The sequence below is a fragment of the Callospermophilus lateralis genome, chromosome 15, assembly GCF_048772815.1.
Source record: "Callospermophilus lateralis isolate mCalLat2 chromosome 15, mCalLat2.hap1, whole genome shotgun sequence".
Taxonomy (NCBI): domain Eukaryota; kingdom Metazoa; phylum Chordata; class Mammalia; order Rodentia; family Sciuridae; genus Callospermophilus; species Callospermophilus lateralis.
The window spans coordinates 76,722,514-76,794,602 of NC_135319.1; positions in this window are offsets into that span (position 1 = coordinate 76,722,514).

The following is a 72,089-nucleotide window of genomic DNA, read 5'->3' on the forward strand; positions in this document are numbered from 1 at the left end:
GGCAAGAAATCTTCACTGTGACATAATGATTCTAGTTAACTGGCATGTGCTACATGGCAGGGATCCCAGTTACATCTTTCCAAAAGCCCTATGAATTAGGCATTTTGCTATCTCAACTTTATCAACAAAAGAGAGGCCTGGATTTTCAAAGATGGTAGTGGGGCTCTGATTCAAACTTCAGTCAGCTGATTCCTCCTCAGTGGAACTCAGTATCATGGAAGTGTGCCACCTACCAGTGTGTGGGTTAGTCACTGGAAGGTCCCTGTGTAAAAAAATATTGTGCCAGAGATATTGCTGTGGGTTTGCAAAACCCATTTTGTTTCTTTCCTGATTATATAGCTTAACTTTATTTTTTAGTCTTCTTGGCATAGGTTGGCATCATAGAACTGAGAGTAGGTGGATGAAATGAAGTCAGAAATAATGTGAGCCACCTCCATGCTTGGCCCATGAAAACCTCCCTGGCTGATTCCTCATTCCTTTTACTCTTCCCATGGTGACCTTGGAAAACACATTTTTAATAAGAAAGTAATAGAAAATAAAAAAAAAATTGTGTTAACACAGTGGAATGACTGTGTTTCCAGTCACAGAGACATGGGTTTGCTTGTTACAGCAGCGTGACAGAATCCACCCTAACTTGCTGACCTACTCCACTGAAACTTCTTGGCTAAAGGGAGACAATGTGGCTAGAATCTTATTCCACTTAGATTTCTTTGTCAGCATAGTTCTCCAGACTTCCATAGTAAAATCCACATGATTCTAAGCCTCACAGCACTCACTGCCATTTGTCTTTCTGTATGCTACTTACCGGCAGAGCTGGCCTCTGGAGCTAGTTCAGGCTGAACCTTGGTTGCCATGTTGACTGCATCTCACACATTAACCTGCAAGTGAACTCAGAGACCGTCAAGAACCATGACATCAGTTTGATATTGATGCAGTGTTTTTTTGCAATGAAATTATTTTCTCATTCTTTTCTCCAACACCCCAACTCAAGTGGTCCCTTTGTCACTGGTCCCAGAAAGGATTCTTAGAGTTGAGAGAGTGTATTTCTATGATTGTGTGACATCTATTTATCTCAACATACTGAACACTCCCTAAGAAGCAGGACTGTACATCTTGCTCTCACAATACGCCCAGTGTCTGGCACAGGCCTACAGTTACATTGTGGTTGCTATCTGTGTAACTTACCCTGGCACTAAGACTCCAGGCTTCAGGCTCAGAAGTGAGCAACTTGGAGAATGAAGAGGACTAATACAGTTTAGCCCCATGATAGACACTTCAAGGTTTCTTCATGTAGAATTCATAGCCTTCCTGTCCCCTGACATGGTGTCACCCTATCTTTACAGGTCAGAAAACAGCTCACGGACTGCTTCTAAAGAATGAAGCTGGGATTTGGCCAGCATCAGACCGATACCAGGGCTTCTGCTCTTTCCATTGAAACCTTCTCCTTTCTTTACACAGTTGTCCCTCTGGACCCTCCTTCTGCAGTTGGGGTCAGGATAGACCAGAGGCCAGTAGATCAGAATGCAGCTCCATTTGAGATGCTGGACCACGATCAACGGGGCCCCCTATCCTCACCTGAGATCCCCATATGGCTTTTGATTCAGGGCTGGAAATATTTCTACATTCTCACCAGCACCTTTTCCATTCTGGTAGCTAAAAGCAGACGGTGGGGAGTGAAAAAGCAAGGCAAAATCACAAAAATTCTTTTGAGTCTGTCAAAAAATGGAACACTCTGAGACTGTTGAGAAATCAAAAATACCTTAAAGTTTTTTGAAGAAAGAATCATACCACTTTTATCTACCAATACACCCTTTAAAAGAAACCCTCCCTCCAATTTGCTCTCACAACTTATTTCTTTCCTATATGACTGGTCTTCTGTCATGTGTGCTGTGAGACATTTGCCCCAGTCATCTGACCCCAGTGACTGGACTGAGATTTTTGTACAGTTGTTACTTTTGGGGACCACTGAGTCAGATTAGGAAAATGGAGGCTGGCAGGCCACCGTCACATGACTTCCCCTTCCCCTGCAGCTAGTTGACCTCAAGTCCCTTTGAGTACATGGAAAATCAGCATTAGGTTGATCCACTATTTGTATCTGAGCCTGGCTATCAGAATATGGAGTGATCAGTATCTGGTCTATATTCAAAACCTGTATCTTGTAAGAGAATTTATAATATAGTCAAACAATAATCCTGAAATTGCATAAATCAAGACTTATCTCTTTGTTACTCCTGTTCTCAAATTATGCCTAGAAATGAGGGACTAACTCCCACTTTTACGGCAAATGTTCTCCTTGAGAATGCTTAATGCCACCACCCTTACGAATGTTTCCAGGGAACACTGGAAGGGAGGCAGCTCATCTTCTGTCCTCCTCTTGCTCTGATACTTTTTCTTTTGGTTTTAAGAGTTCTTAAGCTTCTCTAGTAAAAGAAATAATTGGTGTATGAAGAAGGAACTGCCAACAATCCTGAGCCTTAACTTAAAACAAGATAGAAACTGACTTCCTCCTGTGTCATCCAGCAGAAACAAAAGGGAAACTCTCGGAGTTAATAAAATACAAATTCCACAGACTCACTCACATTCTCTCAGGGGAATCTGAAAAACAACCTTGGCCCTTTTCCCAGCTCATTTTAAAAGTGAGAAGTCAATGGAATGATGCTGTTTGTGCCGGAGCCATCATAGTGATAAATAATGCATGACCATTTATTATTTCCACACTCCTTCCCCTCCCACTTGATCAAGGCCCTGAGCAAACCTTCTCCTCCTTGTGTTCATTCTCTGCCAGCTGAAGGGTCCAGTAAGAAATGACTGCTGTGCATGTTCAGGCTCATTTGGAACAGAATCTGAGAGCCACGTGTGCTCCACAAGGCCACATAGGATGGCGCACCCTGCTAGGATCTGCCCCAAATCTCCATTTGGCCAAGGAAGCTCTTCTTAATAAAGCATCTTACAGCAGCCCATGTTTCTTGGATTCAGCCAAATAAGAGGATGGACTGAATTTTCTCAAAATGGCTTGATGTATGATGTATCAGGAAGAAGGGGGAAGGTAATACATTGTGCTTATTCAAAGAAAAGGACAGCCTGACTAAATTGTCACTGGGTTTCCTGTCCATGGTCCTACTGTAGTTGAGTCTTTTGGAAGTGAGGCTCCAGGTTAATTCCATGAACACTGGATGACTGGTTGGCTTGGATAATCTGGTCCAGGGTTTCCCAGTTTGAGTTCAAAGAAATAGTACCTCCAGATGCCAAAGGGCAGGACACAGTGGTCTATGGACACATATGTTCAAGAAGCAACTAGTTTTCAGTAGTACAGAAATTCTCAGGGCCAAAAATATTCAATGACAAATGGTGAATCTCCATCATGGTGGGGGTGCACAAACGATGATTCTCAAACGTAATTGACCAAGAATTTCTTTTCTGCACAACTCCTAGGAATGGCTCCTAGAATTTATATTCCATAGAGTATACTTCAACAACTGTTTAAGACAAAAGAATCCACTTAACTTAAAAATATCATTCAGGTCAGGGGTTTGGATTATTTCTCTAATTTCTTCGTTAGAAACATTTACTAGCTGTGAGATGTTAGGCAAGTTACTTAACTATATTCTTTATTTTCAAAATGGAGAAATTAAAGTGATTAGATGAAGCAATACATATAAATGGCAAAGGATAATGCCTGACTCATAGTCAGCACTATATGAGATACTATTACTATTCTTTTGGTGGTTGTTGCAGAATCCAAGATTGCCATGAATTAGCATCCCCATAGCTTATGACACATTTATCTCGAGAAAATATTTTAAGTAGAGTGGAAAGGACATGAACTTGGAGGTAGATGTTATGATTTTAAATACTGTCAGTTTTTAGATGAGGGATATTGAACATGTTACTTCACTTTTATGCCTTAGTTTCTCCTCTGTAAGACAGGACTGTTTTAGTATATCATAGGAATATTTTAAGAATTAAATGAGATGAGTTATGTATGTAAAGGTTTTAATACTCTGTCTGCTGCACTCTCAAACATTACCTGCCATCATCATCCTTATCACCTCAGCCATCGCCTCAATTAAAATGCACAACATCCGTGCAGTTTGAGAATTATTATGGATGGAAAATTAAGGCTCAGAGGGGCTAAATAGTTTATTGAATTCCACAAATTAGTAAGGAAAGGAATGTAAACTTGAACCCAATTCTGTCTGGCTTAAAAATCATGAGGACTTTTGGTACCACAAAAAAAAAAATTGTTGTGTGTTCTTAAATTTTCCATTGTACTGGGCCCAAATGAATGACAAGTAGAAATGTGAAAATCATGAGTCATTTTTGAATAAGGACCCATATGCTTTGTTAGACCTCTTTCACCCCTCTATTTCCGGGTCATGTCATGTTTAGAAGACCTTTATAGATATGGTGTGCCACAAGAAACAAAGGCTAGATTCCTGAGTCACCAAGTAGAAGAAAACCTGAAACAGACTGGATTGTGTTAACCCACTAAAATTTTGTTGTTACTGTGGGGTTAATCAATGTTTATTGCGAGACCATATTCCTCCAATTCTACTTAATATATTACTCCCATTCTCAAAGAACTAATTTAACTAGTGTGGGATATAAGATATGCACAAATGAAAGTACATCTTTAATAACCACAGATTTGTCAGGAACTGTATCATTCAGGATCAAATCAGGAAAAAAAAACATTCTAGGTACATTAAACAGAAGCTATTTAATGCAGGAATTGATTACAACAGTATTTCAAGAGCTGAAGGATTAAAAGAAGAGTAAATAAAAATATTAACAACATATACTGGAAACTAGTACTGATTCTAGGTCCTCAAAACTAAAATCTAACTAGAGGCTAGTGTGCTGTGCGGCTGAAGCTCCTGCTATTACAGCACAGTGTTATGAGACAGAATCCTGTACACCAGCCCACTGCTGCTTCTTTGATAGCTGTTAGTCTGAAACCTATTGCTGCCATTGTCACTGCCACCAACATAGTTTCTGCAAGCAAGGTTTTCCCTGATTCTGCTGCCACAATGCTACTTGTGCTGCCATTGGCAGAATATAAGTAAGGAAGTCAGGGATACCTTATTTACTATTCATAAAAGAACAGATAATTGGCATGGATTCAGTTGGGTACAGTGTATATAAGAGCAAAACAGTGAAAACAAGCCACTTCTTTTCTTCCTTTCTTTCTTTTTCTTTTTTCTGTGTGTGTGTGTGTGTGTGTGTGTGTGTGTGGTGCTGAGGCTTAAACTCAGGGCCTTGTTCATGTGAGCCAAACACTCTACCAAGTGAGCTATATGCCTATATCCCCAGCCCCTCTTTCCTTCCAGGGGCACTTAACCACTGAGTCACATACCCAGCCCTTTCATTTTCATTTTAAGCCAGAGTCTTGCCAAGGTGCTTAGGGCCTTGTTAAGTTGCTGAGACTGGCCTTGAACTCATGATCCTACTGCCTCATCCTCCCAAGTCCGTGGGATCATAAGCATGTGCTACGTACCCTGCCTCAGTGATTTATTCTAACATTAGAATAGCATGCATCTGTTACAATGAATAAGCTTGAGAGCACATCTATCAACATGGATAAATCTCTAAAACATAATATTAAAAGAAAAATGCGAAATAAGGCATAAAATATTGATTAAACTATGTACAAATTTTAAAAACATAAACATTCAGTATCTATTTTTATGGCTACACACACATGAAGTACAATCACAAAACCATTCATTAGAGGGATATGCATGAAGTGCAGGGTCACGAAGAGTATGGGGAGAGTTGAAGGTAGTGCTTTAACTATACCCAAATATTTCATTTCTGGAGGAAAATAAAATAGACATTTGAAGAGTATTTTTAAAATGTTAATCTTTGCAAATCTGGGTGGGCAAGATGCTTATGTTGTATTATTTTATGAACATGTATGTTTTTGTGCTATAAAATATTCAAAGTATTCTGTAACTTAAAAAATTGGGAAAGAAATTACAGGGAACTTTATAACATTCAGTTCCCTGAGTTAAACTGAAAGTTAAGTTTAGTCAGAGCCCAGTACAGTAAGATGCATTTTTGCTGAACCTCAAAGAGCAATTGCTGTCCCATCTGGGAGAGCTGGGAAAATCCAAGAACAGGGTATCGAGCAGGGTATCAGTCTGGCTTGAACCATCCACATTCATTTCTTGAACCCATTGTGTCTTAAAATGGGAATTAGAATATCTCCTGCATTCACTGAATTGTTTAGATGATAAAGTGAAATAAGGCAATCCAAAAGAGAGAAAGCATAAATGTAAAGAATGGGGTTCCCCAGCAGTTCTTTCTCTGGAGGTTAGGGAATCCCCTAAGCTGTCAGCCTGAATGCTCATGTTCATAAAATGCTCATAAAATACCAGATTATTCTGGTCCCATAGCATCGTTCCTTGTAAATGTGTTTGAAATCTATTTGGATCAAATGAATCACACGTTTAGTTATCTTTTGGCAATAATGATGCTGCAATACTATAAAATGCTACAATGTAAAATACTACTGTTATTATATAGATAGGCTGTTAGACTGAATACTTTGATATTTCAGCATCTCTCTAAAGTTTATATCCTCCCTAAAGTTCTAAGAAATAGAAAAGAAAGAGGGAAACCCTAGTTCTTTTAGAGAACAATATGAGGAAAAGCCCAAGTGAGAATTTCTAATTGCAAAGAACCAGTTCAACTGAACCCAGAAATCCCAGATCTATGTTCAAGCAAAGTGACATGTGGGTACCACAATGTCTTTTTCAATAAGCAGCTTCAGTTTATTCACATTGGTTTCTGTGCTGTAGAAGTAATTTCTAATCTACAGTATCTGATATGATTCATTAATCTAGAAAATTAGATTTCTGGGGGAACATGGTATGTGTTTTCAAAAATTAAAATCCAACTTACTATTCACTTTTGTTCACCTTCAAAGAAATTCTTAGGTTTGAAAATGAAGAACAAATTAATTTTGTGAAATAATTGTTTTCATATTTATAAAATAGCATGTCTGACTTAGTTGTGCAGGACAGGAAAACAAGAGCAGGAGAGTGGGTGTAAATGCCAGAGAGTGTTAATTCACAGTGGGAGCAGGCAGAGCCCCTCCGCCTTGGAGGAGACTCTAGACACAAGGTAACCTCTCTGTCCAGGGACTTGAGAACTGACATTTGGGATAGGTGCTTTTATCAGCACTGTAGAGCTTGTCACTAAGCTTTTGAAAGCAATGCTCCAGTGGACAATCAAAGTGATCTAGGATGGAGATTTTCAGCCATGTAGTTGGCTGAGGCAGTTGACAATATTTGAAACCGTGAACACCTGGGGTCAAAAGTTTTGGTGTGGGCCAATGTGTCTAAATTTTCTCATTTGTACACAAAGAATAATATTAATCCTCCGAGGATAGTAATGAAGTTTCAGTAGAAGTGCTTTGAAATGCCTGATGTGCTGTAAATGTACAGTGATATTTTCCCTGAGAAATCTGGGGACAGAAATAAACTGACATCCATACCTGCCATAGTTAGACACCACTCTTTCAACTCAAGTTCTTCTTTTCTGAGTCTACCCAAAGTACTTACTAAGTGATCATTTAGGAACATACAAGGGTTTGGCCAGAGGAGTCAATTATTTCTCATCCATAACATTTACGGAAAATAAAGCTCAGAAGATGTTCAGTATAGTATCTGTTTTACTGGTCAACATATTTCATTTGGATTAATCTACATTAACCATAATTCTCTAGCTCCTCACTGCTTGTCTCATATCCAAAACATCCTTCCTAAGCTACACATCATAAGCACTAGTTTAAACTAATTGGGTGTTGCTTGGATGTTTTACAAAAAATGATTCAGTTCTCTGAGTATCCTAGTTTTATATCTTGCATACCATATTGCTTTACAACTACTTTAACCTAATATTAGAGAAATGAGATATGCTTATAATCAAACTCCATTATTTATACAATCTAAGCACACTTTTTAACGCTTTTATTTTATACTTGTTTGTTTTCTTTCAAGGGTTGAATCAACTTGATTAGGTATTCTTATTGTTCAGTGTAAGCCTTTGCCTTTCTTTTCAATTTCCTTTCTGGTTACCATACCTCCATTCCTACTCATTTCTATTCATTTGTGTTTGATTCTATTTCATATGAGTATCCCACTTTGAAGCACTGATGCTCAAGGGATTTTCAACATTTTATGAAATTTTTGTCCCCTGGCCCTTTAGCAGCATGGCAGCTGTAGCCATGTAACAAATCCTTCTGTAAGTCAAATGGCCATTTAGCAGCTCAGTTTTTAGGGGATGACAATTTGGGCTGGGCCCATCTGGAAAGTTCTTCTGATCTCATCAACTAGTGGCCCATAGCTTCATTTGTGTGTTTGCTAGTTAATTGGGTGGCTGTTAGAATAAATGGGACAAATGAGCTTGTCATTCAGTATGCTAAATCAACCTGGTCCACATTGTGATGGTCCCAGGACCCCAAGGTCATAAAGAAAAAGCAAGCTCAAATATATGAGCACTTTGAAAGCCTCTCCTTGCTTGACTCCAGCAAGCCACATGACTAAGCCCAGACCCAGTGTGGGAGGGGCCTGCTAAGGAAGAATGGATGAATCCCTTTCCTGCATCTTCCATTCCTAGGGAGATTTCAGAGGAAGACCTTTTACACACCCTTCTATTCTGCCCTAGATCCAATTTTTTTTTCTTATCATCTTAGCTTGATTCCAGGTATTGGGAGGTCTAGACACCGTGAAATTGGACCAAATTTGAGAAGTCTCCCTAAATGAGACTTAACTAGTCAATAATCTCTGACTCACAGAGACGTGTGAGATGTGACATTTCAAACTCAAACCAGGAATTGAGATCATTTCTATTATTCAAAAATATTATAAGTCACAAGATGACTATGCTTTCCTGATGGGTTGGACTGCTTATACCTCAAGACATGATTTGTTTATTTCTATGGAAATGCTGGGTCAAATGGTATGTGTATTTTGAAGCAGTTATTGCCAGATTGCTTTCCCTAAAGACATAGCAATTCACATTTCTAACAGCAATCTGTAAATGTACACTTAAATTTTCCATCAGGAAGGGGTTACAGAGGATTTTACAATTTTTGTCAGTTTGATAGTTATATGATATTTCATTGTTACTTCAATTTGTATTTCCCTGACTACTAGTAAGATTGAGAAGTTTTAAATATGTATGTTGGCCATTTGAAATTCTTTTACTTTGAATTGCTTATTCATATATTTGGCTCACTTTTCAGTTCAGTGGTTTCTTTTTTCTGGTCCATTTGCAAGAACTTTTTATATATAATTAAAGTTGTTAATTTTTTTGTTGACTGCACTGCAATTTCTTCCAAATACATAGTTTTTGTTTATTGATCTATTTTTTGCTATGCAGAAGGATTTAAAAATTATTTCTACATAGGCAAGTATGTTTATTTGTTTTTAAATGGTTTCTGGTCTCCTTATCTGGGTAACAAAGTTTTTTCTTGGTTTTTGATTACATATATATGCAATCTCCTTTTTTATCAAGAATTTTACATTTTTATTATTTATATTTAAGTCTTTCATTCATCTGGAATTTATTTGTATAGGTTATTTAATATATAAGACCAAAGTTATTTTCTTAATAATGAATAACCATTCATACTTTCACCACTTAATTCACCCTTTCTCCACTAAATCAAAATGGTATCTATAACATTGATTAACTTTTAATATATGCTCTAATTTTTTTTTCTGAATTTTTTTGTCTTATCTGTTAGTCTGACATTTCCATTTTTTATTTGATTATAGTATTTTCTAGTATCTGGTAGGATAATGTCCCCAGTGCTGTGTTTTTACAGACTAATATTGAGCAATTTTTTATTCAATACAAACATCTAATTTAAAAAAACATTTTTCATGTTACAATTTTGGGAAAATTGGCATTTTTATGCATTGTCATATCTGAGAATATATAATACTTTTTATTTGTTCATATTTTTAAAGGGTCTTCAATGGAATTTTATATTTTACTTCCTGCAGGTCTTTCTTGTTAATATGTGCCTAGTAACTTAATAGTTTCCTCTAATAGTGCAGGTAATTTTGTTTTCTATCTGTATTTCTTGGTCCTCAATTCTAGAATAAAGGAAAGCTGTAAAGGTAATATAGGATAATTATTAGGACCTCAGAGGTAGTATAGAAGACCATGGATTCCAGAATAAGATGGTTTAGGTTGAAATCCTGACTCTACTACTGACACCTGTGTGGTCTTGGGCACAAAGGCTATTTAGCCTTTCTGTGCCTTGTTTTTCTAACCTACGAAGTGGGAAATAATGACGCTCACTTGTAGATGGCCAGCCACACAGCTGAGGGTCACTCTCCCTCTCCATAACTGAAGAGTTTTTCCTGGGAAGTGGCTGTCCAGTACCCATAAAGACTATATTCCCCAGATTCCGTGTATCTTCATGGTTCCAGGAGATTGAGTTAAAGACTCACAGAATGTAGCCAAAGTATTGTTTATCAGGTTTAGGCCTGAGTCAAGAATATCCAAGGTATTTTTCTGTATTCATAAGTTGCATATTAATCTCTAGGGAATGGAAGTCTTGAAGAAAATGTGGTTGAACTATCAGCCCAAGTTTCTTGAATGATTCCAAGGAAAAATTGCTTCCACCCCACCTCACCTATTAAATTTTTCATGAGGGAAACATAAACTTCCACTATGATATGTCACTGGGTTTCCAAGGTTTATCTGCTATATCAATTAGTGTAGCTCTATGTAATATTTCATGGGCCTTAAGATGATATATGTGTACGCATGTGTATGCAGTAATAGAAGCTATTGGGAGTTATTAGAATTATCTTGTATCCAAGCACCTAGTTGTGTGTGTGTGTGTGTGTGTGTGTGTGTGTGTGTGTGTGTTAGGTACTGGGGATTGAACTCAAGGGCACTCAAATACTGAGCCCCATCCCCAGCCCTATTTTTTATTTTATTTTATTTAGAGACAGGGTCTCACTTAGTTACTTAGAGCCTCACTGTTACTGAGGCTGACTTTGAACTCAAAATCCTCCTGCCTCAGCTTCCCAAGGTCCTGGGATTACAGGCATTCGTCACCAATCCCGGCTTTAACATTAGTGTTGCTGTTATTCTTTCTAGAGCCTCTGGGCTTTTCTGGGTATACCATCACACTATCAGTCAAAAAAAAAAAAAAAAAAAAAGAAAGAATGAAAGATAGCTGTATTTCTTTCAGTGTTTATGTCTATTCTCTTATTTTCTTATCATATTTTATAAGACAATGTTGATTAAAAGTCTTGATAGCAGGCATTGTATTCATTTTCTGTTAGTAAATGATCTTATTTTATTACTCTTTAGACCATTATATGCTATTGGTTTGGGGAAAATATTATATTTAAGTGGCTCCATTTTGTAATTTCTATTTACTTTGCAATTTTTATAACTCGTGTATATTTCATCAAATGTCTTAGTGTATTTGATATAACTTATGTTCCCATGTATATATTGTCCTTTGTTAATTGATGTAATGGATTAAATTGAGACTTTTCTAACTTGAGCTATCTACTCATTCCTCAAGTAAATCTTTTATGTCATATTGTAATGATCTTTTGTTATATTACTAAATTCCTAAAAGCTAATAGCCTATTTAGAATTGTAAAATTTTAATTCATGATGAAGATTATCCTGTAGTTTACTTATTTGTAGGGTAGGAATATAATAAAGATTTCATAAAATGAAGTGGGAAAAAATTCACATTTTTCTAAAAAGGTATAACTTCAATTCCTTTAGAAACACTTCTTTTAATTTAGAGAGCATTCATTTTGAGCTGACTGGTCTTGGTGCTTTTTGATTTTCTATGCCTTGGCAATCTCTGTAGCCATTGATCTATACAAGTTATTTACTTCTTTACTCATTGTGCTCCTGCCATTCATCTTTTGAAAGTCTTAGCTTAAAAACAGTGAATCCATTGTGTCTACCATGCTGTACCTGAAGCTCCTTAAATACTGCTCTGCTATTGTCTGGTAGCTCTGTAGTGCTGCGCCCAGGCTCTGTTTACCATCCTCTCTCTGGTCTCTGAATCTCCATGGATGGGTTATTATGTTTATTGTTGGTTACTCTGCCTCACATTGTGGTAGCAGTCCCCCAGGGATGAAAAGGAAAACGTTTGGTGCCCTGTGGGCTTTTGCATCTGTATCTCCTTGAACTCTCCTGGCCTTAGAGGTAGAGATACCTCAGCTAGGTAATTAACTTCTCTTCAGGTTCTGGAGGACTAAGGACACCAGGGATACTTAAGTGCTGCCCCCTGGTTCACGGTTCTGGGGTCAAGGTTTTTCCAGAATTCACAACATGGGGATCCTTGAAGCCTTGGTGCAGGTCTGACTTGGAGTCCTTGATGAGATTTCCCCAGAGCTCAGAACTTCTCAGCAGTTTGAATCAAGGCAGACACACAGATTATTGTTGAGAACAATGGGAAAGTCATGCATTTTTTCCTTGACACAGTCATAAACTAAGTTTATGAGATTAAATAAAGGCCTCTCTTGATATTCTTTAATTAAAATCTGCAGCCACAATAGGCAGTTCTCATGAAGTGTTGCTCTTGATTTAGTCGCTCTTCTTGTTTATCATTACCTATTGAAAGTACAGAGTGGGTGGGCAGGACAAATCACTGAGTAGCAACTACTTTACATGCAACACACAGTCTACATACTTTATTCTAAAAATATTCCTTCAGACAGGCACAAGCGTACCTGTATTATGGAAACTATGGTGCAGTGAGGTGAAGTAAATTGCTTAGGGTGACACATCTTAAGAGATAGATCCATAAGCAATACCCTGATCTGCAGAAATATGAAGTTTTTAATCTCAAATAAAAATCTGCTCTTTTGATTTCAATTCTTCCTTCTGTATTTGAACTTCATTTTTTCTTTTTCTCTTTCTTTCTTTCTTTTTTTTTTTTTTTTTGATTTCCAAGTGCAACAAGGCAAAGTTCTTGGACATACAGATTGTCTTTAAGATGCAGCCTACAAGAACACAAGCCATTTCAAGGCCAGAGTCAAGCAATATTTCAGGTTAAACAGTGTTTATATTAAACCAAAGCAGGCTGTAAAAGATCTGATGGCCAACACTGTTATGTACACTTTTATAGGGTTTATTTTCTCTTTAATTTGGAATAATTTCTTTTATAATTTCTTTCTCCCTGTTGACTTCTGTTTTCCATCAATTTTTCAAAATTATTTGATTCATACATAATAATAGTACATATTTATGAACTACATTGTGATATTTTGATACATTTGTATATTGTTTAATGATCAAATAAGGGTAAATTAGCATATCCATTACCCTAAACATTTATCATTTAATTATGGTGAGGCATTCAAAATCTTCTTGCTATTTTCAAATATGTAATACATTACTACTGACTATAGTGAGCAAACCATGCAATAGAATTCAGGAGCTTATTTTCTTTTTTTATTGAATCTTAACACTGTACCCATTCTGCCTCCCTCTAGTCCCCCACCCCCTATACTCTTCCCACTATTCTATTCTCAACTTCTACAAAACCAACTTTTTTAGATCCCACATATAAAAGAGATTATGCTGTATGTTTCTGTTACTGACTTACTTAACTTACTATTATGTTATTGAGGTTCATCATGTTGTCTCAAATCATAGGGTTTTGTCCTTTGTATTGTTCAATCACATCCCATTGTGTATGTACCACATTTCCTTCATCCATTCATTAGATGATGGACACTTGGGATGTTTCCATTTCTTAGCTATTGTGAACAGTGCTGTAGCGAACATGGGAGTGTGCATGTCCCTTCAACATTGCATTTTCTTTAACTACATACCTGATTGTGGAATTGCTGGATTACATGGTAGTTCTATTCTGAATTATTTTTTGGATCTTTCATCCTTTTTTCCACAATTGTTGAACTAATTTAAAATTTCACCATCAGGGTATAAGGGTTCCCTTTTCTCCATATCCTCACTAATATTTGTTATTGTTCATGTTTCTGATAATAGTCATTTAAATTGAGGTGTGATGTTATCATGCTGTGGTTTTGGTTTGTATTTCCCTGATGACTACTGATGTTGAACACTGTTTTATATACATAATGGCCATTTGCATGGCCATTCTTTGAAGACATATCTATTTGGATTTTTGCCTATTTTTAATCAGGCTATTTGTTTATTTGTTATTGTGTTTTCTGAGTTTCTTATGTATCTAAGATATTAATACCTCATTAAATGTATTATTTGTGGCATTTTAATCACATTTTTTACTGCTGTGACCAAAAAGACCTGACAAAAACAATTTTAGAGAGGGAAAAATTTATTTGGCGCTCATAGTTACAGAGGTCTCAGTCCATAGACAGCTGTCTCCATTTCTTTGGGCCTGAGATGAGGCAGAACATCATGACAAAAGTGTGTGGCAGAGGAAAGCAGCTGGACACATGGCACCAAGGAGCAGAGAGACAGTGGTCCTCTCCAGGACAAAATATAAACCTGAAGGCACAACCTTCCCACTATTCTATTCTCAACTTCTAGAAAATCAACTTTGTAGAAGTTAATTCCTATCAGGGGATTAATGCACTGATTAGATTAAGACTCTCATAACCCAGTCATTTCACCTCTAAACTTTTTCTTTTTTTTTTTTTTTGACCTTGACATATCATACATTTGAATCAGATGGGGTATAATTTCTCGTTTTTCTGAGTGTACAGGTTGCAGAATCACATTGGTCATGCAGTCATGTATATACCTACAGCAATAATTATGTCTATTTCATTCTACTGTCCTTCCTTTCCCCCTTCCCCTCCCCTCCCCTCCCATCACTTCTTTCTACCCAATCTAAGGTGACACAATTCTTTTTTTTCCTCACACCTTCATACATGTATTTTGTATAACGATGCGGGTCTCCTTCCATCTTCCATGCAATTCCCTTTCTCCCTTCCTTTCCCTCCCACCTCTCTTCCCTATCTAGAGGTAATCTTCTTCTCAAGCTCTTCCTCCTCACCCCATTTTGAGTCACCCCTTATATCAGAGAAGACATTCAGCATTTGTTTTTAGGGATTGGCTAACTTCACTTAGCATGATCTGCTCTAAAGCTATCCATTTCCCTGAAATTGCCATGATTTTATTCTCTTTTATTGCTGAGTAATATTCCATTGTGTATAAATGCCACTTTTTTATCCATTCATCCATTGAAGGAAATCTAGGTTGGCTCCAGTTTAGCTATTGTGAATTGTGCTGCTGTAAACATTGATGTAACTGTGTCCCTGTAGTATGTTGTTTTTAAGTCCTTTGGGTATAGACCGAGAAGAAGAATAGCTGGGTCAAATGGTGGTTCCATTCCCAGCTTTCCAAGAAATCTCCATACTGGCCTCCAAATTGGCTGCACCAATTTGCAGTCCCACCAGCAATGTATGAGTGTACCTTTTTCCCCACATCCTCACCAGCACTTGTTGTTTGACTTCATAATGTCTGCCATCCATACTGGAGTGAGATGGTATCTTAGAATAGTTTTAATTTGCATTTCTTATTCCACATAAGAACATCCAGCAAATCTTGTGTGGAGGTCTCACATTTTCTATTCTATATATGGAGCATTCATATATATTATTTTTAGTAAGGCGCTTCATAAAATAAAAAAGTTTGCAAAACCATCATCTGAATTATTATATAGAGCCCATAGTAATTTTTGCATTTGTATGTCTGGTTTCTTAATATTGGACATAAGATAGGTACTGATAATACCTTGATATCAAGACAGTAATGAAACCAAGTCACACCCTCTTTGCTGGTTTATGGCCAACTCCTTAGACAGATTAGAGATCTCCAGCCCATGGCATAGAAACCAGAGACCCAAAGAAAAGGCAGAGACAAAAGGGTTGAACCTGTTTAATATACAAAAAATATAGGAATTGAAATAATAGAAGGGTAAGAATTGTTAGTTCAAACCCATTTGATCTGAGATGATTGTTCATAAGTGAAGATGCTTCATAGTTAGCCTGGTTCTGACTTCCTTCTTTGCCTTAGATGTCTATTGTCCTGATATATAAAATCAACCTTGCCTTTGCCTTCAAGGAGCCAGGAGGTAGAATGTAGAGGGTAAAAATGAATCCTAGGAGTGTTTAATGAAGAGAAAAGATATTCCCAAAGAGGAAACAAATAAAAATATGGGTATATATAGGTTTGTATGACTTGATGTAAAAACCACGCAGTTGGTTTTTACCCCCTGACTTTTCACTTGATGTAAATGATGGTGAGCATTAAAAAAAAAAAGTAACAAGACAAGAAAGGGAGGAATCAGATCATGAAGGGCCCTGCCACAGAAAACATGATCTAATTGGAGGATAAGGGGAAGGTCAAGATGTCTGAAAACTGGCCCAGACTTTGTACCATCTCCTGATATGAGAGTGTCTTCCTCCTGATTCCTCTGGACCCTGGGAAATGCCTCATTGATTTCCAGGATACTCTTTAATCATGTTCCCACCTTTCAATAAGGAGATTCTAGTAACAAAGCTAATATTCAGGGCTATAAACAACTGACCCTCCTTCCTTATGGCAAACCCATAGCCACTGCAAGTTAGAGCTTAGTTCTTGGTCCTATGCTTTGTTACAATCCCACTCCCAAACTGCCGGGGGCCATGCAGTTGGTTTTTACCCTCTGAGTTTTCAAGACCTCTCTAACTCTGCAGAATGGGTGTATGTAAGGAAATGCCCTCCTCCTCTTCCTCCTCTACCTGGATCTCAGAATCAACTGCAGAAACAAAACAAACAAATTCCCTTCAAGGGAAACAATCCTTAAGCAGTCCTTAGCAGAAAATACACTGCTCTTTCAATTCCAATAGTTTTCTAGCTATTGTGTATGATGAAGAAGTCAAATGTTCAAAGTTTTTTGAATGGTAGAAAAACAAATTCTTTCCTGTATGTCACAATCAGGGGAAAAGGGACAAAATGCAGACAAGTGAGAGAATTCTTTACTGTGCTTGTCCTGATTTTTGGTCATATCACTCCCTAGGGCTGGATCGTTCAAAGCTCTTGTCTGTTTGACACATCCCTGTGGGCAGCAAGTCTACAGAAATATCCATGATAGCTCCCCATAGGTAGCTTTGGTCGTCAAAGTTTCCTTTTATATGGTGACATCTGGACATACTAAAGTCATATTTTCATTTTCTCCAAAGATGACTTATTTTGAAAGATTGGGCACCTGTGCTTTAAAAACATGTTTTCCCTCCACAGAAAAAATAGGGTGAGTAATAACAGAGCACAGAAACTGATTATTTCAGCTGTAAAATATGAGTTCCACAGAGAGTGATGATTTTGAGAATGAGGTAGGGTTTTCAAAGATAAAAAGTCTATATTTTCATCCAGCACTTTTTACTCTGCAACAAAAGAGTTATTTTTCCAATCCTGTTTTTAACAACTTACTTTTCCCTTTGGCAGACAGGACTGTTCCTTTCAAATGAAGGCTGGGAAATCTGATATCATTAAATTTATAACTACCAGCTAAAATAGCAACTACTCACGATGCTTTCATTAATTAACTAATACCATTTATTTATTTATTCAATGAATGCCTAAAATTTTTATGCTATGGAAATGTAAAATAATAATGAGGAATAATTCTTGTTTCTAGAAGCTAACCATTTAATTTTATAGGCAAGACATGCAGACAAATAATTGTGACACAAAACAAGGACTTTTGAGTGGTTTAATTAGTTAAATGCTACAGTGTGGATCAGGGGTTATAAACACAGATGGCTAGGGGATATGGCAGAAAATAAAGGAGAGAAAGCAGGGATTGGTGAGAACTAGAGCAACTCAATTAGAGCTTAGTCACTACTTACAGAGGGCATCTTCTCCTTTCACCATTCTTTCTATTTTTCACATGAACTAAAGATCTGGATTTTTGTCCATGAAATGCCTAAAAATAATAATTATGATGACAACTACCCTATGTAAATCAACAATGACAGCTAATGAATCATATCCACATTCCAAATCAGGGCCAAAGCCACCAGTTTTCAAACACTTTTTATAGCTGTTTAGTGAAGAAAATAATTATATTGTAACAGAAAAGAATATAGATTTCGGAATCAGGCAGATACTAAAGTTAGTTAATTCATTTCTCAGAGCACTAGCAATAAACAACAAAAACAAAAACAAAAAAAAACAGGTAATTCCCAAGGTTGTTGTGAGAATTAAGTGATAGAATATATATGAAGTATTTATTAAGGTTACCAGAAAATTATAAACACTCATTCAATGATATTTTTTCTTCCCCCTCCCTCTGACACACACATACACACACACACAAACACATACACACACACACACACACACACATACAATGGAAGTAATATTTTGGAATTTGAAGGCAGAAATATTTATGACTTCTGTTATTTATTCTCTCTTGCATAGCAATAATGCATTCAGAGTAGATGTTGAATTAAATGAGTACCAATATTCTACTATGGGTCTAATTTCCTAATTTGTGGGGGGATATAAATCAGGTTTATTCCAATATGAATGTGTACCTTTATGTTTTTATAAACTTTTTATAAACTAAAAATTGTCTGATAAAAGTAACATTTTGACATTTTATTAAAAATAACTAAAAAATTATAATGAATTCCACTATTTAACAATCCTTTTTTTCTTTCATATTTTTAACGTTTTAAAAGTGACAAACATTATATATACTCATAAGGTACAGTGTTATGGTTTGTGGAATTATTAAATCAAACTTAGCATAATTACCATTTCACTTTTTGTGGTGAGAATATTTAAGATCTCTTTGAGCAACTGTGGAATCTATAAAAGTTGCAATTATAGTAGAGAGTACAATGGTAGATACAGATGCTGGGGCAAGGGAGGGTGGAGAATGAGAAGATGTCACTCAAAGATAGAAGCTTTCAGTTAGATAAGAGGAATAAATTTTGAAGTTATATATGCACAGCATGGTGACTTACACAGAAAGGATAATATATATTTCAAAATTGCTAACTTCTTATGAACTAGTAATTAGACCTAAATGTTAGGACATATTCAGATTTGATTTTTTCACCATTTTGTGGATATGAGGTGATTTTACATATAAATTTCCATTAGGAATACATAATAAATAGTTCTTTCTCTTTTGGGGATAATAGTAGCCATTTATGATCAATGACTGGATGCATTAATTCATTTGAGGTTGTCGAATAGAGGTATAATCTTCACTCCTTCTTTATTTATTAGAATACTTCGAAAACAAAATTCTTCTTTTAAGCTGTTTTGCTATCCTGAGGTATAAGTCTTACTAAAAAGACAGATGAAGATTTTTTTGTTTAATTACTAGTTTTCAAAATAATGAATATTTTCTACCACTCTAAAAAGTCCAAAAATGAGCTTAATAATTTTATTGCCATGACCATTATCAGTATTATTATGAACTCATAGATTCTAAAATATTTACTGTCTTTCTATTGCAATTCTTGTCCTTTCTGATAGACAAATTTTTCCTTCTTTGTTCAGTAGGAACCAATTCATCTGGCTATCAAATCCTTTTATCATGACCCTGATTGACTCTGATAGTTTCCTGCTTTCCACATTATAAAATATTACAGGATTAAGCTGTACACCTCCAGCTGTGAACCTGGAATCAGCCACTTCTTTCAGGACTTCTGGTTTCTTTTAATGGAAATTGACACTTAGAAACCACAATTTGGGCATTTAGGGTGCTCGGTGATACTTTTCTTCCTCTTTCTCTTCTTCCTCCTTCTTCCTGTTTTTAGACTAAATTTCAGTGCTCTCTGTTATGTAATTTTTTTTTCCCAAGGACATGCTACACTCTTTCAACATGTTCAAAAATTTCACAATAGCTAAATTGTGGAACCAATCTAGATGCCCTTTAGTAGATGAATGGATAAAGAAAAAATTGGTATATATACTAATGAATATTACTCAGCATTAAAAGAATAAAATCATGGCATTTGCAGATAAATGGATGGTGTTGGAGAATATTATGCTAAGTGAAGTAAGCCAATCCCAAAACACCAAATGCTGAATGTTTTCTCTGAAATGTGGATGCTGATCCATAATGAGGATTGGGAGGGAAACATGGGAGTAATGGAGAAACTTTAGATTGGGCAAAGGGGGCATGGGAGTAGGAAAGATGGTGGAATGAGATGGACTTCATTACCCTAAGAGCAAGTAAAAAGACATGAATGGTGTGATTCTACTTTGTGTACAACCAGAGACATTAAAAATTGTGCTCTATATGTGTAATATGAATTGAAATGCATTCTGCCGTGGTGTGTAACAAATTATTATAAATAAATAAGTTTTAAAAAGTGTATTTTTAATTCAGGGACACTTCTTTTTAGTATGGTTTTTGGTATTTGTTCTGCTCCACTGCTATGAATTTCTCCTCTAGTGACCACACACACACACACACACACACACACACACATTCACATAAATCTGTTTTTTTGTTCTAATTAGTTATACATGACAGCAGAATGCATTTTGATTCACTGTATACAAATGTAGCCCAATTTTTCATTTCTCTGGTTGTACATGATATAGTCACACCTTTCATTTAATCATACATGAACCTAGGATAATAATGTCAGTCTTATTCCACCATCATTCCTATCGCCATGCCCCTCCTCTCTCCTTCCTCCCCTTTACCCAATCCAAAGTTCCTCCATTCTCTGCTCCACCCCCACTATGGATCAGCATTCACTTATCAGAGAAAACATTTGGCCTTTGGTTTTTTGGGATTGGCTTACTTCGATTAGCATGATATTCTTACCTGCAAATGCCATAATTTTATTCTCTTTTAATGCTGAGTAATATTCCATTGTTTATATATATACTACCGTTTCTTTATCCATTCATCTATTAAAGGGCATCTAGGTTCCACAGTTTAGCTATTGTGACACATAAATCCTTTAAATCTGTTTTTCTGTGTTTTTTTTTTAGAATTCTTTTTCATACTTTAATTCTCTAAAGGAATTATCTTTTGTATTTTTTAGAGAGAGAAATAATTTTTTAATATTTATTTTTTAGTTTTCAGTGGACACAACATCTTTATTATTTTTTTTTTATTTTTATGCACCCCGCACATGCCAGATGAGCACGCTACCACTTGAGCCACATCCCCAGCCCTATCTTTTGTATTAATTTGCTCATGTGTTCTAGTTTTGTCATTATTTAAATTTTTTATTTCATTTTGTAGTATTTTCTGAGTTCTGCAATCTTCTTACCCAATATTCTTTTCTTCTGATCACCTCATTGCTAAATTTGGATAATCTCAGTTTATTCTTATTTTTTTCTAGTTATATTTTGAAACTAACTAATCAATTTTGAATAATGGGTAAGGTTTCCATCTGTTTTTTGAGTATTCATTTCTGGTTTGCTGTCATTATCAGTAAGAATATTGCTGTTTTCCTAATAATTCTATTTTAAAAGTTGTATAGCTTTATTGAGCTATAAATGACATAAAATAAATTACACATATTAAGAGTGTATAAATGGATGCATTCGGCAAATAACCATGAAACACTGAACATAATTAAGATAATGAACATATCTATTTCCCAATTGCTTCCTGAAGCTGCTTTTGCTAAGGGATAGTCTTGTTAAGCCACATTGAAAACAAGGTCATGAGTCTGGTAGGATTGAGTAATAATGAGGTCTCTTTCTCAAGACAGCCCCTTTCTAATAAAGAGGAGGAGATAAACATAGTCTAGAAACTGATCAACAACTTTTTTCATGCTGGGTAGTCCTTACTAACCCCTCAAAATGACTACTGTGACTTATCTTACCACCATAGGGTGACGTGACTGCTTTTCCATCTTCTCCAGTAGTAGGCATGATTGTTCAATGAATCACCTAAAAAACTTCTGGGTCACCTTTCAACCAAAACCATATGTTTATGAATTGAAAAACTGAAAAACTATCACAGTCTAAGCATAGTTAACAGGGTTGTCGCTAAGATAGTGAATGCAGGATAATTGGCTCACATCACTGGTATATGGGGACATTGTGTTCCAAATGAGATTTGACCTGGCTTCTTTGGGACTTAGACTTTCTATCTCCAAGAGATCTATTTAAGCCTCATCTAGTGTCAATACAAACTCCCACCCTCACCTCAGATCATGAAAAGGTAATAAATAAATAAAGAAAGAAAGAAAGAAAGAAGGAAGAGATTATTCCTTTTGAATTTGAGCCACCTTTTCTTTCACCCACAATTCTAGTGCCAAAATCATCTGTGCTCACTTAATCTACAAATATTTATTGAGGACATAATCTGTTCCAGGGCCCCTGCTGGAAGCTAGAGAAATAACAGAGCATTTGACCCACAAATTGGATCTCAACTTTCTCTGGGCTTGTGTGTAGCTCAATTTGAAGACAGTTGCCCCTCTATATCTGCCCCTCTAGGTTCTGCATCTGCCAGTTCAAACAAGCACACATGAGAAACAGTTTTAAAAATTGAGTCTGTACTGAATACATACAGATTTTTTTCTTGTCTTCATTCCCCAAACAAGATAGTATAATGACTTTACATAGCATTTCCATAGTTCTAGTTATTATGGTTAATCTAGAGAAGATTTGAACATACAGCACAAGGGTGTGCATATATTGGTATTTTATAGAAGGGACTTAAGCATCTGCAGATGTTGGTATCTAAGGGGTCCTGGAACCAGTCTCCCACAGATACCCAAGAAATGACTGCATTTGTCCCACTTTGTTTGGTCTTCACTCATGTTTCCGAGCTTTGTGGAGGCAATTCCACAACTTTACTCCAGCATGTTGACAGAAACTTGCCTTCTTTCCTAATCACTTCCTATCTAGTCCTTTAGAGAAGCCACTATTGTCACTCTGAATCTCCTATTCCTAATTATCAAGGTGATGAAAGTCCAAATATGCTCATAGCACAATGAAACGTGGATCTGTAAGGACATCTTGTTTACTTAGCAACAAATAACACTCCAGCCTGGAGAGCATTCATGTTACAATGGCAAACCATTTAGTTATTGTTTCTATTGTAAAAGAAAACACTCCAGAAGCGATCCTTAGGGTTGCTCAGAAAAGAAGGAAGGGCTTGAGATACTTCTGGATCCTCAGTTATAAAACATCATTCCCTGAGTTCCTGCTAATTTATTACATTTAAAGTGAAAACAGTCTTTTAAAAAAATCAGCATTATTGTCAGTATACAGGAACATAATAGTAGCTGGCACAGGGCTCTAGGCAGGCAGGCAGAAGAACATCCCACTCCAGGAAGGAGACCAGCCTTGCACCTGTGCCCAAGAGCCACCAGCAGTGGTGCTTGGAAAGAAATAGTTTAGGAGAAGAGGCACAGTACACATCTCAGCAGGGTGGACCCTGCCGGGGACATGATATGACTTAGGAAAATGGGGCCTGTATTCACATTATCCAAGCTTGCTTCTCCCCATTCTGTGGGAGACAGCCTACAACCGGGTAATTCTGTTAGAAATGCAAATCCTGGGGTGCACTGTCAAAAATGACAGTGAACAAAGTATCACTCCACAAAAGGGAGTTCTCCTTTTGGCACCCCTTTAAGTTACTGCACCTGTACCTCAGAAATTCCTTCATGGGGATTCCTGCTGCAGACTCTTGGCTACAGAAACACCTTTTTGTCATACTTTTTATAATCAGGAAAAAAAATCTATGGCTCATTCCCCTTCTTTGCAGTTTTCTCCTACAGTATAAGAAATTAGAAGGTCTAAATAAGTTTTCTGGATAAGTTTTGTTTTGCATTAAGACTAAAAGAATGACAGAGATGTGACAGTCTTATGGAAAAGACAAAGAGGTTTGTACTTTCCCCTAAGATAGGGAGCCTACTCTCCTTAGGTACAGAAAATCCATAATGACTCATAGCGAACATTCTAGTGATAGACCCCCCACTTCTAGAATCCAGGTCCTCTCTCTAGTCTCCTTTACTCCTTTCTAAATGAACAAAATCAAGAGCTTCCATGGCATGACGCACCACGGGAAGAACACTTCACTTTGTAACGGAGGCTGTGCACCTTGGGGACTGCCACTCAAAGCTGTCCCCTCCCATCCAACCTGCCCATGAAGCTTGTCAGTTCTACTTTCAAAATATAATTGGAATATGCCCACTTCTCCCTCCCACTCCCTCCTTCACGGCACCTGGGCAGAGCTCTCATCATCTCGTGCCAGGATGGTTGCTTTTACCTCTTTGCTGGTCTCCCAGTTTTCACACCTGACCCCTGTGGCATGTTGTCCATTTCAGATTGAATGATCCCATGACAGCTTCGATCCCCTTGTGCCATTCTTCTGGTCAGTGCATTCTGGTGATCCTCCATTTCTCAGAATTAAACCCAAAGTGGTTGGCATGGCCTCAGATATCCCCCACCCTCTAGCTGCCTCCCTCTCTCATCTCATCCCCTACAAGTTTATATCTCGGTGGGTGCCTGCCAGCCTCATTGATCCTTTCTCCTTCCCACATATGCTCACACCTTCCACCTCAGAATATGCATGCGTTCTATTCTCTCTGTCTAGAAGATTCTTTTCCCAGATACCATGTGGCTAATTGCCTGTCTTCCCTCTGTCTCACTTGTTTGGCTCCAGCCACTCCGTGCTGATCCTCAAACATGCCAGGCCCTCCTCCGCTCCAGGGTCTTTGCTCTTCCTAGTGACTCTCCTTGGATCACTCTCCCCCGACCCCCATATTTGGCAGGATTACTGCCTTTCTTCATATCTCTGCACAAATGTCACATTTGAGAAAGTTTCACCCAACCATACCTTCCAAAAAAGAATCATTCTTTACCCCTTAATTCTGGTCTTTTGCATTATGTTTTGTTTTCCTTTTTAGCATTTATTATCACCAGAGTATATTTACTGGCTTCACCATCTGCCTCCCTCCGCTAGAACATAAGCTCCCATGAGAGTGAAGCCAGAATTAAAAGAGGCTGTCAGTATAGATAGGTGAATCCAGTCAGGTGGGATCCAGGAGGCCAATTTGGGTCTGGGAAGTTGGAGAGGGATTGAAATGTTAATTCCTTCAGAGCCCTTCCTCCACCCTAACCAAAGTAACCTGCCCTTGCTCCAACATATTGCTAAGGTCCCAGGGATGGTCCCTACAGAAAGTTGTTAATTCTGCCCCCTTCCTCTTGACCCCTCTAGTCCATCTGCTTCTCACCTTTGGACCATCCCACCCAGCATCTCCTGGGCCTGGTCACATGTACAGGAAGGAGAGAGATTAGGGGAAGAGGGCAGGAGAACAAAGGAAGCCTAGGACATATAAAAAAGCAGAACACCCTCGCTTCTTGAGATACCAGGACACCAGCTATTGACCCCTTCTGCCTCCGGTGAGAAGTCTAAGACCCCCTTTTTAAATAAACCCTGATATGTGTGCTTCTCTAATGTTATACTTCAACATTTGAGGGAGCAGAACTTGTCACTGATAACTGGCGGTATCAAGAGCAGGAACTTTTTCTTTTCCTGTTTGGCTGCTATGTCATTTATGAAATGAAGGATTAATAAATATTTGACAAATGGGTGAATTGATGGGTGAATGAATAGCCCTATGAAACAGAAATATGCACAACTGACAAATGAGCAACTGAGAGTGGATAACCAATCCAGTAGAGCTTGCACAGATAGGATTCAAACCCAAGTTCACACTATTAATCACCGACTGAACCCTGTAGCCTACACGATAGAGCCCCATGTTCCCCGTGTCGATTTTGAACATTAATACATAGATGAGTATCTCAACCACATCACTAACAAGAATGTGATATAGAATTATTATTTTATTAGTGCATTATAATTATACATAATAGCAGGGCTCATTGTGACATATTCATATAGGTACATAGCATAATTTGTTCCATTTTATTTCCCAGTACCTCTTTCTTCCCTCCCCTGATCCCCTTCCTCTACTCTGCTGATCTTCCTTGCTGTTTATCTCTTTTATTAGTACATTATACTTGTACATAAAAGTGGAATTCATTGTGATATATTCTTATATGCATTTTGCATAATTGGGTTGATCTCATTCTTCAGTTCCTCCTCTTTCCCACCTTTCCTCCCTCCCCCTCAGTGTAGAATTATGTCTTTGAACAGAGATAATTGTCTGAGGTACCAACCACAGTCCTGCCTGCAATTGTTCTAAACTATTGTGGCTTTTTAGATTTGTGGGTGCACATGTACATGCACAAAAATGAAAAGGGGTCTACTCTTACAAAGAAAGTTGTGATTAGAGAGAGGGCTTTGCTGTGCAAGATAGACTTAACTTTAGAAAAGTGGCTAAAACTTTCAAAAAATACTGTTTTGCATCATTACATTCTCAGGACTTTTCATTTTTCTATTTAGACTCTCCCCTATAAATCTTACCCTCTTAGCACACCTTCCCCTTTATCTCTGATTCTTTCTGCCCATGGTACACATTACCATAGCTCAATCTCTCATCATGCCTCACCTGGAGGGTTGCTATGGGTTGCTAATTAGCCTCCTGAAATCCTTCCTGATAGTCACAATCCAACTAATCCATCATCTACCAAGGGGAGTAGTCTTTCTAATTATTTCTCTCTCTTGCTTAAAACCCTCCAGTAGCTCTGCATTATGGACCAGTGGATACCAAGCTTGATGTACTGGTCATCTGGGATGCTTAAACAAATATATATTTCCCACCTCTCTAAAGTTTGATTCATTTGGGAGATACTTATGTCAAAATCCTGAAGTCTACACTTTGAGAAACCTGTCCCAAAGTCTAAGTTCAAATTCCTTAGCAAGTGGCATCTATGATCTGCCTCTTCCTTATCTCCCAGTGATCATTCCTTACTCTGTTCTCCTCTGCCACTCATCATCCTGTCTTCTAACCATGCTGAACTACCTTCAGTTTTTCAGCACATATCTTGTTATTTTGGAAAGTTGTGTCTTTGCTCTGTCACTCTAGAATGTGACCTTTCTTCCAGATTGTCTGCTTGGTGACACCTGTACTTGTCTATGCAAAGGTACTTGTGGCATGGTGCCACCATATTGAATTGATTGTTCTCTTATTCCATTTTATCCTTATGGGCCTCTTTTGGAGCTCTTATAACATCTAATTGCACATTTTGCTTTCTTAAGAGATTAGAAGTTCCTTGAATTCAGAGCCCATGTCTTTTTCCTCTGTGTAGCCAAGCATCTGATATTTTTCCTGGCACACAGAAAGGGCTCAGTAAACATATGTGTTGAAGAATAAATGCAAAAGTGATAGAATTTAAGAAACCTGTGTATTATCTCAAATCAGATTACAAGTAGAGTTGATTTCCTCCAGTTAATGAGTAATGAAGAAAAACAATCACATAGTTTCACTGCACAGAAGGTCATGTGTTCTCAGTCCTGAGTAGGTTGCGGGTACCATGGTTACATCCATAATTTGGGGGGTTTTGTCAAATTCAGTTTCTTGAGCCAGGGTCCAATTCTGAATTTCTGCAGTGAGGTCCCAGAAAGCTATAGTTTAAGCAAGTTGCTTTAAGTGATTCACATACAAGAAAATTACAGGAGCTCAAGAAGGTGACTGCCTTAAAGGGTTGTTTCTCTTCCAGAAAAAAAGGCAGACAAAATGCATGCCTCAGATCCTGCAACCCAATACCCAGGTGTCTGCTAGTATAAATATAACACAATTATGCTGAGCTGTGGCAAACACATTTTCCGCCTTATGGCGCACTGGAGGTTGTAAACACCATTTAGAGCCGTCAAGCCATGGTTGGTAAGAGAGCACTGTCGTTAGGATGCTAATTGTTGACCATGACAGTGGAAGTTGTAAAACTCTTGAAGAGTTAATTACCAGAGTCCGCGCTCTGCTCAAGCAAGCCATCTAGTACCCAGCTCTTCCACATGCAGGCCTTACAAATTTCACTCTGACCCCCAGAAGGAAGGAACTCTAGGAAGCTGAGGGTCTGGCTTGAGAGGCTGTGATTTCTTCACGGGTTAGAATTTTGTCTGAATCTCTTCCCTACCCCTGCAACCCTTCCTCCTTGACCTTTGGAAGTGAGAAAGATCTCAACAGAAATGCTGGGGAGATTTCTCTGTGCCATTGCTAGTCATAAAAGGAAATTGCACGACATCCAAACCCCTCCTGATATTATCCCGGCCCTTCCGCCACCAGGCTAAACATAAAAACTAATCTAATCAAAACAGGCACAACCAAAAAGAAAGAGGTAGATTGAAAGGCCTTCTGGGAGGTGCCCTTGTAGGAAGTGAGGTAAGGTGAGGTGCGGGTGAGGGAGTCCTAAGCCTTTTGACCAGCTTGGCTCCTTCACAGGCCCCAGCCCTCTCACTGGGCTCTTCTTAGCAGCCCCATTTGTGACAGATGTATCTGTGGATTTCCAATCCCTGAATCAATGTCTGCTTTGCTTTCTACATACACTGAACCTTGCCTGGAAAATTGGACAGAAATAAGGAGGCAGTGCTAGGAACAGTCAGAAAGATTTGCATTAACGATAGAAGGTACTTCACGAAAACAGGAGTAATCATGAATGTAGGTGTACCTGATATGTAGGAAATTGGACTCTTCCAAAGTTAGAAGGGCAAAAAGCTGCAGAGCTGGCTTTACAAATTGAAAAAGAAAAATTGCTTGATATTTTTAAAATAGGCTCAGCCCATTTTTACTCAAATTTAGAAAACAAAAAAATATTTTACAACAACAATAGCTACTATTTATGGAGCATATTTTATGTGCAAAGCATTTTTATGGAGTGTAAAATATTATTGTTATAGCCTTCAGAACATCCCAGAAGTATGGAAACTCTCATTCCCATTTTATAGGAGGAGATAGAAGTTCAAAGAGAAATTGCTTACTTACTTTTAATGCTTCAGCAAACACTAGCATGCTCCTGTTCTGGCAATAATAGGACACACCTGTTTGCAAATCAATAATACAAGTAGCATAGAGATTGGGTTATAAATAAATATGTTTTCAGATTTTTTTTAAAAAGGCCATATGAGAGGCATAGTCTCAAATATTGTCAAATTCAGAAGAAGAAAGAGATATCAGTGGTTAGAGTGGCTCGGGAATGCTTCTTTGGGCAGGGATTTGAAGAGTGGGTAGAGTTTGGTCTGGCTGAGGAAAAAAAAGGTAATTGCATTAGGCTGGACAGGCATGATGAATGGATGCAAGAGGCAGAACTCTGGGGCACAGTAGTTGTTCAGATTGCCAAGTACAGTTTGTAATGAAAGCATTGTAGGAAAGAAGTCTGGAGGACTTAGTGGGTCTAGGGAAAAAAATAAACAGGGCTTTTGAGGGTTAGGTTACAAAATCTGGATTTCTCCTCCTACGCAATTGGGAATCTTCAAAGTTTTGTTGATCAGGTTTAGGCAATTTGGTACAGGATGAATTAAGTAATAGAATCTATTTGGAAAGTCATTTCACCGGCTGCAAGATAGAAAGATTTAGGAGCAGTGGAAGGAGAGAAAAGGATGAGAGAGAGAAGGGACAGCTCTGAAGAGGAATAACCTGGCCTTGCTCTCAGGGCCACTGAGGCCTGACTCTGAGTCCTGCTTCCTCCATTCTTTTGGACAGTCATAATGATAACAGCCGACACCTACTAGATACCTACTCTGTGCTCTGCACTGTGCTTCCATTCCTTCATCCCACGCCACTTGTCAAGCATTTCTCCATGTTCAACAGCATTTCAGTCACCCAGAGATCTAGCTGAGCAAGAGAGAAAATGGCTCATTCTGGGTCTAACCCTTTGAGACAGATGTCACTGTCATCGCCACGTCACATCTGAGGAAACCAAAGTTTTGAGAGGCTATACAACTACCCAAGATCACATAATTGGAATCCATTACTGTCTGGATTCCAAAATTTGTCCATCAAACCACAGGCTATTACTATCGCAGCGTGCAAATAACTTTCTGAGCTTCCTTTGTCTTTCCTGTAAATTGGGGATAGAGAACGTTGTTTTGATTTAAGGTAGTGGTGTTGGATTTATTCATTCATTCTATACTGGCAGCTGATTGATCAGATCAGAGAATGGCAAAGAGCTTCTCAACTATCCTTTAAATAAAGCCAGCATGTTTCCCGGGATCTTAAAGGAGAATGGGGCCCTGCTCACATTCATGGTGGGTTCACTTCCTGGGTTTTGACAAAGGCCACATTTGGATTAGCAAAGATAAAGGCAGATAAATTCATTATTTTCAACCCAAGTTCTGAAGTTTTCTTTCTTGATTTTCCTAGGAGTCAGGAGAAAAGAATTATCCCTGTGTGCATCAGTTTTATTCTGAAATTTTGAAAACAGTGCCATGGATCGAGGAAATTATTATTATAATTATGGGTTTGAGGAGTTTGATAAGAAGCCACTTTTCTTAGGCTAGACTCTAGGAAGAAAACAGGTAAGAGGCTTCTCGTGACTTGGTTAAGTATGTTGGAGTAGGCATCCTGTGTGGGTAATACCACCTTCTTAGTCAAAATGTATTCATGTGAAGGCGGCCTGGGGAGGGGCCCGGAAATGGTGCACAATCCCTGCAATTGGGACTTGCTGCTGGGCCACCTTTTGTAAGACAGAAAATGCATCAAGAAAAGAAAGCCATGTTAATAGATCCTGTTGTTGAAAATACCACCCACCATATCTTCCCACCAGAACAGGTACAGGGAGAGTTGTTAAGAACATTGAAGCCAGTTCTTCTTAATTTTTAAACACAAAAGAAGAAATGGCCTGGATTTCAATGGGAACTCTATTTGAACAAGGCATATCATTCACAAGATTATTAGAAGATATCTGTGCCAAGCAAAGTTGAGCACAGAGCACAAGTAGGAGATTAGAGATCATTTCATGTGATTTTTCTTAACATTGAATTTACATTCATTAAAAAGTATTTATGTTCTTGGCTAGGTGCTAAAGATTCAAGGACAAATTTGTATATGGAACAACTGAATGTGTTCATTTGTTTGCTGATAGTACTAAAGAAGTGACCTTGGCTTGAAATATAACAACCCTGAAACTCACTGTCTCATTTGTAGAATATAAGCAATAAGGACACTTTGTTCATAGGATTGTTATGAGGATTATGTTAACAATGTATATAAATCAATAGTCCAAGTGGCTGGCAAATAGAAAGTGTTCAGTAAGTGTTACCTACCATTACCAGTCAGTGTTAGGTAGAGCAACAAACAATGCTAGTATACTTATTACCCTCAAGAGGCTTAAAAATCTGTCACATACACTAATTTTCCAAAGAGGTTATAGAAAATATGTTATAGGGTATAAACATCATCCAAGGGAGGTATAATCAATTTTAGGTAGAGAACCTAAAAGTCTTCTTAAAATAGGCAGATTGGAGAAGGAGGTTAGGGGCATGAAAAAAGAGAGTTCAGGCAGGTTGAACATAGGTAAAAAGATAGTGTAGAAAGACAGAACTTCTCAGAACATGCAAAAGTTCCTTTGTTATAGTTTAGATATTATGTATCCCCCCAAATCTCACATGTGAGAAAATGCAAGAAGGTTTAGAGGAGAAATTATTGGGTTATGAGGATTTTGAACCAATCAGTGAATTAATACCCTGATGTGATTAATGGAGTGGTAACTGAAGGTGAGTAGGGTATGGCTGGAGGAAGTGGGTTCCTGGGGGCGTGTGTATCTGGTGAGTGAAGTCTGTCTGCTTTCTGATCATTATGTGAGCTGCTACCTTCCACCCTACTCTTCTGTCCTGATGTCTTGCCTCGCCTAGAGACTTGAGGAATAGAGCCAGCTGTCTATGGACTGAGACCTCTGAAACTGTGAACCTTTCTTCCCATTCAGTTGTTCCCATCAGGGCCTTTCATCACAGTGGCAAAAAAAAAAAAAAAAAAAAAAAAAAAAGACTAAAACATCCTTAGAGTTAGAGCACTGGGGTGTGGAATGCAAATGCTGAAGAGGAAGCTAGAGGTCAAATTATGGAAGATTTTGGTGCCATTTGGTCCTTGCTATGATCTAAATGGATTTATTCCTTTAAAATTCAATGTTGGAGCCTAATTACCAAGATGGTGATATTAGAAGGTGGTCTCTGTGGGAGGTGATTTGTCAGGAGGGCTTCGCCTTTCTAAGTGTGATTATTGCATCAGGTAAAGTGCTATGTGAGATTGAAGAAGGAAAGGACCCAGGTACCATGACAGAGGAACCAACAATGGAGGGGCCTTGCTCCTGTTCCAGACTGCGACCCCCAGCAAGTTAATTGACTTCTTTGATGATTAATATCTTCATCTGTGGATGGAGAACAATAATTCTCACATGTCTACTTCACCTGAGAACAGGAGTGAGTGCTGAGAATATCAGAGGAAAGAAGGATGGGATAGGTCCATGGGAATTATAAAGCACCATCGCTGCATGACAGATCATGACAAAATGATGTTAATCTCAATATAATAAAGGTGACAAAGAAGCTGGAGAAGATTATAGGAAACATGGTGAATGAAAGAAAACAGTAAAGATCATTATAATGATTCATTCTGATTCATTTAATCATTCAACAAATACATGTTGAGGGCTGACTGCATGTTGGACACTGTTTTAGCACTCTGAAGACAGTAATAAAAGAAAGCACCTGTCTTATTTGCTATTGAGAGGAAAATCACAAATGGACTAACAATCATCTAATTTAAGAGTTTTGAATAGCAAGAAGAAAAGCAGAGTGAAGGAAGAGAAAATGGTGGGACATGGCAGGATAATGATGAGGATGATTCTGGTGAAGAGCTGAAATCTCAGCAAAATCAAAAACTCATGGAAGATTTCAAATCAGGGAGGCAGGGTGCAGGGGGCCCCACCTTCATTTCCATCTCCAGTCCAGTCTTTGTCACTCTAGGTGGTGCATGGTGATAGACAGGTGGTATTGTGGCAATTGTGTGGGCCAGAACTGGGTAATGCACTGCAAGAGAGGCCAAAATGTAGAAGAGAAGATCTTATGGATAGAGCTCATAAAGTTTGTTCTGAGCTCATATGACCAACAGTCTGGGCAAACAAAGACTGGTTGTTTCTTTCATATAAAACCTGTTTCTGAAGCTTGTGTTCCTGTCTCCAAGAGTGGTTTCTGTGTAAGTTTCAGGAGTCTGGCACATATTGCAGGTTAGCAACATCAATTTTCTCCATAAGAAATAATAACACGGTTGTAATTGACTTTGGCTTTAAACTTGTATTTTGTCCTAAGGGAAACAAAGTTGAGGGTGGGTGGAGGAAAGCCATTAAAACCCTAGTGCTTTCTGCACATACTGAGAGCAGACGTCACCCACCCCAGTTTTGGCAGCCAGTATCCAAAATCAGCTTCGACAAACTCTGAGGTAAATACCTGAATGTCCTGGAAGCAGAGAAAGAGAAGCAGAGGGATGGCAGGGAAGTAGCAGGGACAATCAGCACATTCTGTTAACATTTTTTAGATTTACAATCGGTAAAAGAAAAGACCCCAGTGGACCCTGGATGGTCACCAAAAACATGTTTTATTCGTGCCTATATTCTTTGTCTTTTAGTACTGCCTTGGACAAATTAACCAGCAAACATTTAGTTGTTTGAATTTGGGACAGAATATGAGAGAGAATAAGTAGATGACTGGAAGAAGAAATTAACAAGACACAGTGGAAAAGAAGTAAAAGAAAAAGATGCAGGATCCAATCCAGGCTTCGCCTTTGACAGCTGAAAGAGTCTGGGCAGGGTGCTGATCTTGAGCTCCATTTTCCTCATCTGTGAAATAGGATAATGATCATGCCTATCTGAAGGAGAAACTGTGAGGATTATGAAATAATATTGTTTTTGCAAAGTTCCTAAGCAGTGCTTGGAAAGTATATGTGCTCAACAAATGATCAGTATTAATTGTATTAGTTATCATGTGCATGATCATTGTCAAGAAAGGTTGGCCTCAGATGATGAACCGCAGGACCAGAAGGGGGATGCATATTGTAAGTACATTTTAACCAAATGGCTAATCACATCATCACTTAGCAAGGGATTTGATCCCAGGTATGTTCTGTCAGTTTAACTATCCCAGAAATACAAAGCAATATACTTATAGGTATTGATCACTTAATATGTTTAACATGTAAAATACTGTGAGGATACACAAAGAATTATAAAATATAGGTTCCATCTTCAAGTTGACTTTACTATTTAGAGAAGTAGAGTGAGAAACATACAAAAATAAGACACCAAGAATTCCAAGTACAATAGGGGTCAGAAGAAGCAAGGATAACTAAAAGGTAGACTAATTTGAGATAGTACAGAAAATACACTGCAACTCCACCTTCGTAAGAAGCAGATGTTCTTAAACTGGATGATGGGAAACAGAGCAATAAAAACAGGAGTTTAATAACAAACATTTCAATTTTAAAACCTTGGAAATTCTAAAATATCATTCTAAATAAACTTTACATCATAGAGGAAATAAATGATGCTACCATAAAAATTCCACATATCATACTTATGAGATGTGGTCAAAGCTGTAATGAAATGAAATTGCTTTGCCATAAATGCCTTCATTGTTAAAGACTAAAGAATAAATATAAAGGAAATAATTGTTCACTTTTAAGAAGTTAGGAAATTAATAGAATATGCCTAAGTAGAAGAAAAGGATGAATAAAGAGGAAAGCAGAAATGAATTAGAAAGCAAAGGGAAAAAAACCACTTTAATAAACCAAAGAAATTGTTCTGAAAAATAATTTTATAATGTAAGAGAAGGAGATACATCTGCAGTGGGGAGAAGTGGAGACTGTGGGGTAAGAAGACAAGACATCTTCCATTAGAAATGAAAGAGTCTATAGAGGTAGAAAAAACCCAAAATTTTTAAAATGCCATTAAAGCATTTTAATGACATTATAGTGTTTTTGGAGGATATAAATGATCAAAGTTGACTCAAGAAGTAGAAAATAAGAATTGTAATAATCAAAGAAGGTTTTCCCCTCTGATTTCAAAAGCAACCTCCATGAGATAAGATTAATTTTACACGTGACTCCTTCAAGGAGTAGAAAATACCCATGTTGTTTTTAATTAGTTCATAAAAAGAGATTGAAAAAAAATCCCAATTTGTTTTCTGAAGGTAGAATAACTCTAATAACCAAAATCTGATAAGTAAAACATATATATGTGTGAGTGCACAAACACACACACACAAACACTCAGTACCTAATAATAAATGTGTTCTATTTAGCTTTGCTAAATGCTGACCAATCAAACTAACCCACCACAACCCCTGGGAGAATAAGATAATGGATGGGCATAGAGAAAGATGAAAGAAGGTGTTTATTGTGTAACAGGGCAGGTTAGGAGCCTCACTCCTTTTACCTACCTTATCTAATTAGAAGATTCAGAAAGACTTTTGAAAAAGCATAGTATTAGTAAAAGAACTTAGTGTACTAATTGGTAAAAAACAAACATACCAAACAATGATCTTTTTCTAATTAATTTAAAAATATAATGGAAAATGTTTTCCCTAAAATATAAAATATCTGGAAATAAATGTAGTAAGAATAATTGGAACCTATATAAAAGACACTATAAATCTCTCCCAAAGGACATGAAAGGATGTTTGAATACATGGAAAATTATGCCTTGGTTCCTTGGTAGGGACACTGAATTAGTATCATGTCAAATATACCAAAATAATGTGTATGATTACAAAGTTAATCTGAAAAAAGGCAAGTAGATTTTAAAAGGCATGATAACTTTGATTGATTTTAATATATTGGTCCTTAAATTTTACTGTTAGTATTTAAATAGACAGTATTTTAAAACTAGAATAAGTTTTGAATGCCTAGAAATATATTAAACTAACATGATAATTATGGATGCCTTTGGGTTGAAGTGACTAGTTGCTTTTAATTTTTTTTCCTCTGTGCTTTCTCTATACTTTCTAAATTTTCAATGATAAAAATGTATTACTCTTATTATCCAAATAAAACTTAATATTATATTTTGAAGTTATCATAGAAGGCAGATAGAAAAAGTCTAACTTCTGGTCTATGAAGAAACACAATTCTTAGCTCCATAACCTCATGTGGAATTTACTTTCCTAATTTGAGGTTGCAAATGTGTCTCTTCATGGTTCCATGAGGGATGGGTATTTTCCTCTTTTGTTCACTGCCGAGTATCCAGCCTCTATACCAATGTCTGGTTTATAATCTACACTTAATAAATGCTTGATGACTATTAAATGAATATATATTAGTTATGGCTGATGTCTTACTTTAGCTCCTCAACCTCAGCCCCAAGCCTGAGATGAGGACTTGGACACAGGAGTTAAGCCCTGAGCAGGAGGCAGATAATAGGTAAAATGAAATGAGAAAGGAAGGACCATTAATCTAAGGACAGGACGCATTAACTAAGTGATACCTGTAAGTAATAGGGACCCAATTCCCTTGGTTCCCACTTAGAATCATACAGAAATTTACACCTGAATAATGGGAAACCAGAGGCCATTGTCCAGGGGCTCCAGTCACCCCTTGATAGAAGTTTTCCCCTAAGGAAACTGATTTCTCTGTTCTCATGAAAGAGAGAAGACATTAGTGTCTTATGCTTGAGGCAACACTGTCATCGTTAAGTGAGAATTAGTCCCCAGGGAGCCATCCACCACAGCAGCTGCTAAAATCAAACCTGGATCAGGAGATGGACTTAGGGCACCAGAGTATCTACCACAGTCAGTTACTTTACTCTGCAGCAAAGAGGACCTTGGAGTTGTCCAGAGACTGAAGAACATACATAATCTTACATTCATGGAATATAATTTGTTCTGTTTCAGTCCCTAGTAGTTCCTCTTTCTCGCTGTTTGCCTTCTTCTAGTGATCTTCCTTCTGTTTATTTGTTGCTTTTTTAGTTGGTGCATTATAGATACACATGAAGGTGGGTTTCACTGAGGTTTATCTATGTACATACCATAATCTGGCTAATTTTTGCAGTTCTTTCCATTTTCCATCCCCTCCTCCCTCTACACCCTTCCTCAACTCCACTGATCCCCCTTCTATTTTCATGGGATCTCTCTCCCTCCCTCCCACCCTTCCTCCCTCCCTCCCTTCCTTTCTTCTTTCTTTTATTTTCTTATTTTTATTTATTTATTTTTTGCTTATTTTGCTCTAGCTTCTACATAAGAGAGAAAACGCTTACCTTCGACTTTTTAAGTCTGACTTATTTTTCTTACATGATGTTTTCCAGTTCCATCCATTTACAAATACCTTAGTTTCATTATTCTTTATGGCTGATTAAAACTCCACTGTGTATATGTATGCCACATTTTCTTTACTCCATCTCTTGTCAGGCACTGGGGCTGGTTTTATAATGTGGCAATTGGGCAAAAGAACTAAAAAGACATTTCTCAAAAGAAGCAATACAAATGGATATATATATATATATATATATATATATATATATATATATTTTTTTTTTTTTTTTAATGTTCAACCTCCCTAGCAATCAGGGAAATTCAAATCAAAACTACATTGAGATTTCATTTCACTCAAGTTAGAATGGCAATCTTCAAGAATACAAATAATAATAAATGCTGGCACGTATGGGGTGAAGAGATATATTCTCATACATTTTTGGTGAGACTGCAAATAAGTACAACCACTTTGGAAAGTAGTATGCATATTCCTCAAAAGACTATGAATGGAACCACCATATCCCACTCCTTGGTATTTACCCAAAAGAATGAAAATCAGCATATTGTAGTGATACAGGCTCATCAATGTTTATAGCAGTGCAATTTACATTTACCTCTCTTTTGAGACAGAGTATTCCCCCAAAGGCTAAGCCTTGCTGATCCCTCTTGTTATTGCCCTTAAAAAAATATGTGCATCATTTTCTCTTAAGTCAGAAGCTTTTTGGAGCCTTCTTGTGCTCAGCCAGTTTGAGCAAAGGCTTATCCATCCATGTCCTGGTTGATTTTCTTCCAAGGTTTTTGGTGCCATGATTTGGATCAGGACTGACTTTTTGCAGTTCTGCCTGGGTCTCATTGATCATAACAGAAAGCATCAAAGACTTTTGATGTCTTCCCTTCCAGGAATCCCACAGCTGGGTGAGTTCTAATTCAAATGAACAAGAGTTCTGCTTCCTTAGCATTGAAGTGCCACCTAACTCTTCGTTTTTCTTTTTAGTTGTCTTTGGTTTGGTCTTTTGGACTTGCTATATCCCACTACTTAGGGCTCTTCTGGACAAGGGTACATTTGGATTCCCAGTGTCTAGTTACCTAATTGTCTCTTTTTCTCTTCAGAGTTGTGGATCCACTGGTTTCTGACCTATTGGGATCATACTGAGGACAGTTTTGAACTTCAGTGACCCCTGTGGCAAATCTGAGATGTGTATAAGACGATCCATTTTCACAACACCTGAGAATGAATGGATTGAAGTTTCTAAATAATTAATGATGAGCAGTTTTTCCTATTGTTATTAATAAGAACATAAAAGAGAGGGAAAATTCTAAATTCACTTCCCTTAGAGACTCCTTAGAAAAAGTTACTAAGAATATATAGAATCTAAAAAGTTGAACTTAAACTTTCGTCTTTTCTCCTGGCTCAAATCCAAATCAATTTCCTCCTACATTCTATATGTGTCAGCCCTCCCCTCTCCCTTATTCTGCTCCTTTTAGTACCTCTGAGTCTACACCAGGCCATTTTCAGCTTTCCCAGTGGAGAGTGCCTGGAATGGTTTAAAATGTAAGTGGATATGAAGACCAGTCTTATTGCTCTTGCAGCTTTTAGTACTGATGAAGATGATACTTGCATATTGTAATTAAACCCTTGGATAGAAGACAGTTAAATGAAGAATTTAGATTTGTCCCATGATCTTTTAATCCTGTACTATGTGATCTCTATAAGTTGGTTCATGACCTTGTATGACTTAAAAGATTCTAAAATTTACTGAGAAACTACAGGTCAGATTAATTAGCAGCTATCTCACAGGTCTTTTCTGCAAAATTGATTGGTCAATAATCCAGCTTTATAAATAGAGTAGTAATAAGTCTCTCTCTGATTTCAGAAATTGCTTAAACATTATTTTAAGAGAATACTATAGTCTTAATAGGCACAAAGATATAACAATTGCTTTATTCGCATTCTTTGTTGATGTTCTTAAATCAAGGCTACCGTGTTTAATTAAAAAAAAAAAAAAAAAAAAAACAGAAGACAAGATGGCAAAAATCTCTCTACCTCCTAAACTATCAGGGCTTACTGAGCACTTTGATGGTACTTTGACTTAGAAAAAGACAGAAGAAAGAAAGAAAGAAAGAGAGGGAGGGAGAGAAAAAGAATCGAAGAAAGGGAAAGAAAGAACGAAAGAAAGAGAGAGAGATAGAGAGAAAGAAAGAAAGAAAGAAGAAAGAAGAAAGAAAGAAAGAAAGAAAGAAAGAAAGAAACTCATAGACCAAAGTAATAGCTATTCAGAGTAAGCTGTTAAGAGAAATCCATTAACAAGTGTGTCTCTCTATCTGATATACACCAAGACGCTATTCATTACTAGAAGGAAAGAAGACATTGGAGGAACAATTACCCTATTTTAGCTTGAAGGATAAAAGTCTTCCTAACTTTAACAGAATGACAATTTCTGAAAAGGTAGCCTCCAAACTCTGCCCACAATTGCATTTAAGCACAAAAGGGAGAGATTTCCATACAATTTCAAAAACAAACTTCCTATTTCCAAATGATTCTGGGCTATTTTATTTTTTCTTTTGGTTTTTTTCTTTGGTTTGGTCTTTTGGACTTGCTATATCTCAGTACTCAGGGCTCCTCTGGATAAGGTACATTTGGATTCCCAATGCCTAGTCATCTAGTTGTCTCTTTTTATACTCAAAGTTCTGCATCCACTGGTTTCTGACCTATTGCAATCATACTGAGGACAGCAGGATAACTTCCTTCCTTTCTTTCTTCCTTTCTCTCCTTCATATCCTTAATGTCTGAATTTAGCAAAATTCTCACCAAAACTGTCTGCATATCCACTGGAAAAAAAGAGGCATTGAAGGACAGCAGCCCACGATAACTTCAGGCCTCCTATACACCTACCCTTGTCCTGTCAGAAAGACAAATGGGCATGGTTGCTCGTTGTCCAAGATAAAAGTATCATTAATAAAAGTGTGCCCTTTGCTTTCCGGCAGCCTCAAATTGTAATACCATCAGTGTTGTCAATCAATTTTTGTTGTTATAGCTATGCTCTGTATTTTCAGTATACTCTTCCAAGCAGACATAGCACCTATTGCACCTATTTGCATTTGCTTGGAGAAATCAACTATATATACAGAAATACACACACACACACACACACACACACACACACACACACACACACTAACTTATGTGGATGATCTGTTATGTTCTCCAAATCAAGTCCTGCAGAATTTTGTCTCTCCACTTTCTGACAGCATTACATAGCAGAGACACAAGTCTCTAAGGATTGTCTTCAGTTTTGTCATAGCCATATACATGATCTAGGCTATGACATCAAGCAAAATGGAAAGACTCTTTCAAAGATCAGATGGTATTTGTGACCTCCTGGGCCAATTCCCAGCACACAACTTAAAGGATTCTGTGGGGTCATATAATCCAGCAGACAATGGATTTGTAACTTTTATAAAATGGCTTCCCCTCTATACAGCTCAATGAAAGTTGACAGCATGAGCCCCATGCTCTGAAAGAATGACTGGAAACAGTCTTTGGTAACAAAAAGGACTCTTGAAAAATAATAGCCTTGGACTCACCAATTGCCATCAAATTTTCTATGTACATCAATTATCAAGATAAACTTTAGGAGTTCTAACACAACTGTATGATGAACATCAATGACCTGTGATTTACTAAAGCCTCTCAGTTTACCTTGTAGCAAAGTGACCTCCTACAAAACTCCTCTCATCTGTATCTGTTTCTATCATTGTCTCTTTAAGCCCCGCCATACCCTTCCACTCCCACAGAGAGAACCTCATGACAGCTCTTCTCTTACATAGATTCCTCCTGCCATGCTCTGATTTCCTTAATGCCCACTGAGAAAACCAGCATTTAGAACTATTTATAAAGGATCTTATTTAACCCATCAAATCCCAATTTTTCAGTTCTGCAAATATTTTTTTAAAAATTGGCACAGGTACATTAAAATAATTTGGAAATTATAATCTAGTGATTTCAAAACTTAACAATATTGATATTATCTATGAACATAGGATGTTTTCCCATTTATCTATATCATCTTTGATTCATTCCAACAGTGGTTTAGAGCTTTCAGTGTACAAGTCTTGTACTTCTTTTGTTAAAATTATTCCTTACTATTTTGTACTTTTTGGTTCTATGCAAATGGAGCTGTTTTATTAATCTCTCCTTATGGATTGTTCATTGCTAATGTATACACATACAGTTTTCTCTACATTGATCTTGTTCACAGAAAACTTGCTGAATCTGCTTATTAGTTGTTATAATTTTTTAGTGGGTTCCTTAGACTTTCCTATGTACAAGTCCATGTCATCTGCAAATGGAAATAGCTCCACTTCTTCCTTTCCAACGTGAATAATATTTCTTTCTTTTTTCTTGTCTAATTTCCTTCACTGGAACACCCAGTGCAACACTGAACAAAAGTGCCTAAAATGGAAGTACCGGTGTTGTTTCTGATCTTGGGAAGAAGTATTTCACCCTAAAGCAGGGTATTATATATAGTGGATTTGTCGTAGATACTCTATGCATACCATTTGGACAGCTCCAATTATTCCCTCCCAGGTCTAATGACATGTTCTTTCTCTGAATCTTTACTTATTCTTCTTAAGAAAGGAAGAGTTGCTTTCTTAACTGATGAATTTGGAAGAACTGGGCACATACTTAGATTCTGCTTCTCTGGGGAACCAAGACACGTGTATTTACCTAGAGAATATGGTATGACCAATAAAATGATTCCTTGATTCAAGCTTTAGTATGCTCTCCAATCATGCACTTTGAAATATATTCTTCTTCCATATAAGCAGGGAAAATTAATTTGGATAAACAAGTATACATTTCTTTGGTAAGAAAGCTGAAGTTCAGTGTGCAAAGAGAAAGAGGACTTGAAAGATAAATATTTTATCTCAGATGAGGGACTCACAGGATTTAATTTTTAAGGGTAAAATAGTGAGCCTGTAAATGAAATCAGAGAGCCTTCTTTAGATAGCCAATGATTTTCACAGATTTTGGCCCCCAGTGTAAACTAGTGTTTACTGTGATTCCATTAGCTATACCATACACACAGGCTGAAAAGACAGGACTTCAATTATGATTGCAATCTTCTGATACTTAAAAGCTGTCTAGTGAAGGAGGAATCAGATTTATTTTGAAACCTTCAGAAGGCAGGTCAGACATAACTTACTAAGATTAACACAGAATGGGATCTGGTCAATGCAAAGAAGAAGCAAATGCTTAAAGCTGCTCAAAAAAAAAAAAAAATGGAATTGAACACAATGCAATGGAAAAAGCTACCCTGTCTGGACACGTCTGCATTAACCAGATGCTCACCTCTAGATTATGTTAGGAAGGGGGATTCCTGCATGTAGTAAGGATTGAACCAAACTTTCCGCATAGTCCCTTCCAATTAGAGATTATAGGATTCTAAAAAGCACCAATCTGGGAACTGTGCACAGTAAACAGAAGACCTCAGTTTAAACTCCTTTTTTTTTTTTTTTTTTTTTTTTTTTTTACTAACAAACTAGCTATATTACTTTGAGCAAATCAGAGTTGGAAGAGATAATCATTATTTAGATTCTCTTTTGGCTAACAGTGCTGAGATTGAAACGGAGACTTAGAGAGGTCTGAGCATTTGGAGCAGGAGTCTTCAACCAGGGCAGATGAAGACCACAGGTACAGCACAGCAGCGATCCCGATCCAGCTTACACAGGCTCAGAGGAGCTGATTGAACATCTTTCTCCAAATTCTGAAGTTCAGTGAGGTGAGGTTGGTATCATGGGAATATATAAAACACTATAAATCCGAGTGTTTTTGATTCAGAGAGTAGGTTCATAAGCACAATGACCAGCGGGTGTGGTTTTATGTGAATCAATCTCAGGAAGCTGGAGTGGTGGTGGGATGTCTTTTCCTCCTACTTTACGGAAGAACAGCACATCTCCTGCTATACTTATTCTCACTAAGAAGCATACCCCACAGTGTAGAGACCTGAGAGCACTAAACAAAGACACAGCTTGAAGTCCTATTATTGATGCTGAGAATGTGAATGACTAATGACTTGAAAAATCAATCCTTTTGCAAGGCAGGTAGTTTTTAGTTTGTTTTCAATAATATTGAATCGGCAACTCAATCTGAGCTGTCAATAAACAGATCATTAACAATAATTTTCACGATAAATCACTGATTTTTTGCACATAGTTTAGAAAGAGTTCAAAGAATTGTGTGAAATTGTTGTAACAAATCTTGAGTATGATTTGTATTTACATTTTAAAGATAAGAAGACTGAGAGAAATAGAATTCATGTGAATCCTGAAGTGATATTCATTTAAAAGTACATAATCCAATAAAAGCCTACTCATCACATTAAGAAATACATTTACTACAAAATTTTGTTTTAATTAGTATACATTTTTCAAAAATTTCAATGTTTCTTGTTTTGATCAATATGTGAAGTAATAATTTTAATGATTACAACAGAAAAAAAAGCTAATGTGTAGAGATTTATGCTCACAGAGAATAAAAAGCTACCTATCAATTTATGCATGCTCTTTTGATGCAGAAAAGCATAATAGGGCTTTCTATCAAATGGTTTCATACATAAAATACATTACATTAGAATAAAAGGCTGTGCAGAAAGTATAATGAAAATTTATGTTCAAAGAGAAAAAGAACTGATATAAAATTTCTAGCTGTTAATCTGTTAATAAACTTACTCGGTGTGTGAGTATGTCTGTGTATGATTACAATGATGGTAGTGGGTATCAGAGTGCTAATACATTTTGATTCCCCTATATACATTAAAAAATAGTTGCACTTGATAATGTTAAAATGTATCACACATTGGAAATACATCCTTGACAGTTTAGTGAGTAAAATGGGTGTATGCATGCCTACCCTCTCCCATAATAAATCACACAGTATAGAGGAACACAGGTACTTACCAGTCATACCAACTTGGTGACACTACTGTGAGCCTCTCAATAAGGCCCTTAGGGAGGCAAAGTTCATAATTCAGTGAACAATTGGAATACTCAGCATCTGCAACCAAAAATTCTGTCAACTGGCTAAGGAGTTCTTGTCTTCATTGTGTACTGAGGCTTGGCAGGAGATTCAAACCACACCTAAACCAACAATTTAGATAATGCAATGCAAGAAAGTCTCAAACTTTTTCTGGATCCAAACATGGGATAATGACATTCTGCCCAAGGTATAGACATGTTTGATATAGTTATGGAGATTTAAGCAGCACAGGTTTTGTTTTTTGGTTTTTGATTGTGTTTTCTGGGGAGCGAGGCATGAGAAACATGGATCTTTTAGAGCAAATCTTATAAAATAGATTCTGGGTTCAAAGTTTTGTGATAAGGAAACCTCCCTGGTTTTGTTCTTTGAATGTTCCACCTCTATCCTTATTCCTGTCTCTTAAAGAAGAGATTGCTTGCAGGAAAAAAAAAAAAAAAAAAAGCAGTGAATCTTGGTGTAGTTTCTCTCTTCTTCTTCTTCTTTTTTTTTTTTTTGTGGAAGCCAGAATTCTAGTTTGTTCTTTTGTGACTTACTTTTGAAACAGGTCCCCATCAGGAGAGACAGTGGTTGGGTAGCACAGCCTTTGGTTAGACTGTAATCTCATCCTGGGGGTCAGCCTGTGCTGCTGTACATCTAAACCCTATCTCTAGGGTAGCTTTGTCTGCAATAGAGCTGATACTTTGTTCTCCACTCTCAGTTTTGATGTCTCTCAATCTGACAAGGAAAAGGTGGGGGTCCCTAAGACCGCCAAATAAAAGTCCATCTGTGGAATTAGATTAAGAGGTAAATGTGGTTGCACCAGAAGATAATTTTGATCAGAATCTGGAGAGCATGATATAAAAGAGTATGGGAGATCTTTGAAATGCCAGGTAGTGAAAGCCCTATCTCTTAACTTACCTAAATATGCCCCATCTCTGTAGGCTGGCACTGTGGCATTTATTTTATTTCTCCATATTTTTAGTGGTGCATTATAGTTGTACATAATGGTGGGATTCATTGTGGCATGTGTTTTAAAACCTGATCTTACCTATTCCAAATCATTATCTGCCCAATGTGAAAATATGAGCAACATTAGAGCATTATAACAATGGAGATTCATCCTGTTGGATTCTCTAATATATATATACATATATATGTGTGTGTGTGCGTGTGTGTGTGTGTATACATACATACACACACACAAACACAGTTTTAAAGACTTATACATAAATTATGGCTAATTACAAAAATCCAGCCTATTAGTAACTGGCTTTTAAAATTCACTATCATTTTTTGTGGTTCTGACAATGTGATCCTTGCTACACATGTCCAGCGTTTTCATTGAAGTGTATCCACCTCTATGGCTACAGGAGCTCTCACAAGCACACACCCAGGAGACAAGTTCTGTCATTACTAATCTCTGGTGGAACTTCAGAGTGATTTTAGAACATGAGTCTTAGGGGAGAAATCATGAACTGATGAACACGATAGTATCAGAAACTACAACTGATGTGAGGGACATGGAATTCAACCTAGTCAACTTTTTCTCATTCATTCATTCAACAAGTATTTATTGATTATTCACACACTAAGCGCTGAGCCAGTTGCTTACTGTAAATTGCATAGTCATAAATTATTCCCGTCTTTGTATTCACCTCCTGACTTGGAAGAAGCTTCTCCCCTCAAGAGAGTATTTCTCTACCTCTTTAATCTAGGCCCAACCATGGGACCTGATTTGGCCAACTTGATTTGCTAATGACAACTATTAGCAAAATATTTTCAAGGGTCTTCAAAAGTGCTGAATTCTTGGGGTTTGCTTTCTCTTGTTCCCCTGTGACTAGCACCATATGATAGAGTCTAAGCAAGTCTGCAGATGAAGAATGGCATGTAAGTCCAGTTACCTCCATTACCCTTGCGGATACCCTGCCAACTGCTGGGCCTGGGAGTGGGCCATTAACTGTTAGCTGACTGCAGATGCGTGAATGAGCTCAATTAATAACCTATTGAATAGAGAATTCTGGCTGACCAGAGGCCCCCGCCCCCGAGATTGCTGACGCACAGAATCATGAGCAAATGAATAAGTGGTATGTTGTGTTAAGCCCCTCAGTCTCAGAGGTAGTTTGTTACATAGAAACAGCTAATTGACCCAGTGCTGGGGTTTCATAGCAAATAAAGCGGAAAATTTTCCTATTCTTGTAGAATCATCAACATTATTTTGTGGGAGAACAATAATAATAATAATATAAAATATTAGAACTATCAGATTTTCAGAGAATTGAAATGGGGCCTACACAATGGACAGGTGCCTCCAGAAATCCCCAAGGCTGGACGTCAGGAAATCCCCTCGGAGGAAATGACACTTACAGTGAGATTTGAATGGCCTAAAGGAGCTGGCCAGACTAGGGATAAAACTCTTCTATGCTGGATTCTATGAGCAACAATGTTAGATAAGGAACAGATTTCTGGATAAATTGAGATGGTGTGTTAGCTTTTCATTGCAGTGACCAAAATATTTGAGAAAAGCAACGGAGAAGAGAAAAGATATATTTTGGCTTATAGCATCAGAGGTTTCAACCCACAGTTGCTTATCCCATTGCCATGGACTTGTGGTGAGGCGGAGCGTCATGGTGAGAATGATGGGCAGAGCAAATCTCCTCACCTTATGGCAGCCAGGAGGTAGAGGGAGAAAGGGGCCTGGGACAAGATGTGCCCTTCCAGCACAGGTCTCCAGTGACCTACTTTCTCCAATAGGCCCCAGCTTCTAGAGTTTCCACCATCTCCCAATAGTGCCATCCAGTTATTAATCCCTGAATGGATTAATCCATTAATAAATTCAGAGCCTTCATGATCTAATGACCTTCATCTTCCAATGATCTTCACATATGAACACTGGTGCATTAGAGACAAAACCTTCAACACAAGAAGCTTTGGGGGACAGTCCAGATGCAAACCATCACAGATGGGGGAGTTCAAGGCAATGGTTTCCTAATGAATTTCAGAACTTCCAAATCTGGTGTTCTTGCTACATGAAGACAAACAGCGGGAGAGGGCTGGGGGGTTGTCACAAATTACAGTGCATGTCTTGCAAGAGGAGTACCCAACATCTTTGTTCAAAGTTTGTGCATTTACTGCTGGGAGCTGGGGAATTTTCCACTTGGCAAGTTTGTCCTGGATATAGAATAAACTTCAAATGTGTATATGACAGGGGCCAAAAAATGTCCTGAAAAGACAGCAAGATGGATGATGTGGAGATGGTACAGGGCTCCATGGGTCAGCATAGGTTTCTCCAGAACACTAGATTGACCAAATAGTTTACTTCTAAGCTATAACATGAAAGATTTCAAGCAATTTTCCTTTAATTCCCTATCACTTCATTCACAGTAGCCCTGGCTGTCATACCCAGCCTGAGTCACCAGACTGAAGAGAGAAGATTAAAAGAAAGGAAAATAAGAAAATAAAATTTTCTTTTTTAGTCAGTAGAAGGAGTTGGGGGAGCTTACCACATATCTCCCCATGAAGAAAGTCAAGAAATTTACTCCAAAGAATCATAGTTACCAAGATGAATAATGTTGATATTAAGGTAGAATCCCAAACTATAGCTTGGGATTTATACACAGTTAAGAAAAGAAATAGTGGAGAAAAATACTGGGAAAATAACATCAAATACAAGTGTAGTTGCACTGAACATTTCTAGCAGAATCAACCATCAGTCATGTAAGACTTTTGCTGCCAGAAAAACTAATTTAGAGTAAAGTTTGTTATAATATGAAAGAAGGAAGGGAAGGAGGGAGGGAAAGAAGGAAAACAACAAAGGAAGAAAATGGGAGATTGCAGAGAGAAGATATGCAAAGTAAGGGAAAGAAACTATAAAGTTAAGACGCTACAGTATTAAACATGTATTAAAGTTACATTGGAAAACAAAAAACAAAGCAAGCCACCTGTGCCCAACTATAAAGCATGATCAGAGACAGACTATAGCGCCACCTCCAGGTGGGAAGAATTTTTGGATGGCAACACCATAAGGCTTTCTCCGCAAAACCTGCTTTTCCAGCAGAAGTTTGGGCTGGTGGGATAATAGCTTTTGAATGCTGATATCATCTTTGGTTCCTACCAATTTGTAAATGCCAAGAAAAGTTGGCTTAAAGGAAAAATCAACATAACACTTTAACCCCATCATTTGTTTTTAGGGTCTTTCCACCTAAATTTATTTAAAGTTAAATTTGCATTATTTTAAAAAACTAATGTTGCACTTGGCACTTATGTGAACTTTAGCATTCTTATTCATTAGCTAGAAAGCCCTGCCAAAGTCAAACTTATTTTTAAAGCAAGCCACAACCTTCAGTGTAAGAATGAAGAGCCAAACTAGGCATATATTCTTCTACTCTTACTGTAAAAACTTAAAAAAAAAATTACTTTAGGGTTTGGTTTGAGATATACTATCAGATGAAATCTGTACAATTAAAAACCTGAGAAAACAAACAAACAAACAACACATTTCTTCCTGCAATTGTTTTGAAGGATCTCAGGAAGGATTTGGGAAAGCAACATCAGTTTTTAACAGGATCTCTGTAGAAAAAAGAGGAAACTGCTAGAAGTTGGCAGCCCCTGACACCCTGTGCAGGCCCCTGCCTGATGGGTAAGATTTTCCCAGTAAGCCACCACCCCACCAGTGCAGGAGCTCATGAAGAAAACTTCCATCACTCATGCCTAAGAATACATTGACTGTACCAAGGGTGATGGTCGCCTGGGGTCATGAAAGTGCTTTTCCCAATGAAGATAATGCCACACAATAAAATGGCTCCCTGTTTTCTTACCATTGGAAAGTCATGCTTGCTGGAGACTGAGCCTTTAATGACCACATTAACCTCTTATAACCATGATCAGCAGGCTCATCCTGCCCATGGAGTAGAGACTCTGGCCCATCTAGATGCCTGAGTGAGCACCAAATACTCTGGCCCTTGGTGCAACATAGAGCCCTGTGCAGAAAGGGCCAAGAGGAAACATTCAAGTGGCCACTGTCACATCTCTCCACTCCCTTCTTGAAGGAGTCCTAGCAGACATGCAAATGAAGGCATAGGCTATATTGAGATGGAGTCAGATGAGCAGGAATGACATGGCTTCCTTGAGAAGATGAGAACTCTACCAAGCAGTTGACTGCTGTCAATCATGTCAGCTTCAAAAGGTTCTGAGAATCCCCTCTCCCCAATGGTACAGCCTCCTGCACAGAGGAGCTACTTGTCTACCTGTTGACCGAATTGAAGGATGTGGCTGGCCTGGGAGGAGAGAGGGCTTGGAAACCAAATAACCTCTCTGGAAAATGTTGGGAAGAGTCTGGGATGAGGAATTCTGCAGACAGGAATGTAGGCCAGTGCCACATGCAGGTGGGAGCTTATATCCAGAGAAATGTACGAGGTGTTTACCTCAAGGAGAACCAAATTTTCTCAACTGATAAATGGAAATGCTAAAGAGCCTTATTGGGATTTGGGGGTTGGGTAAGGACTTAGAGAGGTAATGGATATGGACATGTCTTGCACACCTCCAGCACTCAGTAGATATCATTTCTAATTTACCAATGGCAAGTTAGGCCATTAGTGAAGCAGAAATTCAGAAAGGTTGAGTTTTCCAGGGTCCCACAGCTATCAAGTGGTAGGTAGGATCCGCCTGGGATCTAGTTCTGACCCTAAGCCCAGCTCTTTTTCCACTAAACCTTTCTGCCTCTATCAAGCTGAAAAAAAGAAAAATCAGAAATCTCAGGGATGCTTGTTGTGGTTGAACACAGGAATGTAGGTACTTAATCTCTGCTGATCTCAGGGAAATGAGGCATCCAATGCTTTCAGATGAGAGGGCTTGAGAGGGGTTGTGAGGGGTCGAGAGGGGTTGCGAGAGTGGGGAGAAGCAAAAGTCTGAATTGACAAAACGGACTCAGGGATTCCACCACTTAGCTCTGTGTGACCTTCAAGAAATTGCTCAAGATTTCTATCTCATTGCCCTTTAGATCCTTTTTCTGGAAAACAGGAGTTGGCCATTTTAAAAATTAATGTTGCACTTGGCATTGATGTGAAAGTTGGCCAATCATAGTAGAAACCTTGTAGTTGTAAAGATTAAAATATAAGACATATGTGAACAAGGACAGTGTCTGGTCCACTGTAAGAACTCAGTCAATGCTATCTTCCATTACCTCAAAGCTATGATTCCCAACATGTTTCAGCTGTGAGATGATCAGAGCAAGACCAAGGATTTGGGTCTGGGATCAACCCAACCCTGCCTACCCCTCATTCATCCACTAAAAGCATAACCAGAGTTGTTTTTGTTTTAATGAAACCTATATATCCAATCCTAGCCACAGCACCCTCACTTTCCTTCTCAAGGGACATCAGGCTAATGGCAACCCTATTATCTGCATGGGTCTGGAAGATGTTTCAGTAACCAGGCCAGAGGGAGAGGGGTCAAGAGTGAGGGGCCATGGTAGGTAGTTACCTGTAATTGTGGAAACACAGAGTCAGAGGAGGAATAAAAACTATCATCTCTCTCTCTCTCTCTCTCTCACACACACACACACACACACACACACACACACACACCAAGGGTCTGGGGTGAGAAGGCAAAGAATTGTTCCAACTAGGAGGTAAGAATGGGGGCTAAAGCCAAGACTGGAAAATGAGTCCACGGGTTTTTCTGGCTACCACCCTGTCTCCCATCTGTCCTTCATAGCCAGATTCCTCAAAAATGCTTAAGTTTGGTGAATTTATTTTCTCATCTCCCAGACCCTCCTCAGTCCCCTCCACTCCGACATACATCCCCATCACTCCATAAAACAGCACTGCATGGGGGCGCCAATGCATGTAAGGTGCTAAGTTCCAGGGACCATGTTTCAGTACCCATTTGACCTGACCGCTTAATAGCATTCTTCACAGTTGACTAGTTCTTCCTCCTTAAAGGACTTTCCTCCTGTTTTCTATAACACTTTGGTCTCCTGAGTTTCCTCTGACTTTCTAACTACTTGAAAATACTCCCATCTTTATGACCTTTTAAATATGTGAAGTCCTAAAGATTCAATTCCATACTCTTTTTTCACTTTTTATTCTTTTCCCAGATAATCTCCCTGTTTATAGTTTCAATTGTCTTCTCTCTGCCAATGGCTCTCAGATTTATGTTTCTGATTTAGCCTCCTTTCCTAGAACAGACCCATGGATCTGATGGCCTATATAGTTTCATTTCAGACTCAAAAAATGCTTCAAATTAAAAAACAGTTCAAAACTAAATATGACGGCCATTTTCTGGAGTTCTCTGTATCACTGAATATTTTTTAATTCAGCCAGTTATGCAAATCAGAAGCTAGGAGTTATTCTTTATTCTTCCACATCAGTCCATTACCAGTTCCTATTTATTTTATTTCCCTATATTTGTCTAATTAATCCGTATCTCTATCTCTACAATCAATATTCTAGTGTAAGCTACTTTTCCTAAACATAGTAATATCTGCTTAATCAACTTCACTGCTCTCCCCTGCCCTTTTTCCTTGTTCATTTTCTACACAATTGAGACCAAAATAATATTTGAAGGCCGTAACTGATTACCTGAGATCCACAGCCCCCTTCCATTACTTACACACTGCAGTGGCTTTCCATGCTCTTGGGGTAAAATCATGCACATAACCTGAGTACGTGGTGTCCCTTCATTCTTGCTTCCATGATATTCCATGGTATTCCCTTTGTCTGAAATATTCCACCCTCTCTATTTTGCCCAACTACCTATTCCCAATTCTTTAAGTTTCACAGAAGTCTTTTCTTTCCCTCTCAGATAAAGTCAGGTGCACTTGCTAAATGCTTTCATAATATCATGACACACAACTTCTTCAGAGCACTTATCCAGATCAAATTTGCATATATTTTTATTCTTTATTAACTCCATCTCTCTTCCCCTACCCCCCGCCCCAGTCAGATGACAGCACAATTGTTCTGCTCACTATTTTATCTCCAGTTTCTATTCCAATGTTTGGCACATAATAGAGATTTAATTAGTGTTGTTGAATGAAAGAAGACAAGGTTGGATGATAAGGAACTTGGTGACTCTTATAGGACCAGAGGTGAGAGAGTCAAAGCTCTCTGATTCTCTGGTGTGCTCGTGGAAACATGCCAGACATCCCCAGGTTCAAGGGTACCGGGTTGGAGGAGGACACAAGCATATCTAAGAAGTGGATCAAAGTTCTAGTGCTATCCTTGCTCCAAAGGTTAGAATATCCTTACATGACCCAGCCAGGATCCATGGCTGAGCATCTTGAAGGAGAGAGAGAAGAGTAGCTATAAAGGAGTTTCAACAGATGGAGGAAGCCCAGGCAAAAGCAAGGGAACAGTGGACACAGCTTCTGGAAGATGTCTGTCTGTCTCTCTCTCTCTGTCTCTCCAGAAGGTCTTTCCACATTGATAGTCTTCTCCCTGCTGGTAATTAATGTGACACCCATGAGCTTCTGTCTGTCCTTCTCTGTGCTGGTTTTTGTTATGGTTTGATTTGCTTCTGTTTGTGATACAAATGTCTCTACCCCTTCTTTCTAAAAAGATGGGAGATATTTGAAAATGGCCAACGAGCTCTTTTGTTCTCTCCCTGGCTGGAGAGGCAAAGGAAATGACAAATTGTCTTACGATGTAGAAGTCACAGGATTTGCTTCTAGCACAATAACTCATGGGGAGGGAGGCATATTCACTGGAGCAGCAAATATTTGCTGAGAATTGGAAGAAACTCACAGAGAAGAGCCAGAAACCATGGTGTTTCTGAGTTATGCTATATAAGTCTCATCTCTCTCCAACTCCATCTCCTTATTTGCTATTTGACCTTGGGCAGGTAACTGATTTCTTTGTGGCTCCATTTTATCATTTGAGAATGGAGTCAATGATAGTATCCTTACTGTATGGGGTTTTTGGGAAGATGAAGCGATATTATGCATAAAACACTCAATAAATGTTAGCGTTTAATATTCTAAGACATCACATACAAGGTACATATTAGGAAAGGTATTATTCCTTAATGTGACAGAATGCAATTTTAATATCTTTGGGGAGATTAAATGTCAACAGATATTGGATACGTCCTCCAATGATTTCATGGTTTCCAGAAATAGACTTGGAAGATCAACATCCATCCCTGCCTGGTATCTAAAGTCATGCTTCCTTAATCAAAAATATTTATTATAATACTCAGAGGATATATAGCAGTGCACTTGGGATATGATATCATAAGATAAACATGGTAGATTTTCCTGCAGCCTCAATTATAATTCATGGAATATAATTTGAAACATTTAAGATAAACACAACAATTACATATGGGTTAGAAAGCAGAATGTGAAATTCTTCTTAAATTTCAAAGAAATTTCAAGGTAACTAGGGAATCCTTGAGTTGTGTCCCCAGACCTCCAGAGAGATGAACGTGCTCTCCTTTATTAATAAGGGTATTATGTGGAATAATTCAATAGCACTGATTTTAAGAATAAAAAGAGGATCATCTGAGAAGGTAATACAAGATGTTAGATTCTTTCACAAGTTCTTTTTCTCTTGGTGTATCTTCCAAGGGAATTGAGAGTGAGCAAAGAAAAAAAAAATGAAGAAAAAAATCAATTGGTTTAATGATCCGAAAACTAGGGTTTAATGTTTCTGGCAAATGTCACAGCAAATATTAAACAATGGGTTCCTGACCCCTAGATCAACTTAAACTAATCCAGCAAATGCAAATGAGAAGCATAGAATCCTTTCTCCTGCTCGGTAACACTTAGATTTAGAAAATGTAAAGCTAGTCTAGATGGGAAACACTCCAGATTGCAGGCTCCCATCTAGGTGAGATACCTGTAAGACAGAGTACTGAGGAAGGCCAGGGATGAAGACCTGATTTTACACCCCATCTCTAAGGTCAACACAGTATAGACTATTTGTTTAACTCCTCTTGGTTGCCTCATATGTAACTGAAGAGCTGGACTGTGTCTATGCATTTCAGGGTTAGAGAGGACCTCAGAGGTCATTTAACCCAATCCTTCCCTGATACTTTGGTTCCAGTCCTTTATTTGAACATTTCTAGATCTCAGTAGACTTTGTTACCTCTGAGTGTCATTATTGGATGCATAGTGACATTATATATCATAATAGTCAACAATGATATTCATTTCCATTTCAGACCTGGGAGACAGGAGACAGGGGTCTGGATTCCACAACAAACTGATATCTATTTACATAAAAAATTCTTTATCTCCCTAAGTTTTAGGCTCCTCTTCCATAAAGCAAAGAGGTATAGAATACATAGTTCTTGAGAGGATATTTATGAACCTCCAGTGACATCAAATCCCCAATATTCAAATAATAGTCCTTTCTTTTTCCTATCTTATCCTCTTTGCTCTGAACTACATCAGAGAACATAACTACTTTATCACTGTGACGTCTGCCTTAAATGGGGGCAAGAGTCAGGAGGTACTCTTCGGGGAATGAAAAGATGATCCCTTCTCTGGGCTACTTCACACCTAGCAGTCTGCAGAGAACTTGCAAAGCAGTCTTACCCTCACTTTCCAGCTATCGTCTCCTTCCTCCTCTGGGCTTCTAGGCACATTTGTCTTCTCTCCCAAACACAGTGTGAAAGGAAGCTGAAGTCCCACAGTGAGAGATGTTCTGGAATGCACCACCGATATACAGCTCTGGAGTTGAGCTCCTTCTGTACAGCGGCTGTTCCATTAGCCAGAAGCTACTGTTAGGACTGACAGTCAATTGGGGTCAGATCAAGAAGAAAGAATGAGCACGAACCGGGTTTCCCTTGGGAAATCCAACCTCTCATTGTTCAATGCAGTGGAGACCAGATTGCCCATGGGTGCAATTGTCTGAATGTCATCCGTCTCCTAAAACTGGCAAAAGGATTCATCAGTGACACTAATGATCGAGCTGAATTTTCCTGAGGTGTTTTAAAATGACTGAATTAATGATGATAATTCATAGCTTTCCTGTATTATGCCTTTGGGAGTGCCTTCCACAGGGACTCTCAATTTGACTTTATCTTGCATTGACCAGTGACTTAGTACCCAAACTTAATGAAAGCAGAAATTTGTGGAAGCTCTTGCACATGTTCTTCACCCTTACTTTTCTGTGCTAAGAGAATGTACCTGAGCCAGCCTACTAAAAGCATGTAAGAGTCATAGCAAGAGACCCCTGTCAATTCAGGCACCCCTGCTGAGCTATCCTAGACTGGAACTGTAATTAAGCCCAGATATGGAAGGGAATCTACCTGGAACCCAAAGAATCACCCTGACCAGCCCAGCCTAAATTGCTGTCCTCTGGACTCCCACTCTCATCCCATAACTGGTTCCAATGCTTACAGACAATAGATGATTATTTTAAGCCACTGAATCTCAGAGTGGTTTAGTATATAGAATTATTGTGGTAAAAAAATCATCCTTCAGAGATATTTAATTTCTCTTCTTTCATATGTGGGGAACAAAACTAATTCTTTAATTGGCCATATCAGAAATAAGATGTTCTGGAAAACACAACCAGCATACAGTTTTTAAAACCCTGCTTCCTGTTCCCTTCTCTCATGCCCATTAGAAGTCAAACTCTCTGAATCTTTTTTTGCATTTGTTCTTTCCTTTCACCAAATACAAAACACACCCTAATAGGCAGCCACTGAGAAGTAACTGCGATATTGCTTCCTTGTCCTCGGGTGGGCATTTATAAGCAGAGATTGTCAGTTGAATTATGCAAACCTCTGGAGTCTGTCATTTATTTCTCATTATTAAACAAATAATAATATTAATAATAATAATAATAAAAAATTCCCCCAACAGATGGCTTCTTCTGTCAACTCGAAGTCTTCCTGCCTCATCTAGAAATAAGAATTGCCAAAAAAAGACATTCTACAGAAAGGCTAGCTGAATCGGGTGGACCCAAACTGACTTCAGACCATCTTTTCTTGATCTTTTTATTGACCCCCTTCTGCATGGTAAGCCACTGGCACCTCAATAGAAAGAATGGCTATGATGGACCCCAGAGCTCTCTGGCTAATGACCATGTTTATCAGAGGAGACTTCAAAGACATAATTCCCTTTGGTGTTTGCCGAGCATGCCTTGGGTTTCCTGGGCTCAAAGATCCAAGGACATTTAGCCTTAAAATCTACCTTTTCATTCCCTGCATAGATCTTCCTGGCTGCTCAGCTACTTGTCTCCTCCAGCTTCATCTTCCTCAGCCATCTGTCTTCCAAGCTGTGGACAGACTGGGCCAAGGAGACAGGACTGCCCAGGTCTCCAGTTACAGAATTACCTGTGGAGGGAAATCCATATGCAACTGTCTCGTTGTGCTCCACTTGCTGGTTAGGGACTGGGTCACCAGGAAAGTCATCAAAGCCGGCCAGACACAAAGCCAGGCTGAATAGATGCTATGGTGCTGAGTTTCCTCCAAATGTCCCTCATCAAGAAGGTTCCTCCCTGATCTCCAGGTAGCTTCCTTCAAGGTCTGATTTGGAGGGGAAAAAAGTCAGAAAGAGGAAATCAGGGAGGCTAAGGGATCATTCCACAGGAAAACTCCTAAAAGACAGGATTGGTGGATAGTGCTACATGCTGCAGGAAGGAGGGAGACTCTCGGAACAGTAAAGTGGGTTCTCCGTAAGGATAGGACTCCCTCAGTTTGGTGCATTCCCTTGGCATGGGTCTCAGGAGTTTGGAATATAACCAATTTCAACAGAAGTTAGGGAAGCTCCACCTGATCGTTTTGGCTGAGCTCTCTGGTAACTTCCCAGGTAAAATCATTCTTATTAATTGCTTAAGTGGAAGGGCAAGACATTCAAGTTTATTCTCTCCCACGAAGCTTTTACTTTTTAACCAGGTCCTGAGTAGAGACCTTTCCTTAACTCATATGAAAGAACTCATATAAAATATGGGAAGGCAGGAATCCCATGCTTTAGAAGTCTGGTGTCTGGACCCTTGTTTTGCCCCCACTTAGATGATTTGTGTGACCCTGGCAATGGCATGATTCTTTGCTTAGATCAACTTCCCTTATCAGTAACTTGGGAAGGTCACACCTTAATGAGCTTTCCCTCCTCTGGCACTCCATGGTTCTTATTCTTTTTTAATTCAAATGTAGTTCTCTCTCATTTTAGAGGGAACTGTGCAGAGAGCCACATATGGTCAGCTGAACTAGTTCTTTCTGGACTCAGGGCAATCCTATGAGGTCTGCTTGGTCCTGAGTTCTGACAAGCTCTGACTTCAGACTAACTAGGTCAGAATACTGTCCTTTGGTGTGCCTAATAAGCAAGCTCAGCTTCTTGATAAACAGACGAAGAGGTTTTATTTTGTTTGGCAAGCAACAGTAACATAAATTATTAAGTGGGACTCCAAAAGAAGACCACCTCCTTCATTCGTAACTGTCTATATCAGCAAATATGTGTATTGAATAGAACTATTCATCAGCCAACTCATTAATGACATGAGGCAAACAGATCTTTAACTATTTACCCTGAAAGGCAAGCTTAGTCAAAAAGCAGCTATTTGTCCAGGGGAAACATTGGCAATGATGCTTATTAGGGTGATTTGGTGTGATAAAACTGTATTGTCTGGGGGCAGCTAGCAGGCAAGAAGCCATTCCCTAGAGTTACAAAGCTAATCTTTACTGGATTTGTCACAAACAAAGGATGAGACGTTCATGCAAGGAGTGAGGAGCCATTCCCGGCTTTAAGCCACCATTGGCCCTCCCAACCTGCTGAGGAAATTCAGTGCAATCAAACCAGTCCGCAAACAGACCAGAGACTCTGAAATTAATTCAATCTGTGGTGTGGATGTGTTTATTATGTTTCTTGTGACTTAGCAGCCGGGGCCTCTTCAGAAAAGGGAAGGAAAAAATAAATAAATAAATAAATAAATAAATCCTATTTGGCATTCCAAGTGGCCATGCTGGTTTCTACTTCTTGGTGTCCATGGCTTACAATCAACCATAATGGATCAATAGTTTTGCACCCAGCATCTGGGCTTAGCAGCAGAAGAGGTTGTCAGGTCTCTCTGAACTCAAAATTAACTCCAAATAGACAGACCTAGGACTTAATTGGGAGTGAAGCAAGCCGCAGTCCTGCCTACATGCATTCTTGTTATTTCTTGTTATTTCCCTAATAAAGAGCAAAGCAACAGATCTGGATATCTGTCAATTGGTCCAGTCGTGGAAAATGATACACATATTTACACAAACACATGTAGATATAGACGTACCTATTTGGAAATTTTTCCACTGAATTTAACTACTGGTTTCAATAAACAGATCTTTACAAAAACTGATTGGGAAACTGTGCAATAAAGCTTAAACTCTGGTTGAGCAGACACAGACTAGCCTCAGGGAAATTATTGGCTGTATCAGGCCTGTAGCATGAAAAGCCCTCTCTTCACAAGCTGGTCCTTCCTGTGTGCCCACTGAGATTGCTGGCTGCCTTTGCCTCTTTGTCCATTTCCACAACAGTCCCATGCTACCTCCTAAATTCACACACACACACACACACACACACACACACACCAACTCTGAACTTCTTTCCCCTCTCCTCTGACATTTGGTTTACTTGCTGCTTCTTAACTGGGGAAAAAAAAAATCTTAATGATAGTTTTTACTTGTTATTCTTCTCCTGCACCCAGCACCTCCAAAGCCCTCACCTGACCACATGTAATCCAGGATGGCTTTTTAAATACAATTTCCTATTCTTGAAAACAGTTTTCTGCAGGTGGTGAGCCCTTATGTGATTGTCTACCTTCTTCTTTCTATCTCTTTGCATCATGTGAACTGTTAAAATAGTGGGCAGCATTTTTACAGTAAGAACGGACTTTCATTTTAAAAGAGAAAAACAAGGGCAATATGCACTCAATAGTGAATAATGATTGCAATGTTTCTAACGCTATCTGTTCAACAATAAGGCCTGGAGAAGGAAAACTCTTGAAAAAAATTTCTGGGTTCAAAGGGGCTCTGTGTTTGTTGTTTCTTCTCTGATTATAAAAGAGTTTAATATTCAATAGAAAATGAAACCTTCAACAAATGGCTTCAGAGTCCAACTGAGCCTGAAAGGACCAGGGGAAAAAAAAAAGTGGGTCCCAGCACATGGGTATGGACCCAGCAAGGCCACCCAGCAGGGGAGATGCATTTCATGCTCCCTCTAGGCATTACTTCCAAATTCTTCTCTGAGCATACACGTAGAACACAGTTCATGTCAGGATCATGGCCATGGCTATTAAACTGAGTAAACAGACTTTCTGTGCTTCCAAAAGCATGACCATGAAGCTGCTCTGCCCAGTCACCTGGGCATTTTTCAAGCTCAGGTTATCCTTCATCTTTGGCATCTTTGAAACTGATGTTAATCCTCAATTTATGTCTGAGATAAAATATGCATTGGAGATTAGAAGTGCCAAGCTTTAGAAAAGCAGGGTTCCCCACCGGCTGTATTTTCTAATCTTTCTCCAAAGCACTAAAGAGCTAGCACATGCCCAAGGATTAGCTGTACTTAAATGTCCATCTTAGAAGAGGCATTTTAAAGGGGACCAGCTGTTAAAAAGATATTAACAATTACTTCTCAAAAATGCTTTCCATTTAGGGCAGAATCATTTGTGATGCATTTATAAGGAAAGACAAAAAAATTTCAAAAGGAGTTAAAGAAAAGGAAAGAAAGGGCCAGGCATGGTGGCGCATGCCTGGAATCCCAGCAGCTTGGGAAGCTGAGACAGGAGGATCATGAATTCAAAGTGAGCCTCAGCAATTTAGCAAGGCCCTAAACAACTCAGTGAGACCTTGTCTCTAAATAAAATATAAAAATGGGCTGGGATATGGCTCAGAGGTTAAGTTTCTATCCCCACCCCCAAAAAAAAGGAAAGAAAGAGAGGAGAAAGGAAAAAGAAGGGTACACAGGATTCTTTTAAATGAAACCTGGTGCTCCCTGAATATGTTTGCTAGAGTACCTTATCCTTTAGATGTTCCTTCCCTTGTTATTAGTGGGATTATATGTATGTCCATTAAATAGTTGCAATGCATGAAATTCAATAGGTAGCTGAGGATGATATTTGGGTACAGGGATTCTGTTCCTAGCTGTGGCAGAAGTCTCTGAATGTACTGGAAGATGCTAGAAGCCCAGACTGAGGTCAGGAAAGAACAAAACTAAGCCCCAAGGATTGTTTGCTCAGAACAAGAACATCTGATTGCTTATGCTTTTAGCCTCAAGCATGCTGTACATAAAAGTGAGAAACAAAAATGATACCAGGATGCTATGGATAGAGGGAGGAGTGTTTGATATTGGCACACTGGAGTACCACTACAGTTTGATGATTCTGCTTCCCAGGAGGCAGTACATTTTGGACTGGAATAAGAAAGTTACTCTTGTAGGAAAAGTCATTGGAACAATGTATTCATTTACTCCAACTCTGCAGCAAGCACTGAAGGAAGAAGATCAACTCTGCTCTAAGGACTGAGTGATCACAAACAGAGAGACTGTAAACAGAAGCAAGTAGAGATTTTTGTTTGTTATTCTGTTTTGTTGTTATTCTGTTTTGATTGATTGTTTTCTGTTGGGGATTGAGCCCAGGGTGTTGCACTTGCTAGGCAAGTGCCTTACCACTGAACTACATACCCAGCTCAGGTGCAGGGTTTTTGTCAAGTATGTTATAGGGACCAAAGACACCCTTAGCAATAATACTGAAAAAGTCTACACCCAGGTTTGAGCAATTGTAATACCATAAATAAGTTACTGAAATATCAAACTACAACAGCAATATTTTTCCCACAAGTTGAGAGTTCTTTCTTCTGTATCACGAAGGTTGATGATAACACCATAATCCAAATGACTGGGAATCATTTTGATGCCCACCACAATTAGATACAAAACAGTTCCATCACCCCAATGAAATGCCCTTATGCTATTCTCCATACTCATATCCTTCCCACCTTCAAACCTGGGAACCACTGATGGCTTTCCCATTATTATAATTTTGTCTTTTAGCAAACATCACATAAATTAGTGATCTAACTAACCTTCAACACTGACTTCTTTCACTCACTCGAATGACTTTGAGATTCAGCCAGGTTGTTGCAGCTATCAGTAGTTTATTCTGTTGTGTTCTGAGTTGTATTCCCCATCTATCCTTTGAAGGACATTTAGGTTGTTTCTAGTTTGCACTATGATAGAATAGTTGTGTATAGGTTTTTGTGCAAACACAACTTTTTATATCTCTAGGGTAAATACAGAGGAAGTAGGGCTTCTGGGTAATATCATTAGTGTATGTTTAGCTTTATAAGACAATGACTGTCTTCTAGAGTAGCTATGCTATTGTGCATCCCAAGGAGTGATCTATCAGAGTCTTTTTCAGCACCTGGTAGTATCAGTGTTTTTAATTGTATCCATCCTAACAGGAGTTAGGATGGTATCATGATTTTAACATGCATTTCCATAACATCTAGTGATGTTAAGAATCTTTCATGCATTTAATTGCCTTCTGTATGCCCTCTTTGATCAAGTTTCTGTTCAAGTATTTTGTTCATTTTTAATTGGTTTGTTTTCCTACTATTGATAGTTGACAATTTGTAATGTAGCCTGGATATAAGTCCTTTGTAGACAGTGATTTGCAAGTATTTTTCTCCCAGTATGTAGCTTGTTTATGATTTTACATCTATACGTAAGATTCATTTTGACATAAATTGTATAAAGGAGGTGATATTTAGGAAGAAATTCTTTCTTTCTATTGGCATGTGCATGACCCATGGTCCTAATGCAATTTGTTGGAAGACTATTCACTATAAATTACTTTGCATCTTCATCAAAAATCAATTGGTCATGTAGCTATTTTTCAAAACATCACCTTTTATCCCACCAATATATACAGTGTATATATCAATCAAAAATAAAACAAAAGGCCAAGCATTGTGGCACATGCCGGCACTCCCAGTGGCTTGGGAGGCTGGGGCAGGAGGATTGCAAGTTCAAAGGCAGCCTCAATAACTCAGTCAAACTCTGTTTCAAAATAGAATATGAAAAGAGCTGGGGGTGTAGCTCAGTGGTAGAGCACCCCGGATTCAATCCTTGTTATCACAAAAAGTAAATAAAATTTAAGAATTAAAAAGCAAATCAATTGACTCTATTGGTATGGATTTATTTTTAGAATCTTTATTCTATTTTACTAATTTATGTGTTTATTCCTATGCATGACTTCTATAAGTTTATAGTAAATCTTTAAAACACATTAACAAGAGATTTTCCTATTTTTTCTTTTCAACATTGTTTTACCTCATTTGTTTTTCCATATGAATTTTAAATTAGCAGTATATCTACAAGACATCCTGTTGACATTTTATTGAGTCTTTTGATCCATGAAAACAATGTTTCTATATGTATTTGGGTCTAATTTTTTATATGTATTTTCTCACAAATATAATATAAATACTTGGGCTTTTTAAAATTTGTTTTCCAGTGGGTCATTGCCAGTACATAGGAGAACAACTTATTTTATATGTTGATATTTACATCCTGGGATATTGTTAAAACTCACATCTTGGTTCTGGGAGGCTTTTTGTTTGTTTTGTTTTTTAGATTCCTTGAATTCTTCTACATAGACAATCATGTTATCTGTGAGTAGTGATATTTTTACTTCTTCCTGTTCAATCTGTATACCTTCTATTCCTTCTTATAGCATTGGCTAAGACTTCCATTATGACGTTGTTTATATAAAAACTCCTTCTTATGGTGGTTGTAGTTCTTGCTTCTGTAACTTGTAAACATGGAGCTAACATAACGTTAATGTTCCCTGACTTCCTTTCCTTTCACAATTAAGGGAACTCCAAGATCCCACCAGATTTCTATCAATTACTTCTAGATATTTCTTTAGTGGTGGATTTTTACCGTGTAATTGCCCTTATTTTCTCTTCTTTCCTGAGGTCATATCTACTCTTACTTTTAACATTCTGATGATAGAATATATATTTAAGCTAGACCAGCTTACTCTTTAAGGACACTCTCTATTCCTTACTCCAATAGGTCCTGAAGTTCTCTTGAATGTTGCACTTTAAAAGGGTAGTTGATTTATTTTCTGAGCTAGATAGTAGAATTCATTTACCAACACCTCTCAGTACCTAAGAAGAAATAGCACTTTTGACTAAAAAGGCTCCAGCAAACTCTTAGAAACTTCTTTTAAAATTTCAGTCAATTGTATTTGCCTCCTTATGATTTTCTGACAGAAAAAATAATTAGAAAAGGTGTTATCCCTAAAGAACATGCCCAAATCTTTCCAGCTAATGAGGTAATAATTCTCTGCAACATGATTTCAAGACAAAGGTAAAAAAAATTCTTTGCAGGAAGATGCAATGAGAAATCGTGAAGAAAGGACCACATTATGCAAGACATGAGCTAAACATCGAGTGCTTTAGGACATTACGAAAACCATGAAAGTGAAAAGCATCTGAAATTCCTACACTATTTTGGTTTTAATTTTACAAATCCATTGGTGAGAGAATGTTCTACATCTAATTGGGAAAGTATGTGCGCCATGCCTTCTGTTTATTTCCGTGTGTACATTTGGCAGCACACAATTCAGTCAGCTCTAATTTTCTACTTTATTCTGGAAGTAGTCTTGATTGTTTGGGAAGACCTGGGTAGAAGTCTTAAAAAGAAAGAGGAGTTCTAAACCCAAACTGTGATATAGAGTAAGTCAGTCTGCAGGTGTCTGCCTGGCTCATAATCACCTCTCCTTTGCTGAAAATTGATTTGATATAGAGGAAATGATTCCATGACCATGTCAGTAGTGAGGTGCCCCCAGGTAACAATGATAAAGAGTGTAATATCTGTAATCAAACTTTTTGAGTTCAAAGTCTGCCTCTTCCCCTTTCCAGCTGTGACTGTGGCAAATTGCTTACCTGCTCTGATTCTCACTCTTTCCTGTGTAAAAATGGGGATTATAACAGTACTGACTTTAGAGTTCCTCTGAGGATTAAATGAGATACATTCCCAAAACACATGGGTAATGCCTGGTACATGCTGTATACTTCCCTGCCATGGAGACCGATCTGGGGCAAATCTCTCCTTCATGGCAGCATACTCAAAGCCTTTCTGCTTAGACTTGGAAACCAAAAAGAGAGCTAAGAATCTTGAACTGAATCACATTCATGACAATTCAAGAGAGAAGGGCCCTGAACTTCTCCTGAGAGAAGTAATTCTTGCTCTTCTCGACCTTCCTGCTCATTTCTTCTTTTCTGGGAAAGAACTCAGTATGGATCTAATAAAAGGAAACATAATGCAAAGGATGCAGGATGTCCCAAAAATGGTGGTCACTGATGTTCTGGCCAGTGACCTGAGAAGAGATGACAGTACAGGGGTAGAAAATAAGATGAATCCTTAGAAAGACTGGGGAAGCTTTGGGAAACTTCTAGTTCCACATCCTGGTGTCTTTGGATATATTTGTCTTTCTCTGCTCACTTATGCTACAAATCCTCACATTTCAGCCAGTTTGTTTGTTATATCCTAGGGAAAGCCTTCTTTGGACCACCGTGCTAGGTCAACTTCCTTCCCTGAACCACCATGCCAAGTCAAGTTGGATTACAGAGTCCTGGACTTCTCTTTCCAAATATTTTACACAGGTTACAATTATATATGTATAAGATGTTTGGTGACTATTTGTCTGTTCCAAAAGCTGTAAGTCCCTAAAAACAAAACCATGTGACTTGTTCATTGCTGTGTTCCCAGGACTAAGAAAGGTACTTGAAACAAAGACAATGACCAAGAAAGAGTTGTCGAATAAATAAGTGAGTGAATAAAAGAACATTCAGTACAAAACCGTCCCCCAACTATTCTGATTTCTGCGTAGAATGTGTTGTTCCCTCAACTATGCTTCCAGACTACTTTGCAGATCTCCTACTGGTGGCTCCCAAACTCAGCTATGAGCTCCCAGTGGCAGGGTTTATGAACTAACTACTCCTTTATCCCTTCTGCTACTATTTAAGCCTGGCACACACAGGTACTTGATTCAAATTTGTTAAAATGAAAGAAAATTGAATTCCCTCCCACAAGGCTAAAATAACAAGTGGGGTCAATTTGTGACATATTCTATAGGAAATAAGTGAATAAATAAATTGTTTCTTTGATTTGTCCATTCAATTTCATCAAGGTGATCCATTTGCTGTAATCTTAAGGTGCACTTATATCAGCTTTTTGACACTTCAAAGAACTTTAAAGTCTTTCAGTTCCTTAAGAACCTGCCAAAATCCTGAGAGGTATCCAGGCAGCTATTATTATACCGATTTCACACAGGGAAGTGAGGATCATGGAGGTTAAATTTGCCTGAAATCAACACCCAGAGCAACATCCAGGTTTCCAGACTCTCTACGGAATGAGGTGTGTGCTACTGAGAAGGGCCAAAAATGGGGTGTATCATTTCCTCATACATCCCTTTGGGTATCAGAAAAAGGGACAAAGAGGCCCATGAGGGAGCGAGGAACCTCGCCCATGGTCTATGAGTCAAAGATCATCCAGATAGTTAAGCACTGCGATGGTACTCCATCAGTATTCTCCCAATCCGTTTCTCCAAGGACACGCGATATAATCATGCATTGCTGATGGGATTCCAATGGGCCTCATGAGAGAGAACGCATGCTTAGATTAAAGTAGACATCAAAAAATGATCCTGCAAATGAATTGCTGCAAGGAATTATGGAAATTATCTTTGATTTATGTGCAAAATTAAAATTTTATGATTAAACAAAAAATGACAAATTGGAGAAACCAACTGCTTTATATTTTATTAAAAACACAAGAAATAGCATCTCACAAACATATGCTGAAACTATAAATCATATAAATCATGTAATATATAATATATATAAATATATAAAATACATACCACTTATATGAATGCATAAATATAAATATGTAAGTATACATAAATATATGCTGAAATTATGAGTCAAGAGATGTCAAAGATTATTGATCAGTAAATAGCTGCACACATCATCTTGGCAGGTCTTGAAAGTGGCCAGAATATCATGAGCTGATGGAAAAAAACATGGCTCCTCCTCCCACAGGGTCACACTCAACCTCTTTCCCTATCATCACCATTCCTTCATGGCAGATACGACCCATTATGTCAGAAGAACAGGCTTATGCTTTTGACAAAAGAATCTCTTTCTTAGAAATTCACTTTAAGAAATTTTTCTAAAAGTGAAATTTCTAAACAAAGTTAGAATACATGTTATATGTATGTGTTTGTATGTATATCTATGTGCCCATGTATGTGTCCATACACACACCTAACATCACTTATGTTTCTGCAGTTCAGATGGGGGCCCAGTCTAGATTACCCCCTCAGGAGACTGTGTTCGCCTGCAGCACATTCTCATTCCAATCTTCTCAGGATGGGGATGCACTGGCAACTGCCCACTTCGTCCACTCCCTTGAACAGAGAATGTTCCATGGGGAATAGGTACAGTGTCACGCTCCAAGCTAGGGTGCCCTGTCCTGAAGTACCAGGGGCCAGACTACTCAGAGGTAGCTCTTGTACCAGACAGGAAGGGTCTAACCCAATGGGTTCTATGTGAAGGGACTAGTTCCTGATGTGAAGGCAAGCTCAGGAACCAACAAGACGGGGGGGGGTCCTCAGTGACTGTAGGATCCTTGAAGAGGACAGAACAGAGTCACCAGAATTCAGTGAAATGCCATGAAAGAGGGCCCGACAGGAGTTGCTGCCAAAGGACTAGAGTCATTATCCAAAACATGACAAGGACACACCAGGAACAGGAACAAATGCCCCAGCCTAATGTTCTGATATAAATTTCCAGGTCTTAATTTTGTAGTATCAGTTAAGCAAGATATAACTATGGGGGAAATATAGTAAAGGGTGTACAGGGCCTCCCTGTATATTTTTGCAACTTCCTGTGAGTCTATAATTACTTGGAAATAAAGTTATCTTTTTAAAGTTGCAAATAGTCCTGGAACATTATACAGAAGGGTTATTGTGAGTATTGAAATGGGTATTATAATTCTGAAGCTCTTTTATGTGCAGAGTAGCACAAATACATTGATATTAAAACTAAAATGTTTAAGAGAAAAGAAATACAAATCCAACATAAAAAAAGATAAAGAAAGTTGGGTACTGTGGTACGCCTTGTGATCCCAGTGGCTCAGGAGGCTGAGGCAGGAGGATTGTGAGTTCAAAGCCAGCCTTTGCCACTTAGCAAGGCCCTAAGCAACTTAGCAGGATCCTGTCTCAAAATAAAATATTAAAAAAGGGCTGGGAATGTTGCTCAGTGGTTAGGCACCCCTGGTACCAATAAATAAATAAATAAATAAGAAAATGTGTAATGTCAATCATGTTAAATTTGAATGGAAAATTCTAAAATTAACTCATCTTTTAAAAGATGTATTTCCTGTCTCTGTCTACTGTAAGGGCCTGGAAGCAACATTATCCAGTAGCACTCATACTTTGGATTCTAAATGCCATTTCCACTAAAAGCAACCAGAGAAATGGCTGATCTAGGTCTGGAGAAAACACTGTGTGAGGTGAATATGGTCCTTCTTGGGCCAGGGGATGCTCAAGTGTAAGAGGACCTCCTCAGGATGTACAAGCTGACTTGAACAGGTATTACTGTCCACATTTAGAATAATTTAAATATCAAAAAATAATAATGATAAAGAATTATAATATGCTGAATGCTTTTTAAAACATTCAATTATTTAGAAACAGAGACAGAGGAAAATCCTACTTTTTAGAACAATACTAGTTAATGAATGTAAAAATGATAGAAGTAGAAAATCAATTTCTCATGAACCGGATTGAACAAGGATCATCAGTGTCTGTTTAGTCTATGGGTAAAATATTGATGGCAATACTACATTCACCCAGTTGCAAAGTGCTACCCTCCATCTCTCACTGTTGCAATGGGGAATTGGACAATTGTGAGATCTGGTGGCCATCATCTTAACTAGAGGATCAAAGGGACTTGACTGAGGGCTATGATTAAAGTCTGAATATATTAGTGACTCAAAGAGGGGATGGTAAGTCCATCCAGAGTAGGGGCAGGAAGGGCTTCATAGAGGCGCTGAGCTGGAATGTGAGAAGGAAGGAGCCTGGTTGCTTGGAAAGGGGTTCCAAGCAAAGCATTCAGCAGAAGCAAAGGCACAGTGGCTTGAAACAACTGCTGAATTTAGAGAACCATAGTTAGTTGAAAATGGCTTTAATGACAATATGGAGACAGGACTGGAAACAGGTGAGCTAGAGAGTTAGGAGAAACCATGCCATCAGAGATCTGTCTTACCAGGCCAAGGAACTTAGACCTTACTCAAAAGATGAAAGGAAGACATTAAAGGGTTTTAAGTAGGTGGCAACAATTAGGACAGGAAGACAGTGACTCATTGAAGAGCTACAAAGAAGGCAGAATCCACCAGAAGAGTGACCAATCAGTGAAATGGAGGTGGAAAGAATGTACTGGAGAATATTTCCACCCTGAAGGTAAATCCTGAGCATGGAAGACATTGGGCTGGAGAGCTGGGGGAAAGGCATTGAAAGGTCATATGCAGGTCACCAGCAGGAAGTGGTGCCTGGGTCATTAGTGATGCCTGTTTGGGTCAGGAATAGGGAAAAGGGAAGAATAAAAGGACAGGTCATGGTACCATTAACTGAGATTGAAAACACAGTAGGAGGAACAGGTGTAGGAATGGGAGGACAAGCTGTTGCTTCAACTGTCCCAAAGGAGAAAGGGTTACTAGCTATTGCAGAATTCTTGGTACCTAGTGGAGATTCAGACATATGCTGGAGGAGTCTTGTGGAGTTCTGATGATAACTTAATGACTATTTAATATATAGGTTATTTACCGGGTAGACTTCAGGGGCTCCTTCAACACATGCATGAAGGATCATCTTCTGGATTTAGAGTTTGGAGTTTTAATCAGAAGCATCCCATTGGGTTTAATAGGATTTACATAGATAGAAGGCCTGGGGATGCTAAAATGAAAAAACCTCTCAATCTGCTTTTGCATTTAATAATAATTAATAATGAAAATGTTCTTTCCCATGGGAGCTGAGCATAAGCAAAAATGTCTGCTTGGAAACCATATTCTCTGCTTTGAATCTCAGTCCCATGCCACGGCTGGCACCCCAATTCATCAAGGCCTGAGAGACTGTGTAGCTTGGGACCCACACTGGGTGACTTATAATTAAAACGATTGCAATTGTTTCTTTAAAATTTAATTCCAAGTATAATTTCTTATTTGCCTCACCAGGGCATGGCAATGCACAGTGGTCTATCTGTGGGGAAATTAAAGGAGAGCAGGAGGAACTGCACCATACAGTCCTTATATTAAAATGATCACTCATATTTTTCTGGCAACACTTTTTAATAAGTGTCAAATCTTTATTGCTTTCTTTGGAATTAGCATCCACATTAATCATGTCAAATTCACATGGTATTTATTTCTGGAGGTTGTAAAAATCAATACAGGGGCTTCCCCAAGCTAATCAATTAGTCCAAATTCTCTCCTGGGTTTCTGATCTGCAAAAGCTCTGCTGAATCAGGAAGCAGCAAGAAAGCAGGCTCCTGACTTTGTGATGGCCACAGGGACATGGGAGGAGATACAGTTCCAATCCTGAGTCATGTGTCACACATAGTTCCCCTACTGCCTGAGCCAACGAGATCAAAGTCCTCTTGGGGCTAACTTTGTGACACAGGAAACACATGTTCCCACTTTTCCATTGCCACAAAGGGGGCCAGAGGAGAGGGCTGAGAGCTGTCAGCCCTCCTTTTATGGAGAAGGGAAGGCCAAACCATGAGAGCTGCTAGTTCTTCCAGGACCAGCTCTCCAAATCATGGAGAGCAGTCTCCTAATAAAGAGGAAAGAGAGCTTTCTCAGAAATGATGTTGTAAAATTTCCTTCTATTTGTTCTCAGTCTTTAGGCCTCTCAGATGGGCCCACGGCAAGGGCATGTCAGGCTTTTCCAGTTCCCAAGTGGGTGAGTGACATCATCCAACACCTTCCACTCCAGAATGACACTCATAGCAGGGAAATTAGAGGATGTGGTGACTGGCCATGATGTTATGTTTGGCCAAAAGAGGCAGTGATCCTTGGCGACTGAACTTCACTGTCATCTTCACCTTTAGAACTGAAAACTCTAATTTCCCCACTGTGGAAGCAGAGGAAGTGAGACATCTGGGGTTTCTTAGGATTTCATTCATCAAGGAAGAAAAAACAACAGGAAGCCTCAGTATGGCAGGGCTGGGCCACTCTGCACTGTAACTTATCAGTTTGTGGTATTTGGCACTGGTTATGGAAATGTTATTCACTTGTAGTGCAAAAGATAGAGTCTGGTTTAACTGATATTTTACTATTGTACCCACATGTATCCCCAAAATTACAGAACAGAAAGAACTTGAGTTATGTAGGCAATGACTTCTCATTATAAACCCAAACCCATAATTTTCTGAGAAATAACCCATATCAATGGAACTCCAATTATTAGCTAAAGATATGGCTTGTTCGGAATATTACATTTTCTAGTCTTCCTTGATACTAATGTGTTCAGGTAAGTATGCTGTGGCTAATGGATTGCATTGGAAAGCTGTGTGACTGCAAGAACACATCCTTTTAGGTGAGTTGCACTCCTTCCCTGCATCTAAGCATGGTCATGGGAATGAGCCATTTTGCACCAGGAAGCCAGGGCAACCTCCCAGGGATGGCAGAGAATTAAGACAAAGGAGCCTAGGTCTCTGGACAACCATAGATAACAAGACCATCAACCCAGCAGTGGACTTCCTACTAAAGAACTGTATGTCAACAAAATAAAAATTTCTTTGAGTCACTTATTTTTTTTAACCTTTGTTATCCATAGTTAAAACCATACTGTAACTAAAAAATGAAGGCCAAAGTTCAGCTCCAGTGGAAATGGCAATATCATCTCAGACCTCTAAGTTTAAATTCCAAATCCAACATTCAATACCTGTGTGATCTTGACCAATTTACTTCCTTCCTCTAAAACTCATTTCCCCCAGGTCCCGCAGGTATGAAGTTTCAGTTACAACAAAATGAATAAGTTTTAGTGATCTGCTATGTAACATTGTACCTATAGTTAACACTATCATATTGTATGCTTCAAACTTTTGTTAAGAGGGTAGATCTCTTATTAGGTGGTTGTACCAAAATAATAAAAATAAAAAGAACAAGTATTCTTATTTCATAATCCTACTATGAAAAATCAACTCAAGGCTTATGCAAGTACTTCGTACACTCAAAGGTACAACATAGCACTATGATGTTTGTCAATGCTGGTCAAAGTTCTTTGGATTGGAAGGAACAGGAAACCACTCACACTAACTCAGTGAGAAGCTTGCTGTAAGGACATAGTAAACAAGAACACAGTGCTATGGTCTAACTGCATCCTCCTTCCAGAGAAGCCCTGACTCCTATGTAATGGTGTGTGGAGGTTGGATCTTTAAATGATAAGTAGGTTCAGAGGAAGTCCTGAGGGTTGGGCCCTCAGGAGGGGATTAGTATCTCTATACAAAAGATATAACAAAGAGCTTGTTTCTTCTTTCTTCACTATATGAACATACAGTGAGAAGGCAGCCATCTACATGCTAGGAAGACAGCCCTCACCAGAAACCAATTATGCTGATATCCTGATGTCAACTTCCAGTCTCCAGAACTGTGAGAAAATTTATGTCTGATGTTTAAGCCACCCAGCCTATGGCATTTTGTTATGGCACCCTGGGTAGACTAAGACTACACAGATCACCCAGAAAGGGAAACAAAAGCAACTAGACCTTTGGAACCACTGAAACAGAAGAATCAGAAATGATGCACCACATTCAATGTCATCAAGGACCAGATGAGCTCTCCCTGCAGAGTTCTCCAGATAGTCCACCTTTCTTATTGTGTAATGGGCTGGTAACTTCAGTTTCCCATGAACAATACAGATAAAAACTCATCTTCTCTTTAGCAGTTAGCTGCCCTTGCTTATTACAGCACAAAGTACTGGGAGGTTAGTC